We start from the raw sequence: 66,518 nt of genomic DNA, 5'->3' as shown, positions 1-66,518 counted from the left end.
ATCCAACACAGGATCCACTCCCTCACACGACACACCCATCACTGAGCTCTCAGGAGCGGCAGCAGCTTGTTTCGTCCGCTCATTGAAATACTCACACTGACTTTGTACTGTCACATTCTCAAGGTCATGGTTTTCTTTTCTCCTTCTTTCTCTGCACTGCATCTCTATTGTTAGCTGTGGATCTGTGTCCTGACCAGAAACACCAGTAGATCTGCATCTCTCATTAACTGATGCTCGGTCATTCACAGGTATAATCCTAACTCAAGTTTCCAATAGGGGGGCGCTCTCATCTAGCTCTTTCTTCCCTTGCTGGTAAAAATGAGTTTACAGACTGTAGACTTTAATATTGGCTATTTATCAAATTATAAAAATGCTTGCAGTACTCAATAAAGAAGATAAAAAAAATGATCAGTTTGTGTGTGTATGAATTTAAAGAGTCTTTGTATTATTTGTGAAGTATTCAGTTCTATATATAATTTTTTACCTTGGTTGATGATGTCATCTTAATATAGTTGCAGTGTTGTGGTCCGTTGCCATTTCAGTCAAGTGTCCGAGCACATTGCTAGTTTGGACCAAGACGAAGTAGTTGAGACCAAAACCAAGAAAGTAAATAATGACATTTATTAACTGGAGATGAGAAATTCTAACTCAAATATTTTATATGAGATGGAAGAGGAAACGGAAAATGGATATTGTTTTTGAAAAAACAAGGAAGGAAGACGAGAGGAGGAGGAAGGAAGAGCAAAATATGTCTTTAAGATGAAGAAACCCACTATTTTATTATATATATATATATATATATTACATATTTTTAAATGTCTTTTTCTTTAGTTATAATACATCACACTGTAAGAAATCTCACTTTTACAAATGAAGAGTAGAAAGGCCCACAGTGTGAATCCTCTCTCTCACCCAGTTAACATCGCTGTGTGGTCACTGAGCTACTGAACGCTGACTTCACAGAAAAGTTAAGGGCATTGGAGTTTATCTTTCTTTTTGCACCTGTCGGTTGTTGTTTGAATCTCAGATCCCATGCACGGTGAGCGGTGCGACCCTGTGTTGTATAAACTGCTGACATTGCGGCCCCCCCGAGGCCTGATGCTGAATGTATAAGAAGGACCTGAACTTTGAGCTGGAGCTGTGTCTGAAGGTCTTGACTCGCAGGATGAACGCCCTCCGAACTCTGTTTCTCTTGGCCGCCGGCCTCTCTGTGGGTGAGTACAACTTCACAGAAAGCTTCACCTCCCCATCTTCCTTGTGAATAAAGTATTTCTGATTCATCTGCATATGCAGTGGTTGATGCTCCTTCTATTCGTGTATAACCAGATTTCTCATCCTTCCAGCTTGTTGTGCTCCAGCCCTGTCTACCAGCGACAAGGTTGAAAGTTGTCAGGATCGTATATGTTGGTCCAGTTCTATGACCAGATCAAGTGCAAGTTGCCCGACAGTCCGCCGATTAAGGACTACGCTGACTACGGCTGCTACTGTGGATATGGCGGCTCTGGCACGCCTGTGGACGATCTGGACAGGTTGTGATTCATTCACGTTTTCAGTTCAGTGCTACCATGACATAAAAACACTTTTTTGTCTGAAAATTTGTGTTGTCAATCTTGCAGGTGCTGCCAAGTGCATGACAAGTGTTACGGTGATGCCATGGAGCACGACCAATGCAGGTCCATCATCGACAGCCCCTACTTTAAGTTATACTCCTATAACTGTGACGTAGCCGAAGAGAAGATCACCTGTGCCAGTGAGTGCACCGAGACGACAAGAGTGTGAGGTTATTAAAGAAGAAGAAATCACCTCCTAACCACCTTGTTCACTTTCTCTTCCTCAGAGAACAACAGCGTATGTGAGCAGTTCATCTGTGAGTGTGACAGGAAGGCAGCCGAGTGTTTCGCCAAATCGACTTATAACCCCGAGAACAAGCGACTGCCCAGTGAGCGATGTCAGTAGAAGACCTCTGTAGTTAATTGAAGGCTGGATCCACTCCCACACACGACACACCCATCACTGAGCTCTCAGGAGCAGCAGCAGCTTGTTTCGTCCGCTCATTGAAATACTCACACTGACTTTGTTCTGTCACATTCTCAAGGTCATGGTTTTCTTTTCTCCTTCTTTCTCTGCGCTGCATCTCTATTGTTAGCTGTGGATCTGTGTCCTGACCAGAAACACCAGTAGATCTGCATCTCTCATTAACTGATGCTCGGTTATTCACGGTTATAATCCTAACTCAAGTTTCCAATAGGGGGCGCTCTCATCTAGCTCTTTCTTCCCTTGCTTGCAGGAAGTAGTTTACAGAGCACACACACACGTGTTGCTTCAATGCTTTACAGTGGACGTGCCTGACACTGAGTGCTGGCATGATCATCATTAAGATAACCAATCACAGTGTCCTGCTCAGGTCACACGGAGTGGCTTGCCTCTGTGCTAATGTGCCATGCTAGCTGCCCGTGCTATGCTAAAGAGAAGGTCTCTTGTGTTTTCTTGTCGCTGCTGTTTTCTCAAAATCGACATGAGATGATTTATTGATGAGAAGATACTCGACATTCAGATAAATTGCTGTGTCATTAAATGAAATGTGTTGTTGAGCCTTTGACTCGTGCTGGTGCGTGCACATTTTCCATTTTGAGAGATATCTGTATTAAAGATTACAGTTCAAAACCGTGTGCAGTTTGAGTCATGTGCTGTCAGCTTCGATCAAACACTGTTTATTTGCAAAGGGCGATGAGTAGTTTCAACTCATCTCTGATGAACCAGAAAGCGGCTTCTGAAATGTTTAAAACATCAAATGGACAAACAGCCTCAGACTACCTGTCCTATGAACTGGTGAGAGGGCGGCCCCCCCGAGGCCTGATATGTCTAAAGGTCTTGACTCGCAGGATGAACGCCCTTCGAACTCTGTTTCTCTTGGCCGCCGGCCTCCCTGTGGGTGAGTACATCTCCACAGAAAGCTTCACCCCCCCATCTCCCTAGTCGATAAATAAAGTATTTGTGATGCATCTGCATGTGCCGCGGTTGATGCTCCTTCTAGTTGTGTATAACCAGAATTCTAATCCTTCCAGCTTGCTGTGGTCCAAGGGCACCATCCAAAGGAGGGCAGTCCACCAGTTCATGGAAGGTATCCAGTGCCTAATGCCCGACAGCTCACCAGTTTTGGACTGCGCCGACTACGGCTGCTACTGTGGAAAGGGCGGCTCTGGCACGCCTGTGGACGAGTTGGACAGGGCGGGATTCATTCACTCTCTCTCTACCATGACATAAAAACGCCTTTTTGCCCTGTCTAAACACTTGAGTTGTCAAACCTGCAGGTGCTGCGAGGTGCACGACAAGTGTTTTGATAACGCCATGCAGCACGACGCATGCTGGTCCATCTTCGACAACCCTTACACCGAGATCTACACCTACAGCTGTGATACAGCGACCGAGATGATCACCTGTCTCGGTGAGCGCACCGAGACGACAAGAGGGTTAGGTTATTAAAGAAGAAGAAATAACCTCCTAACCACCATGTGCACTTTCTCATCCTTAGAGAACAATAATGCATGTGCGATGTTCATCTGCGAGTGTGACAGGAAGGCTGCCGAGTGTTTCGCCAAATCGCCGAGAACAAGCACCTGCCCAGTGACAGATGTCAGTAGAAGACCTCTGCAGTTAATCGTACGTAGGATCCACTCCCACAGAAGATGCTCGACATTCAGATAAATTGCTGTGTCATTAAATGAAATTTGTTGTTGAGCCTTTGACTCGTGCTGGTCATGCAGATTTTCCATTTTGAGAGATATTTGTATTAAAGATCCTGTTACAGTTCATATCCGTGTGTAGTTTCAGTCATGTGCTGTCAGCTTCAATCAAACACTGTTTATTTGCAAAGGGCGATGAGTAGTTTCAATTCATCTCTGATGAACCAGACAGCGGCTTCTGAAGTGTTTAAAACATCAAATGGACAAACAGCCTCAGACTACCTGTCCCATGAACTGGTGACAGGGCGGGGCCCCCGAGGCCTGATGCTCGATATTTAAGGAGGACCTGAACTTTGAGCTGGAGCTGTGTCTGAAGCTCTTGACTCGCAGGATGAACGCCCTTCGAACTCTGTTTCTCTTGGTCGCCGGCCTCTCTGTGGGTGAGTACAACTTCACAAAAAGCTTCACCCCCCATCTCCCTTGTGGATAAAGTGTTTCTGATTCATCTGCATGTGCAGCGGTTGATTGATGCTCCTTCTAGTCCTGTATAACCAGAATTCTCATCCTTCCAGCTTGCTGTGGTCCAAGGGCACTAATCCACCCCAGGGCGCTGAACCAGTTCAGGAAAGAAATCCAGTGCCTGATGTCCGACAGCTCGCCGGTTTTAGACTACTATGACTACGGCTGCTACTGTGGATATGGCGGCTCTGGCACGCCTGTGGACGAGCTGGACAGGTCGTGATTCATTCACTCTCTCTCTACCATGACGTAAAAACACCTTTTCTCACTGTCTGAACACTTGTGTTGTCAAACCTGCAGGTGCTGCGAGGTGCATGACCAGTGTTACGGTGACGCCATGAAGCACGACGCATGCTGGCCCATCTTCGACAACCCTTACACCGAGATCTACAACTACAGATGTGCCAAACAAAGCAAGATGATCACCTGTGGCGGTGAGTGCACTGAGACGACAGGAGCGTGAGGTTATCAACGAAGAAGAAATCACCTCCTAACCACCTTGTGCACTTTCTCCTCCTCAGACAACAACAGCGAATGTGAGCAGTTCATCTGCGAGTGTGACAGGAAGGCCGCTGAGTGTTTCGCCAGATCGCCTTATAACCCCGAGAACAAGCGACTGCCCAGTGAGCGATGTCAGTAGAAGACCTCTCCAGTTAATGGAAGGCAGGATCCACTCCCACACACGACACACCCATCACTGAGCTCTCAGGAGCGGCAGCAGCTTGTTTCGTCCGCTCATTGAAATACTCACACTGACTTTGTACTGCATCTCTATTGTTAGCTGTGGATTTGTATCCTGACCAGAAACACCAGTAGATCTGCATCTCTCATTAACTGATGCTCGGTTATTCACTGGTATAATCCTAACTCAAGTTTCCAATAGAGGGCGCTTTCATATAGCTCTTTCTTCCCTTGCTTGCAGAAAGTACTTGAATATTGGCAATTTATCAAATTAAACAAATGCTTGCAGTACTCAATAAAGTGGATTAAAAAAATGATCAGTTTGTATGTGTGAATTTATAATGTTTTTGTATTATTTGTGAAGTATTCAGTTGTATATATTATTTTATACCTTGGTTGATGATGTCATCTTACAGTTTTTCACAATTGTTAACACACAAAAAGCGAAAATTCGGCACAATTTGCACAACCTACACTTCATGTACCAATCGCTCGACCCAATTTGACACTACTTCACACTCCCTTATCTGCATTAGACTCTGACTTTCATTCTTTACACTCTGATGTCAATTACACATCACCTTGTTGTCAAAACACTACACACAATGTTCAGTTGTTGCACACACTTCTCAAGTAAAATCTCAAAGCATCAACCTACAACACACAAATACTCAAATCTCTAAACATTCAGGTCTGTTGAGCAATTTCACCTCATTTTCACAGCCGAACAGGAGACTGAAACTGTAGATATGGTTTGTGAGAACAACTCTATCACACTCAGACAAATAAAAACTAGGATCCTGGCTGACCATGCTACATTTAGAAACGTCCAGACCGTCAGCCTCTCTACATTGGAGCGTATTCTTCATAGGAATGCCATGTGGATGAAACAAGTGTTCAGGGTCCCATTTGAACGGACAGAGGCATGAAGGAGTTACAGTGAGAGTTTGTGCTTGTAAGTACCAACATTCAGCACTGACACATGCATGTATTGTACCTGTAATCCAATATTGTTCCTTTTCTACAGTGTCTCACTGTAGCCCACTGTGTTGACCTCTCTGTGTCCATACTGTAACTTGCATTCTCATGCTGTCTGTGTCAGCAGATAGATAGATAGATAGATATATAGATAGATAGATAGATAGATAGCTAGATTACTTTATTCATCCCCGAAGGAAAATTAAGTCGTCATAGCAGCCGGTACATTTGAATACAATAAAATACAATACAATAGATTAAAATAAAAAATATTGAGGTAGAAAGCCTCACACAGCTCATGTGTTGTACCAGTACATCTTTATTGATGAGGTGGGATTCAACCTGGTGAAGAGGAGGCGACGGGGCAGAAACGTCAAAGGCCAGCGGGTTATCGTTGAGGTCCCCGGCCAGCGTCACAATGTGTGCTGCAATGAATCACCATGGGGTCTTGCACCGTCATGCCCACCTAGGGGCCTATAACGCTGCCCGTCTCCTCGTCTTCCTGGATGGCCTGCATGACCTGCTGGTACCACCTGGTCAGATTGATGACCCACAGCGGATCCATCACGTTGTCATCTGGGACAATGTGAGCTTTCAAGTGCGTGAGTGGTTCCAGGACCACCCACATTTTTCCGTTCTATACCTTCCACCATATTCTCCTTTCCTGAATCCTATTGAGGAATTATTTTCAGCTTGGAGGTGGAAGGAATATGAACGGAACCCACAGGACCGGGTCTCACTGCTCCAGGCCATGGAGGAGGCCTTTGGCGACGTGAGTGTGGAGGCCTGTTAGCATTTTGTGTGTGAGGTTTTTCGTTTTCTGTGTGCAGTTTTGAGAAAGCCTTTATTGTTTTGAAAAACTTGTGTTAACAATTGTGAAAAACCTTAATTTTTGTGAAGGGGGTGGGGGGGGGGGTGGGGTTGAGCAGCCCGGTTTACAGTACTGTTCTCAGTGTGTACTGAAATAAACCTTTTTTTTTATGCATATTTGTGTGCTGTTTTATATTTGACTATGAAAAAAGTGGGCCTACACTGAGACATTTTACAAAAGGAGAAATGGCTCATTCTCCAGAGTCACTGTCATTCATATGGTGTGTTCCATTTCGATGATTGTGTTTTCAGTTTTGCACTTCAGTGTGCTGTAAATGCTTGGTAGTGTGCAAGCAAATGCTTAGTTGTGTGTACTCAATGAATGGTATGTGTGTGTCATTTGAAAATATGGCTGTGTGTACCAAATGAAAACACGAGTTCCATTTTGTGAACAGGTAAGAGATTTGATGGCAAAGAGTCATCTTGTCAGGTTTAGCATTTTGTGTGTGAGGTTTTCAGTCTTCTGTGTGTAGTTTTGAGAAAGTCGTTATTGTTATGAAAAACGTGTGTTAACAATTGTGAAAAACTGTAACAATTGTGAAAAACTGTAATGGGGCTTCATTTGCTCCACTGCGCCATCAAGTGGACAATAAATGTAAAACAGGCAGAGTGATTATAATGACATCATGGCTTTGGTGTGTGAAGCTTTGAATTGAATGAATGAATGAATGATGTTTGTGATGCCAATACATAAATTATGAACTTATTAATATGGTGTGTGTCTTTATGATACAATGGCGGGGGTCAAAAGGGAAAGGGGAAACAAATGGGGCAGAGGGTTGTGATGTGAATGTGCAATAAAGTCCAAAGTCCACAAAATGTGATGGGGGGGTGGGGGCACGCACCACTAGCAGGAATGTGTGTGTGTGTGTGTGTGTTTGCGTGTGTGTGTGTGTTTTCCCAGACAGCGCAACTTTATCTATTCAATGAACAATATTCACATTAATATCCCTCCATATTTACAGCTGATCTGCAGTGAAACCGCAGCCAGTGAGTCCAGAGAGTTCGGGGATCGACAGTGAAGACTGAGATCGACCGGTAGATCTCGATCGACAGGATGTAGCCACTGTGCTAAGCTATAAGGCTGTAGCTATATGTTTTTATTAATTTCTTAGTGGACAACTTCTTATTTCATACATTTCCCACAAATATGGGGAGGATTCAAATAGGCTTGCATAGTTCTGTGTTTATAGGCCTTCACATTGCCAGGGAATTTTGTTCGTCCTCTTCATAAAGTTTTTCGGTTTTATTTTGCTGTAACAGTTAAAAATAGCAATACAATGTCAACAGTTTTCTATATTGTCGTTCTTTAATTTCATAAATGCAACTGACTCGAGTTTTAATATACAGTATATATAAACGTTATCAAAAATGTTTTGCGGGTGCAAACGGCTCTTTTCAGAGATAAAGTTGCAAACCCCTGGTTAATGATCCGAAGGACTGAAATTATGACTTCAAACACCAATATGTATTTGGCACATGTTGGTGTCTGGGTGTAACAGCCGTGAAAAAAAAAAAGACAACCTTCTGCCTAAAGGTCTCTTTGTGTTTTTTTTATTGTCGCTGCTATTGCTTTGACAGATATTTGTATTAAACATCCTTTTACAGTTCATATCCGTGTGCAGTGTGAGTCGTGTTTGCTGTCAGCTTCAATAAAATACTGTTTATTTGCAAAAGGTGATGATTAGTATCAACTTATCTCTGATGAACCAGACAGCGGCTTCTGAAATGATATATGACTATATATAAAAGTTGAAAACATAAAAACCTTTGTAATGACTTGACTCACGATTAAGTGGAATACAAACGTACACACATAACTTTTTCGTAATATTTCCTATGAAACCTGGATGAGAACAACCAACCACACTCATGTATTAATCTCCCGTTTTTGCAGAAAAACTGGAATTAATAACTTAATAGACGTTGTTGTTCAGTGTTAACCTCTTAGCAGTAATTATTTCTCTGCATAATGTAGCAGCCTCTCTGTCAACAAAACGAATTTCTATTCAGTCTATTAAGTAAAGTGACTCTTTTAGCTGAGGTTTCTTAATACTGCAGAACGAATGGAAGAAAGCAAATAATGATGTTTATTAACTGGAGATGGTAATTGTAACTCAAATATTTGATATGAGATGGAAGAGGAAACGGAAAATGGATACTGTTTTAGAAAAAACAAGGATGGAAGATGAGAGGAGGAAGAAGGAAAACAAAATATAACTTTAAGATGAAGAAACCAACTTTATTTTATTATATATATATTTTTATTTATTAAACGTGTCTTTTCGTTTAGTTATAATACAGCACAATCCACTGGTCACTGTAAAAAATCTGACTTTTACAAATGAGGAGTAGAAAGTTTCACAGTGTGAATCCTCTCTCTCATTAACATCGCTGTGTTATCACTGAACTTCTGAACTATGACTTCAAAGTAAAGTTAAGCACGTAGGAGTTTTTCTCTAGAATTTTGGTTCATGTTTGTATTTCAGATCCTGTTCAGTGTGAGGGGTGCGACCCTATGTCATATAAACTGATGACAGGGCGTGCCCCTTGAGGGTATACATAAGGAGGACCAGAACTTTGAGCTGGACCTGTGTCTGAAGCTCTTGACTCGCAGGATGAACTTCCTCCGAACTCTGTTTCTCTTGGCCGCCGGCCTCTCTGTGGGTGAGTACAACTTCACAGAAAGCTTCAACCCCCCCCATCTCCCTTGTGGATAAATACAGTATTTCTGATTCATCTGCATGAGTGGCTGTTGATTGATGCTCCTTCTAGTCCTGTATAACCAGATCTCTTATCCTTCCAACTTGTTGTCCTTCAGCCATGTCTGGCTCATGCGACGCACTCCCCGAATTCAGGAACATGATCCTGTGCTTGATGCCCGACAGCTGGCCGATTAGGGACTACGCTGACTATGGCTGCTACTGTGGATATGGCGGCTCTGGCACGCCTGTGGACGAGCTGGACAGGTCGTGATTCATTCACCCGCTCAGCTCAGTGCTACCATGACATAAAACCACCTTTTCACCCTGTCTGAACACTTGTGTTGTCAAACCTGCAGGTGCTGCCAAGTGCATGATAACTGTTACGGTGAGTCTCAGCAGTACGACGCATGCAGGCCCTATATCGACAGCCCTTACATCGAGTGGTACGCCTACAAGTGTGAAGAAGGAAGCAAGACGCTCACCTGTGGCGGTGAGTGCACCGAGAGGACAGGAGCGTGAGGTAATTAAAGAAGAAGAAATAACCTCCTAACCACCTTGTTCACTTTCTCCTCCTCAGAGACCAACAACGCATGTGAGATGTTCATCTGTGAGTGTGACAGGAAGGCCGCCGAGTGTTTCGCCAAATCGACTTATAACAAGGAGCACCATAAATGGCCCAAAAACAAATGTCAGTAGAAGACCTCTGATGTTAATCGAAGGCAGGATCCACTCCCACACACGACACACCCATCACTGAGCTCTCAGGAGCGGCAGCAGCTTGTTTCGTCCGCTCATTGAAATACTCACACTGACTTTGTACTGTCACATTCTCAAGGTCATGGTTTTCTTTTCTCCTTCTCTCTCTGCACTGCATCTCTATTGTGAGCTGTGGATCTGTATCCTGACCAGAAAAAACAGTAGATCTGCATCTCTCATTAACTGATGCTCGGTCATTCACTGGTATAATCCTAACTCAAGTTTCCAGTAGAGGGCGCTTTCATCTAGCTCTTTCTTCCCTTGCTTGCAGGAAGTAGTTTACAGACTGTAGACTTGAATATTGGCAAATTATCAAATTATACAAATGCTTGCAGTACTCAATAAAGACGATAAAACTAATTATTCAGTGTGTGTGTTTTTGAAGTATTCAGTTATTATATATTATTTTTTACCTTGGTTGATGATGTCATCTTAATATAGTTGCAGTGTTGTGGTCCGTTGCCATTTCAGTCAAGTGTCCGAGCACATTGCTAGTTTGGACCAAGACGACGTAGTTGAGACCAAAACCAGAGCAAATTATTATGTTATCATGTATTAACTTGGTCTAAACTTTAAAATAACTGCGCTACGATAGTACACATTTATTTTAGTGTAGAATGTACACACAGTGTATGTATCCTGATCAGATACAACGTTCACACTTACGACACAACAATGTATAAGAAGAATAATACATACATTACTATAATAATATCAACTAGAGAACAGATAAATGTTTTAATTGTGATCAAAAAAGAAGATGCAACATATGATAAAAAGTTGGAATCAATCAACACAGGAAGCAAGAAAATGGAGGAACATATAAAGTAAAGAAATGAACCTGTACGTGCTGGTTTGACTTGTTCAGACTTTATTTAAACCTGCACACATTGAATCGTGGAGTTTGTCAGATTCCTTGCGAGGGAAAAAAATACCTGTGATTGTTGTAAATATTTAATGAGCTGACCTCTTTTAGGGAAGCTCCTCCAGATCAGTGTACATTATGTGAGCAGCAGTTTGCTCCATCACTCTCTGGCTCCCTCTCTTTCTCTCCTCTCACACTTCCCCCCCCCCCACACACACACACACCCAGCAGCCACATTGGCAGTGAGGGAGCCACATTTACACTATATTAACAAAACCAACACACATGGCCCAGCAGATCATTTCAGTTAGTCAGTGCTCTCTCTGTAAACACAAACTTTGTGCAACGTGGTGCTTTGTTGTGTCTGGCTCGCTGCTCTGGGACCAACGGGCAAAAGTTCCCTGGACTCGTGTTTTGAAATAGAAAAACAAAACGTAGCCTCGAGCTGGGACAGAGTTCTATTGACACGATATTGAAGTGGGTCAAACAAGTGTTTGTCTTTCAGGTACACAGGAGTTGAACCAGCGACAGTTCGGGCCTCGATATTCAAGAGGAGGCTCCTGTAGGAGGGGGTGGTCCGAATGTGAAGCAGGGATCACATGTCACAGACATTTACTTGGAATATGGTGGCAGCTCAACGCGGGAAACTTATAAATATATTTGAATCTGTCGGCCATCTCTTTATTTTCTAAAGTCTGTTTATTCACATTGATCTGTTTCTTCAATTACTGCGTATGTAATTAATGAACTTCTCCGTTTCCTGGAACATTTAATGTACAGATAGCCAAAGAAACCACTTCATGTCCCATGATGCATCTTCCCTCCAGCAGAGTCACCTTCAGCGCTGAGACGAGTGGAGCTGACTGGTCCGAGTGGAAACATGTCTGCTCACAACGTTCTCCCTGCCGGAGCCACCTCTGAGCCAGATGGTCTCAAACAAGCTCCTGGCTTTAGACTCGGAAATTAAACATCTACAGAGAAACAGCCCTTTTAAAAAAATGGAAACAGGTTTATCGTATACAGCTTTTGATGCATTTCTTTTGCTCTATAAGACAGTTTGATAAAGTGTTGGATACAGAAATCTCTTCTGCCATTTTGCTGCACTTTCAGAGAGTTTCTGGTGCAAAATAAGAAATTTAATGTGAAAAGTAACACAAAAATAGTTTGCAAAATTGCTTTAAAAACTAAATTAGATAAAAATTAAGGTGACATTGTATTTCCTCATAATGCAAACTTTTAATAAATTGATCTAAAAGACGTTGTTTTTCAGTTCAAGCCTCTTTGCAGTAATTATTTCTCTTTATGATGTCGCTTCATCACTCTCAACAAAATAAAAAGTATCTGTTCAGTATATAAAGGAAAGTGACCCTTTTATCTGAGTTTTCTTAATACAGCAGAACGAATGGAAGAAAGTAAATATTGACATTTATTAACTGTAGATGAGAAATTCTAACTCAAATATTTTGTATGAGATGGAAGAGGAAACGGGAAATGTATATTTTAGAAAAATCAAGGATGGAAGACGAGAGGAGGAGGAAGGAAGAACAAAATATAACTTTAAGATGAAGAAACACACTTTATTTTATTGTATATATATATATATATATTTATTGTGTCTTTTCCTTTAAGTTATAAAACAGCACAATACACTGGTCACTGTAAGAAATCACACTTTTACTAATGAGGAGTAGAAAGGCCCAGACTTTGAATCCTCTCTCTCACTAACATCCCTGTATGGTCAATGAACTGCTGAACAATGACTTCACAGAAAAGTTAAGTGCGTAGGAGTTTTTCTTGCTTTTTGCACATGTTGGTTGTTGTTTGAATATCAGATCCAGTTCAGTGTGAGGGGTGGGACCCTGTGTCGTATGAACTGGTGACAGGGCGACCCCCCCCCCTCGAGACCTGATGCTCGATATATAAGGAGGACCTGAACTGTGAGCTGGACCTGTGTCTGAAGCTCTTGACTCGCAGGATGAACTTCCTCCGAACTCTGTTTCTCTTGGCCGCCGGCGTCTCTGTGGGTGAGTACAACTTCACAGAAAGCTTCACCCCCCCATCTCCCTTGTGGATGAATTAAGTATTTCTGATTCATCTGCATATGCGGCGGTTGATGCTCCTTCTAGTCCTGTATAACCAGAACTCTCATCCTTCCACCTTGTTGTGCTTCAGCCCTGTCTCAGCATCACGTATCACTCCTCGATTTCAAGAACCAGATAGAGTGCGGGATGTTCCGCCGGCCGGCTTGGCTCTACGCTGACTACGGCTGCTGGTGTGGACTGGGCGGCTCTGGCCCGACTGTGGACCGACTGGACAGGTCGTGATTCATTCACTTTCTCAGTTCAGTGCTACCATGACATAAAAACGCAATTTCGCCCTGTTTGAACACTTGTGTTGTCAAACCTGCAGCTGCTGCAAAGTGCACGACTTGTGTTGGCGTCACGCCATAAATCACCCCCAATGCAGGTACTTGTTGGACCTCCCTTACATCAGGTCCTACGACTACAGCTGTAACCCATTCAGAGGGACGGTCACCTGTTTCAGTGAGTGCACCGAGACGACAAGAGCGTGAGGTTATTAAAGAAGAATAATTAACCACCTTGTGCAATTTCTCCTCCTCAGGCTCCAACAGCGAGTGTCAGCTGTTCATCTGCGAGTGTGACAAAGTGGCTGCCGAGTGTTTCGCCAATTCGGTATATGACTTCGAGTACTTCAACTATCCCAAATTCCGATGTGGTTATTATGTTTGAATGTTTCATTAATTTAAATGTGTTGTTGAGCCTTTGACTCATGCTGGTTGATGCACATTTTCCATTTTGAGAGATATTTGTATTAAAGATCCTGTTACAGTTCAAATCCGTTTGCAATTTGAGTCGTGTCTGTTGTCAGCTTCAATCAAACACTGTTTATTTGCAAATGGTGATGAGTAGTTTGGACTAATCTCTGATGAACCAGACAGAAGCTTCTGAAATGTTTAAAACATGAAATTGACAAACAGCCTCAGACGACAAGAGAGAGTTGGAAGAAAAGTGGGAGAAATGAGCTTAAATCAGAACGAGTGAGGAGAGGACTGTGGGTGAGTACAACTTCACAAAAAGCTTCACCCCCCCATCTCCCTTGTGGATAAATATGGTATTTGGGATTCATCTGCATGTGCGGCGGTTGATGCTCCTTCTAGTCGTTTATAACCAGATATCTCATTCATCCAGCTAGTTGTGCTTCAGCCCCGTCCATCAACGGCAAGTCACTCTACCAGTTCCAGCAAATGATCCTGTGCACGATGGAAAGGGCGGCTCTGGCACGCCTGTGGAGGAGCTGGACAAGTCGTGATTCATTCACTCGCTCAGCTCAGTGCTACCATAACATATAAACACCTTCACCCTTTCTGAACATTTGTGTTGTCAAGCCTGCAGGTGCTGCTAATTGCACGACAATTATTATGGTGACGCCCTGGAGCACCACGCATGCTAAAACCATCTTCCACAGCCCTTACATTAAGTCATACTCCTATAACTGTGACGAAGCCAACAAGACGATCACGATCAGTAGAAGACGTCTGCAGTTAATCGAACACAGGATCCACTCCCACAAACGACACACCCATCACTGAGCTCTCAGGAGCGGCAGCAGATTGTTTCGTCTGCTCATTGAAATACTCACACTGACTTTGTAGGAGGACCTGAACTGTGAGCTGGAGCTGTGTCTGAAGGTCTTGACTCGCAGGATGAACGCCCTCCAGACTCTGTTTCTCTTGGCCGCCGGCCTCTCTTTGGGTAAGTACAACTTCATAGAAAGCTTCACCCACCATCTCCCTTGTGGATAAATACAGTATTTCTGATTCATCTGCATGTGCGGTGGTTGATGCTCCTTCTAGTCCTGTATAACCAGAATTCTCATCCTTCCACCTTGTTGTACTTCAGCCCTGTCTCGCCGCGGCAGGGCAATCCCCCAGTTCAGGAACATGATTATGTGCACGTTGCCTGGTAGATGGCCGATTAGGGACTACACTGACTACGGCTGCTACTGTGGAAAGGGCGGCTCTGGCACGCCTGTGGACGAGCTGGACAGGTCGGGATTCATTCACTCTCTCAGCTCAGTGCTACAATGACATAAGAACGCCTTTTCTCCCTGTCTGAACACTTGTGTTGTCAAACCTGCAGGTGCTGCCAAGTGCACGACAACTGTTACGGTGAGGCCGAGCAACACGACGAATGCTTGCCTATCTTCGACAGCCCTTACATCGAGTGGTACACCTGGAGCTGTGACCAAGCGAGCAACACGGTCACCTGTGCCAGTGAGTGCACCGAGACGACAAGAGTGTGAGGTTATTAAAGAAATAGAAATAACCTCCTAACCCCCTTGTGCACTTTCTCCTCCTTAGAGAACAACGACGCATGTGAGATGTTCATCTGCGAGTGTGACAGGAAGGCTGCCGAGTGTTTCGCTACATCGCCTTATAACAAAGATCACTATAACCTGCCCGACTACCGATGTCAGTCAAATACCTCTGTAGTTAATCCAACACAGGATCCACTCCCACACACGACACACCCATCACTGAGCTCTCAAGAGCAGCAGCAGCTTGTTTCGTCCGCTCATAGAAATACTCACACTGACTTTGTTCTGTCACAAATTCTCAAGGTCATGGTTTTCTTTTCTCCTTCTCTCTCTGCACTGCGTCTCTATTGTTAGCTGTGGATCTGTATCCTGACCTGAAAAACCAGTAGATCTGCATCTCTCATTAACTGATGCTCGGTTATTCGCGGGTATAATCCTAACTCAAGTTTCCAATAGAGGGCGCTCTCATCTAGCTCTTTCTTCCCTTGCTGGCAGAAATTAGTTACAGACTGTAGACTTTAATATTGGCTATTTATCAAATTATAAAAAATGCTTGCAGTACTCAATAAAGAAGACAAAAAAAATCAGTTTGTGTGTATGAATTTAAAGAGTCTTTGTATTATTTTTGAAGTATTCTGTTATTATATATTATTTTTTACCTTGGTTGATGATGTCATCTTAATATAGTTGCAGACTTGTTGTCCGTTGCCATTTCAGTAAAGTGTCCGAGCACATTGCTAGTTCGGACCAAGACGACGTAGTTGAGACCAAAACCAGATCAAATTATTATTTTATCATGAATTAACTTCGTCTAAACTTTAAAATAACTGCATTACAATAATAAACATTTATTTTTGTGTAGAATGTACACACAGTGTTTGTAGCATGATCAGGTTCAATGTTCATAACTATATATCGGAAGACTAACACATACATAACTTTGATGTATAATAATGCGTACACACATATTTGGATCATCTCTGCAGATTGGATGCACTGATATATCACTGATATCCTCCTTAACTTACACAGTGTAAATACAGAGTGCTAATTCAGAGTCAAACGCAATACCTGTGTATAAAAATGGATGACGTGTCTCCACTTCCTTCTGTTTTGCAGAAAAACACTTGAACATACATTTTGTAAAATGATTGAAACCATCTTTAAGAAAAACCTATTGAGCATGCACATTGACTTTTTAGTCCAGGTGCAGTTTATGACCTATACTGCATCCAGCCACCAGGGGGAAACAAGACAGTTTGGGGACACTCAGGGAAAGGTGTCAAGTCGGCCATCTTTATTTACAGTCGATGGTCACACCATGTAGTTTGTCCCTGTCCTCAGTTAATATGGCATCATTTAGATTTTGAAACTATTTATTTGCAATACCAGTTTCTTTAAAGTGAGAGTTGAGCTGAAGAGTTAAGGTGAATGGAAAAGATGACATGAATGAAAACACATCATTGTGACCAAGTGATGGACGTTGGCTTGAAGAACCACAAAACTGAAAAAGGGAACGGCTCACGTTTGTGTAACTAAAAGGCGATTTGATCGTCTGCTGTTAAATTAAGTTGTTCTTATCTTGACACGCAGCTCCAACACAGTGACACAACAGAACCACAACGCAGTTTGGCAACGCACTCGCCACAGTCCAAGCGATTAGGAAACATTTCGGTTGAAGCCTCGTATGTGTGAGAGCTGTGTTACTGAGGAAATGCTCTCAACATGTTTGTATTGTTAATGATCTGTAGGACTGAAATTATGATTAAATCATTAATATGTATCTGTCACATGTTGGTGTCTGGGTGTAACAGCCGTGAACAAAAAGACGATCTTCTGCGTTCTGCTGTTGTCTCAGATTCGACGTGGTGATGATTTATTGATGAGAAGATTCTGGACATTCAGATAAATTGCTGTGTCATTAAATGAAATGTGTTGTTGAGCCTTTGACTCGTGCTGGTTGATGCACATTTTCCATTTTGAGAGATATTTGTATTAAAGATCCTATTACAGTTCAAATCCATGGCAGGCAGCGGTTTCTGAAATGTTTAAAACATGAAATTGACAAACAGCCTCAGACGACAAGAGAAAGTTGGAAGAAAAGTGGGAGAAATGAGCTTTAATCAGAAAGACTGAGGAGAGGACTCATGGAATTAGTTATTAAAACAGAGAATGGAGTGACTGAAGGAGGTGCAGCAACCAAACCATTGATTTATTTCATTGCTTTATAGGATTATATATAAAAGTTGAAAATATAAAAACCCTTTACCTGAAAAAGAAGAAGAATAAATAGGGAGTATAGATGCTTTTTGTAATGACTTGACTCAAGATAAAGTGGAATACAAACGTACAAACATTTATTTTCGTAATATTTCCTATGAAACCTGGATGAGAACAACCAACCACACACATGTATTAATCTCCCGGTTTTGCAGCAAAACTGGAATTAATAACTTAATAGACGTTGTTTTTCAGTGCAAACCTCTTTGCAGTAATCATTTCTCTGTATTATGTTGCAGCCTCTCTCAACAAAATGAAAAGGATCTGTTCATTATATTAAGGAAAGTGACCCTTTTAGCTGAGGTTTCTTAATAGAGCAGAACGAATGGAAGAAAGTAAATAATGACATTTATTCACTGGAAATGAAAAATTCTAACTCAAATATTTTATATGAGAAGGAAGAGGAAACGGAAAATTGATATTGTTTTTGAAAAAACAAGGAAGGAAGACGAGAGGAGGAGGAAGGAAGAACAAAATATGTCTTTAAGATTTAGAAACCCACTTTGTTTTATGATAAATATAATTTGATTTTGAAATGTCTATTTTTCTTTGGTTATAACACATCACAGTACACTGGTTACTGTAAGAAATCACACTTTTACAAATGAAGAGTAGAAAGGCCCACAGTGTGAATCCTCTCTCTCACCCACATGGCTGTGTGGTCACTGAACTTCTGAACTATGACTTCACAGAAAAGTTAGGGCGTTGGAGTTTTTCTCACGAATGCTGGTTCCTGTTTGAATCTCGGATCCTGTTCAGTGTGAGGGGTGCGACCCTGTGTCGTATGAACAGACGACAGGGCGGGCCCCTCGAGAGTGTATATAAGAAGGACCTGAACTTTGAGCTGGACCTGTGTCTGAAGGTCTTGACTCGCAGGATGAACGCCCTTCGAACTCTGTTTCTCTTGGCCGCTGGCCTCTCTGTGGGTGAGTACAACTTCACAGAAAGCTTCACCCCCCCATCTCCGTTGTGGATAAATACATTGTTTCTGATTCATTTGCATGTGCAGTGGATGATGTTCTTTCTAGTCCTGTATAACCAGAACTCTCATCCTTCCAGCTTGTTGTGGTCCAATCGTGTCTTCCGAGATACAATCGCTCGTCAACTTCAGGTTCCAGATCCTGTGCATGATGCCAGACAGCTGGCCGATTAAGGACTACGCTGACTATGGATGCTACTGTGGAAAGGGCGGCTCTGGCAAGCCTGTGGACGAGCTGGACAGGTCCTGATTCATTCACTCTCTCTCTACCATGACATACAAACGCCTTTTCTCCCTGTCTGAACACTTGTCAAACCTGCAGGTGCTGCGAAGTGCACGACAACTGTTACGGTGACGCCATGAAGCACGACGTTTGCAATTCCTACTTCGCCCCTTACTTCAAGTCTTACTCCCATGACTGTGCCAAACACAGCAAGACGATCACCTGTGGCAGTGAGTGCACCGAGACGACAAGAAAGTGAGGTTATTAAAGAAGAAGAAATCACCTCCTAACCACCTTGTGCACTTTCTCCTCCTCAGAGAACAACAGTGTATGTGAGCAGTTCCTCTGCGAGTGTGACAGGAAGGCAGCCGAGTGTTTCGCCAGATCGCCTTACAACGACAAGTACAAGCACCTGCCCAGTGACCAATGTCAGTAGAAGACTTCTGCAGTTAATCAAACACCGGATCCACTCCCTCACACGACACACCCATCACTGAGCTCTCAGGAGCAGCAGCAGCTTGTTTCGTCCGCTCATAGAAATACTTACACTGACTTTGTTCTGTCACATTCTCAAGGTCATGGTTTTCTTTTCTCCTTCTCTCTCTGCACTGCATCTCTATTGTTAGCTGTGGATCTGTATCCTGACCAGAAACACCAGTAGATCTGCATCTCTCATTAACTGATGCTCGGTCATTCACTGGTATAATCCTAACTCAAGTTTCCAATAGAGGGCGCTCTCATCTAGCTCTTTCATCCCTTGCTGGCAGAAAGTAGTTTACAGACTGTAGACTTTAATATTGGCAAATTATCAAATTATACAAATGCTTGCAGTACTCAATAAAGACAAAAAAAATAAATCTGTGTGTATGAATTTAGAGAGTTTTTCTATTTGTGACTTATTCAGTTGTGTATATTATTTTATACCTTGGTTGATGATGTCATCTTAATATAGTTGCAGACTTGTGGTTCGTTGCCATTTCAGTAAAGTGTCCGAGCACATTGCTAGTTTGGACCAAGACGAAGTAGTTGAGACCAAAACCAGAGCAAATTATTATGTTATCATGTATTAACTTGGTCTAAACTTTTAAAATAACTGCACTATAATAGTACACATTTATTTTTGTGTAGAATGTACACACAGTGTATGTATCCAGATCAGGTACAACGTTCACACTTACGACACGACAATGTATCGGAAGAATAATATATACGTTACTATAATGTTCATAAAAAATCAACTAGAGAACAAATTCATATTTTAATTGTGATAAAAAAAGAAGATGCAGCTTATGATAAAAATTTGGAATCAATCATCACAGGAGGCAAGAAAATGGAGGAACATATAAGAAATGTACCTGTACGTGTTGGTTTGTGCTAGGCTTTCTCAAAGTAAGGACTCAATCTCAGACCAGGGTGCAAAAAATACTTATTTATTTCAAAAAAGGCAAAACCTTGGATCCAAAAAGTCAAAAAATGAAAAGAGCAAAAACAGAAAATCCAATTCAATAATTGACAAAAACAGAGTTCTAAAAAAGGGAAAAACAAAGAAGATAAAAAATGAGTCAAATATCATACCAGATAAACTTAGCTAAAAAATGTGCAGTACAAAAACGATAACAATCTGACAGGGGACAACAGAAAGACTGGGCTTATATAGAAGGGGGAACAAAGACAAGACACAGGTGAACAAATCAGGCAAACACTCAGGGTGACGATAGGGAACAGGTGAGGGAGAAAAAGAGCGGGAAGCAGCAGAGGGCGGAGTCTCCGGACAATAACAGAACACATCTATTTCTGACAACATAAACACAACAAGCACATGACAACATAAATAAACAGGGGGAAACACATGACATAACAAAACACAAGCAGGAGGCACAAGGGAAAATGTCTTAGATTGCCGGGATCTTAGCAGTTTGACTTGTTTAGACATTATTTAAACCTGCACACGTTGAATCGGGGAGTTTGTCAGATTCCTTGCGAGGGAAAAAAATACCTGTGATCGTTGTAAATATTTAATGAGCTGACCTCTTTTAGGGAAGCTCCTCCAGATCAGTGTGCATTATGTGAGCAGCAGTTTGCTCCATCACTCTCTGGCTCCCTCTCTTTCTCTCCTCTCACACTTCCCACACACACACACACTTCCCACACACACACACAAACACACACACACACATACTCTACTGTACTGTGCATTAGTGCAGACACACACACACACACACACACACACACACACCCACACACACACCCAGCAGCCACAAGTGAGCGAGCCACAGAACATGAACAAAACCAACACACATGACCCAGCAGATCGTTTCAGTTAGTCAGTGCTCTCTATGTAAACTCAAACTTCGTGCAACATGGTGTTTTGTTGTGTCTGGCCTGCTGCTCTCGGACCAACGGGCAAAAGTTCCCTGGACTTAATAAAAAAAAAAAAACGTAGCCTGGAGCTGGGACAGAGTTTTATTGACACGATATTGAAGTGGGTCAAACGATTGTTGGTCTTTCAGGTACACAGGAGTTGAACCTGCGACAGTTCGGGCCTCGATATTCAAGAGGAGGCTCCTGTAGGAGGGGGTCGTCCCAATGTGGAGCAGGGATCACATGTCACAGACATTGATGACATGGAACATGGTGGCAGCTCAATACGGGAAACTTATATATATATTTGAATATGTCGGCCATTGAGCTGCTGTTTCTTTATTTTCTAAAGTCTGTTTATTCACATTGATCAGTTTCTTTAATAACTGCGTACTAAATTAACTGGAACATTTAATCGACAGATAGCCAAAGAAACCACTTCATGTCCCATGATGCATCTTCCCTGAGGCGGAGTCACCTTCAGCGCTGAGACGAGTGGAGCTGACTGGTCCGAGTGGAAACATGTCTGCTCACGACGTTCTCCCGGCCGGAGCCACCTCTGAGCCAGATGGACTCAAACTAGCTCCTGGCTTTAGACTCGGAAATTAAACATCTACAGAGAAACAGCCCTTTTAAAAAATGGAAACAGGTTTATCGTATACAGCTTTTGAAAACATATCTTTTGCTCTATTAGACAGTTTAATAAAGTGTCGGATACAGAAATCTGCTCTGCCCTTATTCTTCACTTTCAGAGAGTTTCTGGTGCAAAATAAGAAATTTAATGTGAAAAGTAACACAAAAATAGTTAGAAAAATAGCTTTAAAAACTAAATTAGATACAAATGAAGGTGCCATTGTATTTCCTCATAATGCAAACTTATATGAAATTGATCTAATAGACGTTATTTTTCAGTTCAAGCCTCTTTGCAGTAATTATTTCTCTTTATGATGTCGCTTCATCACTCTCAACAAAATAAAAAGTATCTGTTCAGTATATAAAGGAAAGTGACCCTTTCATCTGAGGTTTCTTAATACAGCAGAACGAATGGAAGAAAGTAAATATTGACATTTATTAACTGGAGATGAGAAATTCTAACTCAAATATTTTGTATGAGATGGAAGAGGAAACGGGAAATGTATATTTTAGAAAAATCAAGGATGGAAGACGAGAGGAGGAGGAAGGAAGAACAAAATATAACTTTAAGATGAAGAAACACACTTTATTTTATTGTATATATATATATATATTTATTGTGTCTTTTCCTTTAAGTTATAAAACAGCACAATACACTGGTCACTGTAAGAAATCACACTTTTACTAATGAGGAGTAGAAAGGCCCAGACTTTGAATCCTCTCTCTCAATAACATCGCTGTGTGGTCAATGAACTGCTGAACAATGACTTCACAGAAAAGTTAAGTGCGTAGGAGTTTTTCTTGCTTTTTGCACATGTTGGTTGTTGTTTGAATATCAGATCCAGTTCAGTGTGAGGGGTGGGACCCTGTGTCGTATGAACTGGTGACAGGGCGCCCCCCCCCCCTCGAGACCTGATGCTCGATATATAAGGAGGACCTGAACTGTGAGCTGGACCTGTGTCTGAAGCTCTTGACTCGCAGGATGAACATCCTTCGAACTCTGTTTCTCTTGGCCGCCGGCCTCTCTGTGGGTGAGTACAACTTCACAGAAAGCTTCACCCCCCCATCTCCCTTGTGGATGAATTAAGTATTTCTGATTCATCTGCATATGCGGCGGTTGATGCTCCTTCTAGTCCTGTATAACCAGAACTCTCATCCTTCCACCTTGTTGTGCTTCAGCCCTGTCTCAGCATCACGTATCACTCCTCGATTTCAAGAACCAGATAGAGTGCGGGATGTTCCGCCGGCTGGCTTGGCTCTACACTGACTACGGCTGCTGGTGTGGACTGGGCGGCTCTGGCCCGACTGTGGACCGACTGGACAGGTCGTGATTCATTCACTTTCTCAGTTCAGTGCTACCATGACATAAAAACGCAATTTCGCCCTGTTTGAACACTTGTGTTGTCAAACCTGCAGCTGCTGCAAAGTGCACGACTTGTGTTGGCGTCACGCCATAAATCACCCCCAATGCAGGTACTTGTTGGACCTCCCTTACATCAGGTCCTACGACTACAGCTGTAACCCATTCAGAGGGACGGTCACCTGTTTCAGTGAGTGCACCGAGACGACAAGAGCGTGAGGTTATTAAAGAAGAAGAATTAACCATCTTGTGCACTTTCTCCTCCTCAGGCTCCAACAGCGAGTGTCAGCAGTTCATCTGCGAGTGTGACAAAGTGGCTGCCGAGTGTTTCGCCAATTCGGTATATGACTTTGAGTACTTCAACTATCCCAAATTCCGATGTGGTTTTTATGTTTGAATGTTTCATTAATTTAAATGTGTTGTTGAGCCTTTGACTCGTGCTGGTTGATGCACATTTTCCATTTTGAGAGATATTTGTATTAAAGATCCTGTTACAGATGGCGGAGATTGCTGTATTCTTGGTGGAAAACGCTATATTTCAGCAATGTTTCTTAATAAAAATGTGTTTTGATGATATTTATTTCGAGATATGTGTGTTTAAGTTTCAATACTTTCAATCATGGATTAAAAAAAAAAAACGCTAATATGTTTTCTAAATCCTATTTTCACAAACCTAATCTCAACCCGGAAGAACTATACAGAGAACTACAAATTGAATGGCAGTCCCGTAAGTGTGTGTGTGTTGTTCCCATCTTTTGTAGTTCTAATGTGTTTTCACTATTATGTGAGATTGCGACTGGGAACCTTGCATTCTTCTTTATTTTTTTGGTATGAGAAAAACACCTGTTTAGTCAGATTTTGTTTTTCTTACTAATAAAGCGGTAAAATCTAGTTTTTTCAAGGTTTTGACCCTACTCAGTGGCGCCCCCCATAGTTTTGCATTGGGCTATGGTAGTGGAGTTCAAGACCTTTCCAAAGGTCTGTTGTGTATTTAGTTTCCATCCTGTAAGCCATCAAAACTGACTCAGGTGCAAGGTTCAAAGGTCATCCCTTAAGGAGCAGGAGTCATCCACAATTTGCCCACTGACATAATGTTTCTCCAGAGGCCAAGGCCTTTAAGATGATGTCTTTGCTTTTGTTCTATGACAAAGTTTACATTTCATCTTGGTCCAAACACAGGCCGTCTGGGGTTTACTTTTTCAGACCCATTGAGGTCCAAGTTGGATCAAATCTGTCAAATCTGTTTTAAGTGGTATTTAATGGCCAGATAAGGTCAAATATGTATTTTTTCTTCATACACAATCATATGTTTCACTTTGGACCAAGTTAGAGACACCTTTGTTGATTAACAACCCAATTTCTCACACCCCAGACACAGACTGTTTGCCCTCCTCCCCTCTGGGAGGCGCTACAGGTTCCTCCGTTCCCGGACCAGCAGGTTCAAAAACAGCTTATTTCTGCGGCTGTCACTCTGCTGAATCACCGAGGTGCAGACTTCATACGTATTTTTCATATTGGTGTTACGGTTAGATGAATGTCCGCCATGTTGTTTTTTTTTCACGTAGAGAGAGAAGTGCATAGATCATGTGTGTCCCCAGCCTCCTGGCTCACAATTTAGTGGAATTCATACGAATTCTAGTGCATTACTTTTAGTAGCATTTCATATGAAATGTTGATGAGACCAGCGTGAGCTGCTGAACTATGAATTCACAGAAAAGTTAAGCAGGTAGGAGTTTTTCTCCAGAATTTGGGTTCGTGTTCGTGTATCTCAGATCCTGTTCAGTGTGAGGGGTGCGACCCTATGTCGTATAAATTTATGTCAGGGCGGGCCCCCCGAGGGTATACATAAGGAGGACCAGAAATTTGAGCTTGATTAGTGTTCGAAGCTCTTGACTCGCAGGATGAACGCCCTCCGGCCTCTCTGTGGGTGAGTACAACTTCACAAAAAGCATCACCCCCCATCTCCCTTGTGGATAAATATGGTATTTGGGATTCATCTGCATGTGCGGCGGTTGATGCTCCTTCTAGTCGTTTATAACCAGATATCTCATTCATCCAGCTAGTTGTGCTTCAGCCCTGTCCATCAACGGCAAGTCGCTCTACCAGTTCCAGCAAATGATCCTGTGCACGATGGAAAGGGCGGCTCTGGCACGCCTGTGGAGGAGCTGGACAAGTCGTGATTCATTCACTCGCTCAGCTCAGTGCTACCATAACATATAAACACCTTCACCCTTTCTGAACATTTGTGTTGTCAAGCCTGCAGGTGCTACTAATTGCACGACAATTATTATGGTGACGCCCTGGAGCACCACGCACGCTAAAACCATCTTCCACAGCCCTTACATTAAGTCATACTCCTATAACTGTGACGAAGCCAACAAGACGATCACGATCAGTAGAAGACGTCTGCAGTTAATCGAACACAGGATCCACTCCCACAAACGACACACCCATCACTGAGCTCTCAGGAGCGGCAGCAGATTGTTTCGTCTGCTCATTGAAATACTCACACTGACTTTGAAGGAGGACCTGAACTGTGAGCTGGAGCTGTGTCTGAAGGTCTTGACTCGCAGGATGAACGCCCTCCAGACTCTGTTTCTCTTGGCCGCCGGCCTCTCTTTGGGTAAGTACAACTTCACAGAAAGCTTCACCCCCCATCTCCCTTGTGGATAAATACAGTATTTCTGATTCATCTGCATGTGCGGTGGTTGATGCTCCTTCTAGTCCTGTATAACCAGAATTCTCATCCTTCCACCTTGTTGTACTTCAGCCCTGTCTCGCCGCGGCAGGGCAATCCCCCAGTTCAGGAACATGATTATGTGCACGTTGCCTGGTAGATGGCCGATTAGGGACTATACTGACTACGGCTGCTACTGTGGAAAGGGCGGCTCTGGCACGCCTGTGGACGAGCTGGACAGGTCGGGATTCATTTACTCTCTCAGCTCAGTGCTACAATGACATAAGAACGCCTTTTCTCCCTGTCTGAACACTTGTGTTGTCAAACCTGCAGGTGCTGCCAAGTGCACGACAACTGTTACGGTGAGGCCGAGCTACACGACGATTGCTTGCCTATCTTCGACAACCCTTACATGGAGTGGTACACCTGGAGCTGTGACGAAGCGAGCAAGACGCTCACCTGTGCCAGTGAGTGCACCGAGACGACAAGAGTGTGAGGTTATTAAAGAAATAGAAATAACCTCCTAACCACCTTGTGCATTTTCTCCTCCTTAGAGAACAACGACGCATGTGAGATGTTTATCTGCGAGTGTGACAGGAAGGCCGCCGAGTGTTTCGCTACATCGCCTTATAACAAAGATAACTATAACCTGCCCGACTACCGATGTCAGTCAAATACCTCTGTAGTTAATCAAACACAGGATCCACTCCCACACACGACACACCCATCACTGAACTCTCAAGAGCGGCAGGAGGTTGTTTCGTCCGCTCATAGAAATACTCACACTGACTTTGTACTGTCACATATTCTCAAGGTCATGGTTTTCTTTTCTCCTTCTCTCTCTGCACTGCATCTCTATTGTTAGCTGTGGATCTGTATCCTGACCTGAAAAACCAGTAGATCTGCATCTCTCATTAACTGATGCTCGGTCATTCACTGGTATAATCCTAACTCAAGTTTCCAATAGAGGGCGCTCTCATCTAGCTCTTTCTTCCCTTGCTTGCAGGAAGTAGTTTACAGACTGTAGACTTTAATATTGGCAAATTATCAAATGATACAAATGCTTGCAGTACTCAATAAAGAAGACAAAAATAAACCATATTCAGTTTGTATGTGTGAATTTATAGAGTTTTTGTATCTGTTATTTGTGACTTACTCAGTTGTATATATTATTTTTTACCTTGATTGATGATGTCATCTTAATATAGTTGCAGACCTGTGGTTCGTTGCCATTTCAGTCAAGTGTCCGAGCACATTGCTAGTTTGGACCAAGACGACGTAGTTGAGACCAAAACCAGATCAAATTATTATTTTATCATGAATTAACTTGGTCTAAACTTTAAAATAACTGCACTACAATAATAAACATTTATTTTTGTGTAGAATGTACACACAGTGTTTGTATCATGATCAGGTACAATGTTCACGACAATATATCGGAAGACTAACACATACATAACTTTAATGTATAATAATGCGTACACACATATATTTGGATAATCTCTGCAGATTGGATGCACTGGTAAACCACTGATATCCTCCTTAATTTACACAGTGTAAATACAGAGTGCTAATTCAGAGTCAAACGCAATGACTGTGTATAAAAGTGGATGACGTGTCTCCACTTCCTTCTGTTTTGCAGAAAAATACTTGAATATACATTTTGTAATATGATTGAAAACATCTTTTAGAAAAACCTATTGAGCATGCACATTGACTTTTTAGTCTAGGTGCAGTTTATGACCTATACTGCATCCAGCCACCAGGGGGAAACCAAGACAGTTTGGGGACACTCAGGGAAAGGTGTCAAGTCGGCCATCTTTATTTACAGTCGATGGTCACACCATGTAGTTTATCCCTGCTCTCAGATAATATAGCATCATTTAGATTTTGACACTATTTAGTTGCAATACCAGTTTCTATAAAGTGAGAGTTGAGATGAAGAGTTAAGGTGAATGGAAAAGATGACATAAATGAAAACACATCATTGTGACCAAGTGATGGACGTTGGCTTGAAGAACCACAAACTGACAAAGGGAACGGCTCAGGATCGTGTGACAGACTGGAACTGCTGCTGAGTAGCGAGCGCTCACACACACGTGTTGCTTCAACGCTTTACAGTGGACGTGCCTGACACTGAGTGCTGGCATGATCCTCATGAAGATAACCAATCACAGTGTCCTGCTCGGGTCACATGGAGTGGCTTGCCTCTGTGCTAATGCGCCATGCTAGCTGCCCGTGCTATGCTAAAGTGAAGTCGTGGGAAATAGATTTCACAAGCAACATTCACCAGGTTCACACGCTGCCTCCTTTTGATGTCAGGCTGAAGATTGTAATTGCATTCGTGTGATTGGCTGGCGACAGCTCTTGAGTTTTTGTTAAGATACGATTTGATCGTCTGCTGTTAAATTAAGTTGTGCTTATCTCGATACGCAGCTCCAACACAGTGACACAACAAAACCACAACCACAACGCAGTTTGGCAACGCACTCGCCACAGTCCAAGTGATTAGGAAACATTTCGGTTGAAGCCTCGTATGTGTGAGAGCTGTGTTACTAAGGAGATGCTGTCAACATGTTTGTATTGTTAATGATCTGAAGGACTGAAATTATGATTAGATCATTAATTTGTATCTGTCACATGTTGGTGTCTGGGTGTAACAGCCGTGAACAAAAAGACGATCTTCTGCGTTCTGCTGTTGTCTCAGATTTGACGTGGTGATGATTTATTGATGAGAAGATGCTCGACATTCAGATAAATATTTGTATTATAGATCCTGTTACAGATCAAATCCAAGGCAGGCAGCAGCTTCTGAAATGTTTAAAACATGAAAAACAGCCTGAAACAACAAGAGAGAGTTGGAAGAAAAGTTGGAGAAATTAGCTTTACTCAGAAAGACTGAGGAAAGGACTCATTGAACTAGTTATGAAAACAGAGAATGGAGTGATTGAAGGAGGTGAAGCAATCAAACCACTGATTTATTTCATTGCTTTATAGGATTATATATAAAAGTTTAAAATAGCAAAGCCTTCTTACCTCAAAGGAAAAGAAACAGAGTAACGCAAGTTTTTTTGTAATGACTTGACTCACGATTAAGTGGAATACAAACTTACATACATTTCTTTTCGTTATATTTCCTATGAAACCTGGATGAGAACAACCAACCACACTCATGTATTAATTTCCTAGTTTTGCAGCAAAAATGGAATTAATAACTTAATAGACGTTGTTTTTCAGTGCAAACGTCTTTGCAGTAATTATTTCTCTGCATAATGTTGCAGCCTCTCTCAATAATTTTTTTTTTTTCTGTTCATTATAATAAGGAAAGTGACCCTTTTATCTGAGGCTTCTTAATACAGCAGAACGAATGGAAGAAAGTAAATAATGACGTTTATTAACTAGAGATGAGACATTCTAACTTAAATATTTTATATGAGATGGAAGAGGAAACAGAAAATGGATATTGTTTTTGAAAAAACAAGGAAGGAAGACGAGAGGAGGAGGAAGATAGAACAAAATATAACTTTAAGATGAAGAAACCCACTTTATTTCATTATACATATATATATATATGTTTATCTTTAAATGTCTCTTTTTCTTTAGTTATAATACATCACAATACACTGGTCACTGTAAGAAATCACACTTTCACAAATGAAGAGTAGAAAGTTTCAGTGTGAATCCTCTCTCTAACTAATATCACTATGTGGTCAATGAACTTCTGAACTATGACTTCACAGAAACGTTAAGTTCGTTGGAGTTTTTCTCACAAATGTTGGTTCATGTTTGAATCTTGGATCCAGCTCACTGTGAGGGGTGCAACCCTATGTCATATGAACAGGTGACAGGGCGGGCTCCTCCTAGGCCTGATGCTCGATATATAAGGAGGACCTGAACTTTGAGCTGGAGCTGTGTCTGAAGGTCTTGACTCGCAGGATGAACATCCTCCGAACTCTGTTTCTCTTGGCCGCCAGCCTCTCTTTGGGTAAGTACAACTTCACAGAAAGCTTCACCCCCCATCTACCTTGTGGATAAATGCAGTATTTCTGATTCATTTGCATGTGCAGTGGTTGATGCCCCTACTAGTCCTGTATAACCAGATCTCTTATCCTTGCACCTTGTTATGCTTCAGCCCCGTCTACCAACGGCAAGTCGCTCTACCAGTTCAGGAACCATATCCTGTGCTTGATGCCCAACAGTTGGCCGATTAGGGACTACGCTGACTACGGCTGCTACTGTGGAAAGGGCGGCTCTGGCACGCCTGTGGACGAGCTGGACAGGTCGGGATTCATTCACTCTCTCAGCTCAGTGCTACCATGACATAAAAACACCTTTTCTCCCCGTCTGAACACTTGTGTTGTCAAACCTGCAGGTGCTGCGAGGTGCACGACAACTGTTACTGTGACGCCATCGAGCACCCCGCATGCTGGTCCATCTTCCACAGCCCTTACATTAAGTTATACTCCTATAACTGTGCCAAAGAAAGCAAGATTATCACCTGTGGCAGTGAGTGCACCGAGACGACAAGAGTGTGAGGTTATTAAAGAAGAAGAAATAACCTCCTAACCACCTTGTTCACTTTCTCCTCCTCAGACAACAACAACGCATGTGAGATGATTATCTGCGAGTGTGACAGGAAGGCCGCCGAGTGTTTCGCCAGATCGCCTTATATCGACGCGCACTGGAACTGGCCCCAAGACAGATGTTAGAAGAAGACCTCTGTAGTTAATCCAACACAGGATCAACTCCCACAAACGACACACCCATCACTGAGCTATCAGGAGCGGCAGCAGCTTGTTTCGTCCGCTCATTGAAATACTCACACTGACTTTCAAGGTCATGGTTTTTTTTTCTGCTTCTTTCTCTGCACTGCATCTCTATTGTTAGCTGTGGATCTGTATCCTGACCAGAAACACCAGTAGATCTGCATCTCTCATTAACTGATGCTCGGTCGTTCACTGGTATAATCCTAACTCAAGTTTCCAATAGAGGGCGCTCCCATCTAGCTCTTTCTTCCCTTGCTTGCAGAAAGTAGTTTACAGACTGTAGACTTTTACATTGGCAATTTATCAAATGATACAAATGCTTGCAGTACTCAATAAAGAAGACAAAAAATAAACCATATTCAATTTGTATGTGTGAATTTATAGAGTTTTTGTATCTGTTATTTGTGACTTATTCAGTTGTATATATTACTTTTTACCTTTATTGATGATGTCATCTTAATATAGTTGCAGACATGTTGTCCGTTGCCATTTCTGTAAAGTGTCCGAGCACATTGCTGGTTCGGACCAAGACGACGTAGTTGAGACCAAAACCAGATCAAATTATTATTTTATCATGAATTAACTTGGTCTAAACTTTAAAATAACTGCACTACAATAATAAACATTTATTTTTGTGTAGAATGTACACACAGTGTTTGTATCATGATCAGGTTCAATGTTCATGACAATATATCGGAAGACTAACACATACATAACTTTAATGTATAATAATGCGTACACACATATATTTGGATCATCTCTGCAGATTGGATGCACTGATATATCACTGATATCCTCCTTAACTTACACAGTGTAAATACAGAGTGCTAATTCAGAGTCAAAAGCAATGACTGTATAAAAATGGATGACGCGTCACCACTTCCTTCTGTTTTGCAGAAAAACATTTGAATGTACATTTTGTAATATGATTGAAAACATCTTTTAGAAAAACCTATTGAGCATGCACATTGACTTTTTAGTCTAGGTGCAGTTTATGACCTATACTGCATCCAGCCACCAGGGGGAAACCAAGACAGTTTGGGGACACTCAGGGAAAGGTGTCAAGTCGGCCATCTTTTTACAGTCGATGGTCACACCATGTAGTTTATCCCTGCTCTCAGTTAATATGGCATCATTTAGATTTTGACACTATTTAGTTGCAATACCAGTTTCTATAAAGTGAGAGTTGAGATGAAGAGTTAAGGTGAGTGGAAAAGATGACATGAATGAAAACACATCATTGTGACCAGTTGATGGACGTTGGCTTGAAGAACCACAAACTGACAAAGGGAACGGCTCAGGATCGTGTGACAGACTGGAACTGCTGCTGAGTAGCGAGCGCTCACACACACGTGTTGCTTCAACGCTTTACAGTGGATGTGCCTGACACTGAGTGCTGGCATGATCATCATGAAGATAACCAATCACAGTGTCCTGCTCGGGTCACATGGAGTGGCTTGTCTCTGTGCTAATGCGCCATGCTAGCTGCCCGTGCTATGCTAAAGTGAAGTCGTGGGAAATAGATTTCTCAAGCAACATTCACCAGGTTCACACGCTGCCTCCTTTTGATGTCAGGCTGAAGATTGTAATTGCATTCGTGTGATTGGCTGGCGCCTGCTCTTGAGTGTTTGTTAAGATACGATTTGATCGTCTGCTGTTAAAAAAGTTGATCTTATCTCGACAAGCAGCTCCAACACAGTGACACAACAAAACCACAACCACAACGCAGTTTGGCAACGCACTCGCCACAGTCCAAGTGATTAGGAAACATTTCGGTTGAAGCCTCGTATGTGTGAGAACTGTGTTACTAAGGAGTTGCTTTCAACATGTTTGTATTGTTAATGATCTGAGGGACTGAAATTATGATTAGATCATTAATATGTATTTGTCACATGTTGGTGTCTGGGTGTAACAGCCGTGAACAAAAAGACGACCTTCTGCGTAAAGGTCTCTTTGTGTTTTCTTGTCGCTGCTGTTGTCTCAGAATCGACATGTGATGATTTATTGTTGAGAAGATACTCGACATTCAGGTAAATTGCTGTGTCATTAAATGAAATGTGTTGTTGAGCCTTTGACTCGTGCTGGTGCGTGCACATTTTCCATTTAGAGAGGTAATTATATTAAAGATGCTATTACAGTCGGTGGCGATTTTAGCCTGAAATTTCTAGTGGGGAATTTTGTATGGCGTCATGTCACCTTAACAAAAATAGAGGTAGCTGATTATTAGAAGCAGTAGACCTATAAAGACCAGTAAGATATAGTATGGGCTGCATTTTGAGTGCCAGCAGGGAGCAGAAATCCTATTTCATATACATTTCACATGCTTTAGCGCTCAGTGCGACACAAATATGTTGCCCATAATACAGCATTAAAGTAAAATGATTGAAACAAAGTAAAAAGATTAGACAGACACATAGCTTCACATCAACGTCAACATCAATACTCTGAATAAAGAGCTCTAGGAGACGTAATGCTACTTTAAACAGCTGCTCTTAAAATGCAGATGTGACTTTAAATACTCACGTTTCTGCAGAATAATAATCTGTGTAACGTAGTGCAGTCAAATGGGTTGGTGAGTGAAACAACTTTACATACCATTAGATATCTAACGTGGTGGAGCTTATTCTCCAAAAACACTCATCCTCATCAACTCTAACGCTTTTCCACGCTGGGTGGACCGGATCATGTGGGTTCATGTCGGGTCAATAACTCCGTACAGCCCCATTAGCATCTCCTGCAGGCTAGCGGAGCTAAACTAACAAGGTACCTGCTCATCACTACTAACACATAAATACAACACTAAACTTGACTTACCACAGAAACGGGAGCGCAGACGTCTCTGGCTTCTCTGTCAGGAGAATATACCGAAGATCAAACCGTGTAATTAATCCGATATGTGAGTGAAACCTCTCCCCAGACTCGGGCCGTGTTAGCCTGTTAGCCTGTTAGCCTGTTAGCATGTTAGCTCAGGTGAAACCGAGCAGGGAACAGGCTCGGAGCTGGAGTCGCGTTTTGCATCATTCGAGTCGAGTTGCTAGGCAGATTTCGTGGGGCACATCTGAAAGTTCCCCAGCTCCGCCCACTCTCCCAATGTTAACTGTGTGGTTCACGCTCATTGGTTTTTCTATGGCAACAGAGAGGGAAAGAGCAGAACCGGACAGAGCAAAGAGGGACAGATCAGAGAGGGACAGAGCAGAGAGAGACAGAGCAGAGAGGGACAGATCAGAGAGGGACAGAGCAGAGACGGACAGAGCAGAGACGGACAGAGCAGAGAGGGACAGATCAGAGACGGACAGAGCAGAGACGGACAGAGCAGAGAGGGACAGAGCAGAACCGGACAGAGCAGAGAGGGACAGAGCAGAGAGGGACAGAGCAGAGACGGACAGAGCAGAGACAGACAGAGCAGAGAGGGACAGAGCAGGGAGGGACAGAGCAGAAACGACAGAGCAGAACCGGACAGAGTGGAGATGGACAGAGCAGAGACGGACAGAGCAGAGAGGGACAGATCAGAGAGGGACAGAGCAGAGAGAGACAGAGCAGAGACGGACAGATCAGAGAGGGACAGAGCAGAGAGGGACAGAGCAGAGACGGACAGATCAGAGAGGGACAGAGCAGAGAGAGACAGAGCAGAGAGGGACAGATCAGAGAGAGACAGAGCAGAGAGGGACAGATCAGAGAGGGACAGAGCAGAGACGGACAGAGCAGAGACGGACAGAGCAGAGAGGGACAGAGCAGAGAGGGACAGAGCAGAGACGGACAGAGCAGAGAGGGACAGAGCAGAACCGGACAGAGCAGAGAGGGACAGAGCAGAGACGGACAGAGCAGAGACAGACAGAGCAGAGAGGGACAGAGCAGGGAGGGACAGAGCAGAACCGACAGAGCAGAACCGGACAGAGTGGAGATGGACGGAGCAGAGACGGACAGAGCAGAACCGGACAGAGCAGAGAGGGACAGATCAGAGAGGGACATAGCAGAGAGAGACAGAGCAGAGACGGACAGAGCAGAGAGGGACAGAGCAGAGACGGACAGATCAGAGAGGGACAGAGCAGAGAGGGACAGAGCAGAGACGGACAGATCAGAGAGGGACAGAGCAGAGAGGGACAGAGCAGAGAGAGACAGAGCAGAGACGGACAGATCAGAGAGGGACAGAGCAGAGAGGGACAGAGCAGAGACGGACAGATCAGAGAGGGACAGAGCAGAGAGAGACAGAGCAGAGAGGGACAGATCAGAGAGAGACAGAGCAGAGAGGGACAGATCAGAGAGGGACAGAGCAGAGACGGACAGAGCAGAGAGGGACAGAGCAGAGAGGGACAGAGCAGAGACGGACAGAGCAGAGAGGGACAGAGCAGAACCGGACAGAGCAGAGAGGGACAGAGCAGAGAGGGACAGAGCAGAGACAGACAGAGCAGAGAGGGACAGAGCAGGGAGGGACAGAGCAGAACCGACAGAGCAGAACCGGACAGAGTGGAGATGGACAGAGCAGAGACGGACAGAGCAGAACCGGACAGAGCAGAGAGGGACAGATCAGAGAGGGACAGAGCAGAGAGAGACAGAGCAGAGAGGGACAGATCAGAGAGGGACAGAGCAGAGAGAGACAGAGCAGAGAGGGACAGATCAGAGAGGGACAGATCAGAGAGGGACAGAGCAGAGAGAGACAGAGCAGAGAGGGACAGATCAGAGAGAGACAGAGCAGAGAGGGACAGATCAGAGAGGGACAGAGCAGAGACGGACAGAGCAGAGAGGGACAGAGCAGAACCGGACAGAGCAAAGAGGGACAGATCAGAGAGGGACAGAGCAGAGACGGACAGAGCAGAGAGGGACAGAGCAGAACCGGACAGAGCAGAGAGGGACAGATCAGAGAGGGACAGAGCAGAGACGGACTGAGCAGAGAGGGACAGAGCAGAACCGGACAGAGCAGAGAGGGACAGAGCAGAGAGGGACAGAGCAGAGAGAGACAGAGCAGAGACGGACAGATCAGAGAGGGACAGAGCAGAGAGGGACAGAGCAGAGACGGACAGATCAGAGAGGGACAGAGCAGAGAGAGACAGAGCAGAGAGGGACAGATCAGAGAGAGACAGAGCAGAGAGGGACAGATCAGAGAGGGACAGAGCAGAGACGGACAGAGCAGAGACGGACAGAGCAGAGAGGGACAGAGCAGAGAGGGACAGAGCAGAGACGGACAGAGCAGAGAGGGACAGAGCAGAACCGGACAGAGCAGAGAGGGACAGAGCAGAGAGGGACAGAGCAGAGACGGACAGAGCAGAGACAGACAGAGCAGAGAGGGACAGAGCAGGGAGGGACAGAGCAGAACCGACAGAGCAGAACCGGACAGAGTGGAGAGGGACAGATCAGAGAGGGACAGAGCAGAGAGAGACAGAGCAGAGACGGACAGATCAGAGAGGGACAGAGCAGAGAGAGACAGAGCAGAGAGGGACAGATCAGAGAGAGACAGAGCAGAGAGGGACAGATCAGAGAGGGACAGAGCAGAGAGAGACAGAGCAGAGAGGGACAGATCAGAGAGAGACAGAGCAGAGAGAGACAGAGCAGAGACGGACAGATCAGAGAGGGACAGAGCAGAGAGGGACAGAGCAGAGACGGACAGATCAGAGAGGGACAGAGCAGAGAGAGACAGAGCAGAGAGGGACAGATCAGAGAGAGACAGAGCAGAGAGGGACAGATCAGAGAGGGACAGAGCAGAGACGGACAGAGCAGAGACGGACAGAGCAGAGAGGGACAGAGCAGAGAGGGACAGAGCAGAGACGGACAGAGCAGAGAGGGACAGAGCAGAACCGGACAGAGCAGAGAGGGACAGAGCAGAGAGGGACAGAGCAGAGACGGACAGAGCAGAGACAGACAGAGCAGAGAGGGACAGAGCAGGGAGGGACAGAGCAGAGAGGGAGAGAGCAGAGAGGGACAGAGCAGAACCGGACAGAGCAGAGAGGGACAGAGCAGAACCGACAGAGCAGAACCGGACAGAGTGGAGATGGACAGAGCAGAGACGGACAGAGCAGAGAGGGACAGATCAGAGAGGGACAGAGCAGAGAGAGACAGAGCAGAGACGGACAGATCAGAGAGGGACAGAGCAGAGAGGGACAGAGCAGAGACGGACAGATCAGAGAGGGACAGAGCAGAGAGAGACAGAGCAGAGAGGGACAGATCAGAGAGAGACAGAGCAGAGAGGGACAGATCAGAGAGGGACAGAGCAGAGACGGACAGAGCAGAGACGGACAGAGCAGAGAGGGACAGAGCAGAGACGGACAGAGCAGAGAGGGACAGAGCAGAACCGGACAGAGCAGAGAGGGACAGAGCAGAGACGGACAGAGCAGAGACAGACAGAGCAGAGAGGGACAGAGCAGGGAGGGACAGAGCAGAACCGACAGAGCAGAACCGGACAGAGTGGAGATGGACAGAGCAGAGACGGACAGAGCAGAACCGGACAGAGCAGAGAGGGACAGATCAGAGAGGGACAGAGCAGAGAGAGACAGAGCAGAGACGGACAGAGCAGAGAGGGACAGAGCAGAGAGGGACAGAGCAGAGAGGGACAGAGCAGAGAGGGACAGAGCAGAACCGGACAGAGCAGAGAGGGACAGAGCAGAGAGGGACAGAGCAGAGAGAGACAGAGCAGAGACGGACAGATCACAGAGGGACAGAGCAGAGAGGGACAGAGCAGAGACGGACAGATCAGAGAGGGACAGAGCAGAGAGAGACAGAGCAGAGAGGGACAGATCAGAGAGAGACAGAGCAGAGAGGGACAGATCAGAGAGGGACAGAGCAGAGACGGACAGAGCAGAGAGGGACAGAGCAGAGAGGGACAGAGCAGAGACGGACAGAGCAGAGAGGGACAGAGCAGAACCGGACAGAGCAGAGAGGGACAGAGCAGAGAGGGACAGAGCAGGGAGGGACAGAGCAGAACCGACAGAGCAGAACCGGACAGAGTGGAGATGGACAGAGCAGAGACGGACAGAGCAGAACCGGACAGAGCAGAGAGGGACAGATCAGAGAGGGACAGAGCAGAGAGAGACAGAGCAGAGAGGGACAGATCAGAGAGGGACAGAGCAGAGAGAGACAGAGCAGAGAGGGACAGATCAGAGAGGGACAGATCAGAGAGGGACAGAGCAGAGAGAGACAGAGCAGAGAGGGACAGATCAGAGAGAGACAGAGCAGAGAGGGACAGATCAGAGAGGGACAGAGCAGAGACGGACAGAGCAGAGAGGGACAGAGCAGAACCGGACAGAGCAAAGAGGGACAGATCAGAGAGGGACAGAGCAGAGACGGACAGAGCAGAGAGGGACAGAGCAGAACCGGACAGAGCAGAGAGGGACAGATCAGAGAGGGACAGAGCAGAGACGGACTGAGCAGAGAGGGACAGAGCAGAACCGGACAGAGCAGAGAGGGACAGAGCAGAGAGGGACAGAGCAGAGAGAGACAGAGCAGAGACGGACAGATCAGAGAGGGACAGAGCAGAGAGGGACAGAGCAGAGACGGACAGATCAGAGAGGGACAGAGCAGAGAGAGACAGAGCAGAGAGGGACAGATCAGAGAGAGACAGAGCAGAGAGGGACAGATCAGAGAGGGACAGAGCAGAGACGGACAGAGCAGAGACGGACAGAGCAGAGAGGGACAGAGCAGAGAGGGACAGAGCAGAGACGGACAGAGCAGAGAGGGACAGAGCAGAACCGGACAGAGCAGAGAGGGACAGAGCAGAGAGGGACAGAGCAGAGACGGACAGAGCAGAGACAGACAGAGCAGAGAGGGACAGAGCAGGGAGGGACAGAGCAGAACCGACAGAGCAGAACCGGACAGAGTGGAGAGGGACAGATCAGAGAGGGACAGAGCAGAGAGAGACAGAGCAGAGACGGACGGATCAGAGAGGGACAGAGCAGACAGAGAGACAGAGCAGAGAGGGACAGATCAGAGAGAGACAGAGCAGAGAGGGACAGATCAGAGAGGGACAGAGCAGAGAGAGACAGAGCAGAGAGGGACAGATCAGAGAGAGACAGAGCAGAGAGAGACAGAGCAGAACCGACAGAGCAGAACCGGACAGAGTGGAGATGGACAGAGCAGAGACGGACAGAGCAGAACCGGACAGAGCAGAGAGGGACAGATCAGAGAGGGACAGAGCAGAGAGAGACAGAGCAGAGACGGACAGATCAGAGAGGGACAGAGCAGAGAGAGACAGAGCAGAGAGGGACAGATCAGAGAGAGACAGAGCAGAGAGGGACAGATCAGAGAGGGACAGAGCAGAGACGGACAGAGCAGAGAGGGACAGAGCAGAACCGGACAGAGCAAAGAGGGACAGATCAGAGAGGGACAGAGCAGAGAGAGACAGAGCAGAGACGGACAGATCAGAGAGGGACAGAGCAGAGAGAGACAGAGCAGAGAGGGACAGATCAGAGAGAGACAGAGCAGAGAGGGACAGATCAGAGAGGGACAGAGCAGAGACGGACAGAGCAGAGACGGACAGAGCAGAGAGGGACAGAGCAGAGACGGACAGAGCAGAGAGGGACAGAGCATAACCGGACAGAGCAGAGAGGGACAGAGCAGAGAGGGACAGAGCAGAGACGGACAGAGCAGAGACAGACAGAGCAGAGAGGGACAGAGCAGGGAGGGACAGAGCAGAACCGACAGAGCAGAACCGGACAGAGTGGAGATGGACAGAGCAGAGACGGACAGAGCAGAACCGGACAGAGCAGAGAGGGACAGAGCAGAGAGGGACAGAGCAGAGACGGACAGAGCAGAGACGGACAGAGCAGAGAGGGACAGAGCAGAGACGGACAGAGCAGAGAGGGACAGAGCAGAACCGGACAGAGCAGAGAGGGACAGAGCAGAGACGGACAGAGCAGAACCGGACAGAGCAGAGAGGGACAGAGCAGAGAGGGACAGAGCAGAACCGGACAGAGCAGAACCGGACAGAGCAGAGAGGGACAGAGCAGAGAGGGACAGAGCAGAGACGGACAGAGCAGAACCGGACAGAGCAGAACCGGACAGAGCAGAGAGGGACAGAGCAGAGAGGGACAGAGCAGAGACGGACAGAGCAGAACCGGACAGAGCAGAGAGGGACAGAGCAGAGAGGGACAGAGCAGAACCGACAGAGCAGAGACGGACAGAGCAGAGAGGGACAGAGCAGAGAGGGACAGAGCAGAACCGACAGAGCAGAACCGGACAGAGCGGAGATGGACAGAGCAGAGACGGACTGAGCAGAACCGGACAGAGCAGAGAGGGACAGAGCAGAGAGGGACAGAGCAGAGAGGGACAGAGCAGAGAGGGACAGATCAGAGACGGACAGAGCAGAGAGGGACAGAGCAGAGAGGGACAGAGCAGAGACGGACAGAGCAGAGAGAGACAGAGCAGAGAGGGACGGCAAGAGAGAAGCATTTCACAGAGCAATCACACAGACAGAAACACACACTAAGCAAATGGCTCAAAACAAGATTATAATTCTTGTGAGTCAAGTTTGTTCACAGACACATTCAGGCTACTTTGCATATAAAATAAAATAAAATATATTTTGCCACAGAGTACAGATGTATTGAGCTTTCTGCACAACAGAGCCATCTGGATCTGGTGCCCCTAATGCAGAAACGCCACTGGTTACAGTACAGATCCATGTGCACTAATTGCAGTACTGTTTTTTCTTTCTTCCGCTGTATATATATATTTAGATATATATATTTTATTCCATATTTTAAATTTTTGATATTCTTTTTTACACTATTTTACTCAAATTTTGTTTTTTTAATTCTTGAGCATTGTTAGAAGAGAGCCTGTGACTCAAGCATGTCATTGCCAGCGACTGCTTAATTGTTATCTCTGTGCATTTGATAATAAAACTCTTAAATCTTGAATCTTGAGTCGTGTGTGTTGTCAGCTTCAATCAAACACTGTTTATTTGCAAAAGGTGATGAGCAGTTTCAACTAATCTCTCATGAACCAGACAGTGACTGGTTCATGAAATTGAAACATGAAATTGAGAAACAGCCTCAGACGACAAGAAAGTTTGAAGAAAAGTGGGAGAAATTAGCTTTATATTACATTTCATTTAAATTAGCCGATGCTTTATCCACAGCGACTTACATTAAAGTGCATTCAACCATGAGGGTACAAACCCAGAACAACAATAATTGAGAATGTAACATTTCTTCAAAAAAGCCAAACTACAAAGTTTTATAAGTAAGAACCTGGTGGACGGTAGAGCACAACAATAGTTAATTGTTTCGGATGAGTAACTGTCACAGCATTAAATTCAAAAGACTACATCTGTGGGTGAAAGAGAAGGCAGAGGAGAGAGCAGCTGGGGCGGATGTGTTGTCTGGTGTGATCCAGGTCTCAGTGAGAGCAAGGAAGTCAAGTGAAGCCAGAGATGAAGTCTGTCTCGTGGGTAGCTGACTGGCAGTTCAGAAGTATTGGTGTGAACGAGTGCAAGACCTCTAGTATCTTCGAGTGGTAATGAGCACTGAAAGTACAAACATATACAAATAAAAGGAAACAGCAGCGTTGTGCTTCCCCGAAAGACTCAAACTAAAGAATCCTTTGTCTTTATCCTCCAAGTCTTCACAGATGCTGAATCTATAAACACTTCCTGCTTTTTAAGCCAGTGTTGATGATGGTTGGCTACAGCTGTGCTAACCACACCCCCTGCTCATGTGTCAATCAGGCACCTGGGGGTAATGGCCCAGCAATAGAAACTCAGCAGAGTTCAACACAAGAGAAACTTGTCAGTGATCAGGTGAGTTTCCCAAAAACTCATAGTTTGCCAAAAACTGATTATGGACAAAAATCTGTTTACCTGAAAAGTTAGAAATTAAAATAAAAAATCTGTTTGTATCTCAGATCCTGTTCAGTCTGAGGGGTGCGACCCTATGTCATGTAAACTGGTTACAGGGCGGGCCCCATGAGACCTGATGCTCGATATATAAGGAGGACCTGAACTTTGAGCTGGAGCTGTGACTGAAGCTCTTGACTCGCAGGATGAACGCCCTTCGAACTCTGTTTCTCTTGGCCGCCGGCCTCTCTGTGGGTGAGTACAACTTCACAGAAAGCTTCAACCCCCCCATCTCCCTTGTGAATAAATACACTAGTTGTGATTCATCTGCATGTGCATTGGTTGATGCTCCTTCTAGTCCTGTATAACCAGAACTCTCATCCTTCCAGCTGGCTGTGGTCAAAGGCCATCAATCCAACCCAGGGCGCTCAACCAGTTCAGGAAAGGTATCCAGTGCCTGGTGCCTGACAGCTCGTCAGTTTTGGACTACGTTGACTACGGCTGCTACTGTGGATATGGCGGCTCTGGCACGCCTGTGGACGAGCTGGACAGGTCGTGATTCATTCACTCTCTCAGCTCAGTGCTACCTTAACATAAAAACGCCTTTTCGCCCTGTCTGAACACTTGTGTTGTCAAACCTGCAGGTGCTGCGAGGTGCACGACAAGTGTTACGATGAGGCCAAGGAGTACCACGAATGCTGGCCCATCATCGACAGCCCTTACATCAAGTGGTACGCCTGGAGCTGTGACGAAGCTAGCAAGATGATCACCTGTGGCAGTGAGTGCACCGAGACGACAAGAGTGTGAGGTTATTAAAGAAGAAGAAATAACCTCTTAACCACCTCGTTCACTTTCTCCTCCTCAGAGAACAACAGCGTATGTGAGCAGTTCATCTGCGAGTGTGACAGGAAGGCCGCCGAGTGTTTCGCCAGATCGCCTTATAACCCCGAGAACAAGAACCTGCCCAGTGAGCGATGTCAGTAGAAGACCTCTGTAGTTAATCCAACACAGGATCCACTCCCACACACCACACACCCATCACTGATCTCTCAGAGCTCTGAGCTGTCACATTCTCAAGGTCATGGTTTTCTTTTCTCCTTCTTTCTCTGCGCTGCATCTCTATTGTTATTGTGGATCTGTATCCTGACCAGAAACACCAGTAGATCTGCATCTCTCATTAACTGAAGCCTGGTCATTCACCGGTATAATCCTAACTCAAGTTTCCAGTAGAGGGCGCTCTCATCTAGCTCTTTCTTCCCTTGCTTGCAAGAAGTAGTTTACAGATTGTAGACTTTAATATTGGCAATTTATCAAATTATAAAAATGCTTGCAGTACTCAATAAAGAGATTAAAGATAAAAACCTTTATTCAGTTTGTGTGTGTATGAATTTAGAATTTTTTGAGTTTTTGTATTATTTGTGAATTATTCAGTTGTATATATTATTTTTCACCTTGGTTGATGATGTCATCTTAATATAGTTGCAGTGTTGTGGTCCGTTGCCATTCCAGTCAAGTGTCCGAGCACATTGCTAGTTTGGACCAAGACGACGTAGTTGAGACCAAAACCAAGAAAGTAAATAATGACATTTATTAACTGGAGATGAGAAATTCTAACTCAAATATTTTATATGAGACTGAAGAGGAAAAAGGAAAAAGGATATTGTTTTTGAAAAAACAAGGAAGGAAGACGAGAGGAGGAGGAAGGAAGAGCAAACTATGTCTTTAAGATGAAGAAACCCACTATTTTATTATATATATATATATATATATATATATATATATATATATTACATATTTTTAAATGTCTTTTTCTTTAGTTATAATACATCACACTGTAAGAAATCTTTTAGATCAGAGCAGAAGCTGCAGTTGGTTTGAACCGAGCTTCAGTTATGTTAAGGCTGTAGATATATCGTTTTATTAATGAAAGTGCACTACTTCTTCTTTAATACATTTTCCACAAATATGGGGAGGACTCAAATAAGCCTGCATAGTTCTCTGTTTAATTCATTTCAAAGTAGGCCTTCACATTGCCAGTGTATTTTGTTTGTTCTTCCTCTTCATAAGAGTTTGGAGTTTTCCTTTGCTGTAACAGTTAAAAATAGCAATAAAATGTCACAATTTCTTTAATGTTGTTCTATAATTTCATAAACTAAAGTTAATATAAATAGTATATCTATATATAAACGTTATAAGCTGTGTTATCAAACATGTTTTGCGGCTCCAGACACATTGTATTTAGGGGAAGGGGGGGCAAATTGCTCTTTTGATAGTTAAAGTTGCAAACCCCTGGTTAAAGATCTGAAGGACTGAAATGAATGACTTGAAACATCAATATGTATTTGTCACATGTTGGTCTCTGGATGTAACAGCCGTGAACAAAATGACGACCTTCTGAGTAAAGGTCTTTGACTCGTGCTGGTGCGTAAACATTTTCTATTTTGAGAGATATTTGCATTAAAGATTACATTTCAAAACCGTGTGCAGTTTGAGTCATGTGCTGTCAGCTTCAATCAAACACTGATTATTTGTAAAAGGCGATGAGTAGTTTGGACTAGCCCCTTATGAACCAGACAGAGGAGAGGACTCATGGACTGAGTTAAGAAAACAGAGAATGGAGTGACTGGCGGAGGTGCAGCAACCAAACCATTGATTTCTTTCTTTGCTTTATATGAATATATAAAGTTGTAAATATAAAAAACTTTTTACCTCAAAAGGAAGAAGAATAAATTGAGAGTAAAGACGTTTTTTGGAATGACTAGACTCACGATTAAGTGGAATACAACTTACATACATTAGCTTTTCCACACTCATGTATTAATCTCCCGGTTTTGCAGCAAATCTGGAATTAATAACTTAATAGACGTTGTTTTTCAGTGCTAACCTCTTTGCAGTAATTATTTCTCTGTATAATGTTGCAGCCTCTCTCAACAAAATGAAAATAATCTGTTCAGCATATTAGGAAAAGTTACCTTTTTCTCTGAGGTTTCTTAATACTGCAGAATGAATGGAAGAAAGTAAATAATTACATTTATTAACTGGAGATAGGAAATTGTAACTCAAATATTTGAGATGAGATGGAAGAGGAAACAGGACATCAATATTGTTTTTGAAAAAACAAGGATGGAAGATGAGAGGAGGAGGAAGGAAGAACAAAATATGTCTTTAAGGTCACTGAATTTCCCACGGGATGAATAAAGTATCCATCTATCTATCTCTCTATCTACTGTAAGAAATCACACTTTGACAAATGAAGAGTAGAAGGGCCCACAGTGTGAATCCTCTCTCTCACCCAATTAACATCACTGTGTGGTCACTGACCTGCTGAACTATGTTGGTTGGTGTTTGTATCTCAGATCCTGTTCAGTGTGTGTCCTTAGACCCTTTGTTGTATGAGCAGGTGACCGGGCGGGCCACCTGAGAGTGTATATAAGGAGGACCTGAACTGTGAGCTGGACCTGTGTCTGAAGGTCTTGACTCGCAGGATGAACGCCCTCCGAACTCTGTTTCTCTTGGCCGCCGGCCTCTCTGTGGGTGAGTACAACTTCACAGAAAGCTTCACCCACCATCTCCCTTGTGGATAAAGTATTTCTGATTCATCTGCATGTGCGGCAGTTGATGCTCCTTCTAGTCCTGTATAACCAGATCTCTCATCCTTCCAGCTTGCTGTGGTCCAAGGCCATCAATCCAAAGGATAGCGATCAACCAGTTCAGGAAAGGTCTCCACTGCCTGATGTCCGACAGCTCGCAGATTAAGGACTACGCTGACTACGGCTGCTACTGTGGATATGGCGGCTCTGGCACGCCTGTGGACAAGCTGGACAGGTCGTGATTCATTCACTCTCTCTCTTCCATGACATAAAAACGCCTTTTCACCCTGTCTGAACACTTGTGTTGTCAAACCTGCAGGTGCTGCGAAGTGCACGACAAGTGTTTTGATACCGCCATGCAGCACGACGTATGCTGGTCCCTCTTCGACAGCCCTCACACCAGGATCTTCTCCTATGACTGCGAAGAAGCCAACAAGACGATCACCTGTGGCAGTGAGTGCACCGAGACGACAGGAGCTTGAGGTTATTAAAGAAGAAGAAATCACCTCCTCACCACCTTGTGCACTTTCTCCTCCTCAGAGACCAACAACGGATGTGAGATGTTAATCTGCGAGTGTGACAGGAAGGCCGCCGAGTGTTTTGCCACATTGCCTCACAACGACGACTACAAGAACCTGCCCAGAGACCGATGTCAGTAGAAGACCTCTGTAGTTAATCCAACACAGGATCCACTCCCTCAGAAGATTCTCGACATTCAGCTAAATTGCTGTGTCATTAAATTAAATCTATTGTTGAGCCTTTGACTCGTGCTGGTGCGTGCACATTTTCCATTTTGAGAGATATTTATATTAAAGATCCTATTACAGTTCAATTCCATGTGTAGTTTGAGTCGTGTGTGTTGTCAGCTTCAATCAAACACTGTTTATTTGCAAATGGTGATGAGTAGTTTGGACTAATCTCTGATGAACCAGACAGAAGCTTCTGAAATGTTTAAAACATGAAATTGACAAACAGCCTCAGACGACAAGAGAGAGTTGGAAGAAAAGTGGGAGAAATTAGTTTTAATCAGAAAGACTGAGGAGAGGACTCATGGAATTAGTTTTGAAAACAGAAAATGGAGAGACTGAAGGAGGTGCAGCAACCAAACCATTGATTTATTTATTTTCTTTATATGTTTATATATAAAAGTTGAAAAAATTAAAACGCTTTCATCTGAAAAGGAAAAAGAAAAGAAACAGAGTAACGCAGCTTCTTTTAATTACTTTGACAATTTTGAATTTAGTTTTACACGCTTTAAAAATGTATATTTACATTATGCAGTACAAAACAAAACACATATATGTTATAACATAAAGCATACGAGGCAGCAGATGTGGTTAGAGCCACGATAAAGTGAAAGATCAACGCTATTTCCTCACAGAACTGACAGACAACAGAACAAACATTGCCCTCCACTGTTATCGTCCTCTTCATATCATCCAGGATGTAATTTTGTAGTTTGGGATTTTCCACGTCTCCGTACATGTGGTGGAAACTTTCAATGTGAAGCTTGTTATCTCTCTTTTTGTACAGGACAAAATAATGTAAACATTGGAGGCTGGGCGATGTGCTTCTGTCTCTCTCATAGGTCCCCAGCTTCCTGAGTGGAATACAAACGTACATACATTACGTTTTGTTATATTTCCTATGAAAACTGGATGAGAACAACCAACCACACACACGTATTACTTTGCCGTTTCCCGGTTTTGCATCAATACTGGAATTAATAACTTAATAGACGTTGTTTTTCGTTGCAAATTTCTGTTCTGCAAAAGTATCTGTTCAGTATATTAAGAAAACATTTATTAACTGGAGATGGGAAATTATTTTATTTTAAAATGTCACTACAAATAAAGAGTTCAAAGCCCCTCCCCCCCATTAACATCGCTGTGTGGTCACTGAGCTGCTGAACTATGAAGATTTCACAGAAAAGTTCAGCGTGTGGGAGTTTTTCTTGCTTTTTGCAGATGTTGGTTGTTCCTTGAATCCGCGCGACCCTGTGTCGTATGAACAGGTGACAGGGCGGGCCCCCCCGAGGGTACATATAAGGAGGACCTGAACTTTGAGCTGGACCTGTGTCTGAAGCTCTTGACTCGCAGGATGAACGCCCTCCCAACTCTGTTTCTCTTGGCCGCCGGCCTCTCTGTGGGTGAGTACAACTTCACAGAAAGCTTCACCCCCCCCATCTCACTTGTGGATAAATGCAGTATTTCTGATTCATCTGCATGTGCGGTGGTTGATGCTCCGTCTAGTCCTGTTTAACCAGATCTCTCATCCTTCCAGCTTGGTGTGCTTCAGCCCTGTCTATCAACGACAAGGCTCTCAACCAGTTCAGGCAAATGATCCTGTGCACGATGCCAGACAGCTCGCCCATTTTCGACTACACTGACTACGGCTGCTACTGTGGATATGGCGGCTCTGGCACGCCTGTGGACGATCTGGACAGGTCCTGATTCATTCACTCTCTCAGCTCAGTGCTACCATGACATAAAAACACCTTTAGCCCTGTCTGAATACTTGTGTTGTCAAACCTGCAGGTGCTGCGAGGTGCACGACCAGTGTTACAGTGACTCCATGCAGCACGACGAATGCTGGCCCATCATCGACAACCCTTACACCGAGTTCTACGCCTACAGCTGTGACGAAGCGAGCAAGACGGTCACCTGTGGCAGTGAGTGCACCCTGAAGAGCTCGAGCTTTTTAAAGAAGAAGAAATCACCTCCTAACCACCTTGTGCACTTTCTCCTCCTCAGAGAGCAACAACAACGAATGTGAGCAGTTCATCTGCGAGTGTGACAGGAAGGCCGCAGAGTGTTTCGCCAGATCGACTTGGAACCCCGAGCACGAGCACCTGCCCAGTGACAGATGTTAGTAGAAGACCTCTGATGTTAATCGAAGGCAGGATCCACTCCCACACACGACACACCCATCACTGAGCTCTCAGGAGCGGCAGCAGCTTGTTTCGTCCGCTCATAGAAATACTCACACTGACTTTGTACTGTCACATTCTCAAGGTCATGGTTTTCTTTTCTCCTTCTTTCTTTGCACTGCATCTCTATTGTGAGCTGTGGATCTGTATCCTGACCAGAAACACCAGTAGATCTGCATCTCTCATTAACTGATGCTCGGTTATTCAGAACTCATGTTTCCAGTAGAGGGCGCTCTCATCTAGCTCTTTCTTCCCTTGCTTGCAGAAAGTTGTACACAGACTGTAGACTTTAATATTGGCAATTTATCAAATGATACAAATGCTTGCAGTACTCAATAAAGAAGATAAAAAACATGATGATTCAGTTTGAGTGTGTATGAATTTCTTTTTTAATGCCCCTTTACCTTCTTCCTTCCATAGTCCCCTTTTCTAAGGGTGAAACTATTGTGGTTTCACCTGAAAAACACAACATCAGACAATGTGCACTCAAGTGCACACAATCTATAAGTACAACCTTGTTTGATAAAAAATGAAAATACCGTGCTCAGATTTGCATTTCATGCTACGTTTGATGACATCATTCTGAAGTCGCGACAGAGCTTCCAAGGTCAGCAGAAAAGAGAGAGAGGTGTCGTAGATTGTGTTGATTTATGTCGTGACACTAATGATCTGTGTGGACTGAACAAACAGTTATATCTCTAATACCTTCCCAATCTATAATCTTTAATGCTGACACCCTGAAACCCCTGGATTCAGCTTCTAATCACTTAATGAAGCGATTGCACTCATCACTGGGAAAGACCAGTGGCTCCAATTTCATGTCAATACCTGTATTTTAGGCCTGATCTCTTCTGTGGCACAGCTTTAAGCTTTATTTATTTTATGAATTTACGTTTGCAAAAGTCGGACACAAAGATTCCAGTGGAATTAAATCATTCCCCCCCGCAGACACAGTCCTGAGCCAAGTTGTGTTCACAGACACATCTGACTCCAAACCACCACAGTTGAGCCTGATGAATAAATAAGTGCTTCAGGTTGCAATGTGTGAAAAAGTCGCTCACGTCCAAACTGTGACGGTTTAAAAAAAAACGGTTAATCTGGGAGGAAACCAGACTGAGAGAAGAGCGAGGGACAAAGAAACTGGTCGGACCGAGAGGTGAGTAAGAAGGAGTAGAAACCAGAGGAGCCCGATGCACTTTCTCGCTGTGGCTGCAGCTGGGATGTCTCATCAGGACTCCGCCCTAGCATGTGAACACAAGCCCAAGCACTACCCAGAGGACACTGCCTTGGTTACCTGCTGTTTTTGCCAAACCAGTCAGGTATGGTACAAGAAGAACAGTTCCCAGCGTGTTGGTCCGCCTCCCACAGCAGGTATAGGGGAGTGTCTGAAGCGGTGCACCCAGAGGATCTCTCGGCTTGTTGACTTCCCCTGTCTGGTATGCATGACGTCATCTCTACCACATGAAAAGACAGACGGAGGAAATCTGAGCCCGGGCCAAGAGAAATAATGTCTAAGGAACATTGAGAATCATTATAATGTCCCCGGGAGAAAACGGGTTAGAAGCTGCAGGAACAAAAGGTTTGTTTACAGACGTGTTCTTTGCACGTCTCATGCGTCAGTTTGCACATGTGTTTCATTGCACAATATATTGCAATCTGTAGTTAGGAATGTGTTGTATGTGGTAGAACAACAACAGAGGGAAGAAGCAGTGCGTTTTCTCTTTTTAGGAAAGTTGATTTTAATAAGAACTTTAACATATTCACATTTCAACAGGGTTCGGCTCAGGTTGTCTGAGCTTTGCTTTGACACTTGAGAAAGTCCATACATTCTTAAAAGCCTTTCTTTGCTTTTACATATACTTTATTTTAATACATTAAATTTTTTTGCAGACGAATTTTCACTGGTCTTCTCAGCTGAACACAAGGGTTTTCCACTCTTCTCTGACTCGGCCTGACAAAGTCCTGTGAAGATGCTGCAGATCAGCAGAGGTCTGCTCACGTGAAGGCCAGGTTGGTGGCCGATGTTTGGACAGGGTTGGGTAAAACCGGTTAAGGTCCCCCTGGTTTGTGTTCGGTGCATCTTTCTCTACGCACAGCCTATAGTTCTGCCCCCTGTTGTCATCCCAGTGGGCCGTCGTGCCAGCTCCTGGCCGGAGGTACACGCAAAACTCGATTCTCTCCTTTGGATCGATGCTCTGGGGTAAGCTCAGGTCAAAAGTGAAAACGCTCATATCCGAGCTGCCAAAGCGCTGCTGCTGCAGGAACGTGCACGGGACGTCGTGATGGCTCCTCCAAGAGTCAAAGGTCACCTTTATGTTCACGGCCTTCTCGCTACTGTCGTGTGAGACCCACACTTTCCCTCTCAGGGAGTGATCGATGATGCTGCAGCTTCCCAGCTGCACGTGCTTCTCCCTCAGTCGTGCCAGGAAGTTTTTTAAGTCCTGCATCGGCTGTGGGAAACCAGGGCGGAACCTGTGGCGCTCCAGTTTGCTCGAGGCGGGCTCTTGGCCTTGCAGCTTGACCACAGTGGGTTTCATCAGCAGGGCCGGAGCAGCGGCCGAGGGCTCCGGGATGAAGAGCCGCACAGCGGTGAGCGCCAGGCCCAACGCATCGGCAAAGACCACGCGGCGCTTCTTGTTCCCACCGCCGCTGTCCCTGCGGAAACAGCTCCGAGGCTCCGAGGAGGAGGGCAGCACTGAGGATGAAGAGGAGGATGAGGAGTGATGAGGGGAGTGGAGCCCAGTCTTGGGCGGAAAGTCAGTCGGATGAGAATAACGCTGGGCTGGTTTCAGAGGAGTGGAGGGCACCAGGGGCTGGAGAGGCTGGCGCCGGCTGAGGCTCAGGTACCTGGCGAGTTCAACGGGCATCACAGCGGCGGGGGGGTGACTTCCCAAGGCGTGGAGAACTCTGAGGAGGGTTCAAATGAGATCCACCGTCACACACACACTCACACAACCACTGCACATATTTCAAATTCTGCCAGAAAGGAAACAATCAAATGAACGTACCTGGTATAACTCATGTTCACACAGGAGAGGTTTCACTGGAATCTTTGCTCGAGCTGCGTCTTTATACAGAGAAGAGTCTACAAGCAGAACAACAGAGGGGATGAATGAGTAAAACGTCTCAGTGAGTTGAACTACAACCAGTCACAGGAGGATCGGCTCTGCACAACAATGACATCGTGGTGTTTTAAAAGATAAATCTACTCACAGTCTGTGTTTCATCGAAGCAGAGGAGAAGAAGGCATCTTGTTCTCAGGCTGTGTCTCTGATCTCTGAGCAGTTTAGGAATGAGGCTGAATCTTCTGTGTCACCTTATTAACATGAGGCAGGTTTAACCAATGAGGTGAGGCCTCCTTGGCCCCGCCCACTAAAGAACCAGTGACTAAGAAGCCAGGCCTCAAAGTTTCCCTTTCATGGAAGTGTGCTGCAACATTCACGTTTTTTTGATAAAACAGAAACAAAGTAAAACACATTTTTATTTAAATCTACAGCCAATCAGAGTCAAAACAAGTAGAATTTATGACAGAACCCAGGAGTAAAGAATTAATTAAACATTAGACAAAGAGGGAAACCATCAAATTACAAGCTTCTCTCTTATAGCTCCAGTTAAATTGAGGCTGGAAGCACAAAATCCAATTAAACTCTAAATCCAAACAGTCAGAATCTGTAATTCTTGTAATAGTGAAGTTCTTCTTTTCCCCATGTCCCATTCTACAATTTAAATTGTAAATCCGGCCGCCGGGCACGGAGCTCTCACTTCGAGATGAGGACAGATGGACGGCAAGAGGAAATTACAACTGCTTAAGAAGTGTGGCTGACGCTGAGCTTTGATGTGGCTGAGGGAAAGAATTGGTTATTGAAATTTAAAGACGGTTAATAATTAGAACCAGAATATCTATTTATAATCTAATAAACGATATACTGAATATATACATATTAAAAGTTACACACTTTTTATTTTACATCATTTTTTCATGTGTGTTCATTGACAAAATTCTGCTTCGCTTAAGGAATTTTAGTTAGGATATAGGTTATGTTTAGCATGTAGCTTAGCATCCCAAGAAGCTCAACATCACCTATGAGCTAATTACAGCATAAACAGTTTCAACTGATGTTTTGGTAGAAACTAGCACTTTATGGAAAGTACATGTTTCTGGGTAACTGGGCTGTAACACAACGAAATAGCTGTGAACTCAGATCAGTTTGTGGCGTCGACACGATGCTGCAGCTCTGAGGAGATTTAACACAAACACTCTGGGTCATCACAATTAATGTTACACGATGTAAAGCCGACTTAAAGGAATCAGACGCTGCCCAGTGCTGCTTCCAGACGCAGGTTCATTCATGACTGAGTGTAGATTGACAGATTGTTAAACCTGGAAAAGTACATTTGCATTTAACAATCATATTTTTCATGAACATGTGATCTCCATCGCAGAGTGTTTTATTGTTCTGCAAATCAAATTATAAAATAATCCAACATGTTAAAATGACCAATAAGAAGTGAGTCATCACTTTGACATGCTCATGGTGCAGCAGTATAATAACTTGGGGAGGCTGATAGACTGGTGTGAGGTGAGGACACATAATGAAGCACATGAGTAAGAGTGTTCACATTCCTTCCACCACCGTCAGTCGGTCGTTGATTATAGTGTGTCTGTGTGTCTGTGTGTCTGTGCGTCTGTCACAAACCTAAACCAGCTCCGGTTGATGTCCCCATTAATAACAACAGAAAGTGTGTTGCTATGTGTGTCACTGTGTGTCCCTATATCGCCTCTATTCAGTCCCACTTTCTCCCAGGACGGGTATGAATGGCATATTTAGAAAAATCCGATTTTTTCTTTCTTTAAATTTTTAAGTTTACAAAATGTCAACAGGTGTTTTACAGGTATTCATGTGAAAACTATGATGTGCTTTATTCTAATTAGTCCTTCAATTCAAACCTCATAGTCACAACAAAAGGAGCAAAACATGTAAAAACAGAGCACTAATGTCAATTTGTTGAATATTTTGCAGCTGTTTATCTATTCTTTATTATTTAACTCTCTTTAACAGCTCAACTCTTTACTCACGGCAAGTATAGATTTAGATTTTTCAACTTCAACCTGCTACTTATGCATGTTCATAGCGTAAAGAATAATACCATAATATAAATATGTGTATCCTCGAAGTATCTTTGCAATGTGACATCCGATAACCTCAAAATATTGTGTCAATACAAAACGATAACCCTGAGAAAGAACCATTCCCTTCCAAGAAGAAGGAGAAGCCGATAGAAATCCTCCGATATGCAGGTAATGAATAATGGCCGTGAGAGAAGCTTGAGAAAATCAATTAAACGCTCACATTGAGAATTTTAATAAATGGAAGAATCAAGTGCTCGAGTGTCAGAATGTCTTTGAGAGCTTCTTTCTCTCTGCAGCTCCTTCTTCTATCTTTAAATAATATATATTCACATTGTAGCCTTGTATCATATTAACCTATAACTCCTCCAGAGTGCCATTACTAATGCAGCACGTAAGACGGGGGTGAAACTGAGGTGGCAGCTAGCAACACTTTCTTCTTTTCCCACTTCAATATATGAAGCCACGGAGTAGCCTCGAGTCGAATAGAAAAATACTGTACCCTCAGAATTTCATAAAGTTTTGCATTGTTAATATAGTTAATATTAAATGCAACAGCAGAAGTGTCACTCCCCTTTGGAACAGCAGGACACGCCTCGGGTGAGGCCAGAGAACTACAACTAAAGTTACTCCAGGAGAATGAACTGGTTTGAAAGATGAACTGGAAGAGATGTGACCCCAGTTCTGGAAACAGTGGAAGTATGAGGTTTCTCCATAATACTGTAAAGTCTCAAACCTTATTATCTGAAGTTATGTTGTGATTTGTGAATAAAGCTGAATGGGATTTATTAGAGATTCTTTTATCCAACTACTGTCCTGCTCTTGTGTTTTTGTATTTTACTTTGAAGCCTTCATTCATGAACACATGTCAGACACCAGGCACATGCTGCGGCCTACGCAATCTCACACCTCAGATCTTTATTTACTCACCACGCAAGAATGGTATAACGTGTTACCAAACCCTGTCGATCATAAATCAAGTCAAAGCAGATGTATAAACAATGGGCGTGTATGTCCTGACTCCCCTCAGCCGCCCTGCAGAGCCACAACGTCCTGATGCCAAAGCAATTACATCGTTTCTGCTACGTGCAGATGTTCAGTGAGCTCATGGAGAATCAGACAGAGTCATGGATCATAACTTCTCTCACAGTCTGGGTCTGTGTGTGTGTGTTGATGTCTAGACGTCCTCTCATGAGGAGAACTCAAATTGAATTTAAAGAGGTTTTGTCACCGGTGACTTTCTGACACGTTGGCTTAGCTGTTCAATAACAACAGGGAACTATATGAGCGGATTGCACATGAAATCAAACTGATTAGGCTCCATATTGTGTAATTTAAAAGAGGATAGAAAATAACAATACGATCATATCTTATTGTTTTTCAAGTAATTATGATTTTTTGGGGGATTCTCAATGCATTAATGTAGCGAGTGTAGTTCCCTTTCAGAATAAATCGTCATTACTTAATATGATGTCATGTATTACGTATATTTGTAGTTTTTTTATATCCAGACGTGTGCTCATCCCACCTGGTTCATCTGCAATTAACATTTTAACGTCTTGTCTGTCTCGTTATTGGTCATATCTGTGATTCATATACGAGTTTGAATGATTTACTTAACTGCTGTTATTTCCTCATACAATCTTTAAAAACTAAAAGCTCTGTGATTCCATTCGACAACGACCCATTGTGGCAACACAACAATCCGGTGACTCAACAGAAGTGGGGGTGTTGCACTCTCACTCGTAGTCTCACTGCCATGTGTCCTTCAGCCTGAATGTCCTTATAGGGCGTTTGTCCCTTTCCTCTGATAGAACCTGTGTTTCCTGAAATAGCTTCCCTGCGGCCGCGGGCGAGCTCCACCTTTATCACCGTGGTCAAACAAGAACATGGAACTAGGGGTCACAATAATCTGACCTCTGTGGTTTCACTGCAGCACGGTGTCACACTCAGCCACACACGTCTGTGCATTCACAGCCGTGTGTCTCACTGCTCATTTGATTCCTCGTGTCGGGACGATGAAGCTCAGCCTGAGGACGACACATTCCCACACGTCGCCCTTCGAGCCCGGGCATGAACTCCAGTGTCATGTGACCTACTCCCACGTTGATTGACAGTGTTGACAGAGCTTCAAACAGGAAGTGGGAGAGAAAGTCACAAATTGTTCTAATGCTGCTGTGGATTGTTTCCTTATTATCATAACAACCTGATACACTGTGATTGTGAAACTTTTGAGGCCTCAGGCTTGTACTTAAAAACATTGTACACATTCCATTGGTAACAAAGGTGTCACTAAATTCACAATATGTTGTTGTGTTTCTATTTATACTTTTAAATGTGTGAATACTGTAGTTTACGATTTGAATAATTATGAATACTAGAATGGTGCAAACCTCTGTCTTGTCCCTTTATAAAAAAAACATTTAAATTTACTACATCCAGACTTTTATTTGCATCTACACCAAACAAGCCCCAGTGTTATTCTGCAAACACACAGACAAACATAGATGAACACATAACCTCTTAGGAGGATGTATTATATATACTGTATATTGAACATTATAATGGGAAACCCTCAATTTCATGACACCCTCACTGAAGCTGAAAATAAATCTCTGACACCATCGTTGTGATTTAGCTGCATTTAAACCACAGAGGTAAATAAATGCATAGTATTGATTGACGATGCATTGAACATTTATCTTCCATATCTGGCAAATATATTTACACCACTGGGTAGAATATGATTATTTAATTATTGATAATGTGATGACCATGTATAGAGTTTATTCTTTGTGTGCTTTGTTTCGTGAGGACAAATGATCCCTCCACACTTGACAGACTTATTTCCTGTAAATAGGAAATCGCCCAAACACAATGTTTTGCACCGATTTGTCGGCTCCGCTGCTCGAAACACTTTTGAAGTTTTAATATTTAAACCTGAAATGCCTCAGACACTTTCAAAGAGTCGAGTCCATTCTGTTTGGGGGAATAAGCATACAAATAAATAAATATAGCTGTAATAATTGTATCTTCAAAGCCAAAACTGTATCTCTTTTGCGGGGGGGAATAACATCTTCAAAGCCAGAACTGCATTTCTGCTGGCAGAACGATTAAGATTTCCTCTTTCAAGAGGAGCGATGAGAGAGGCTGATGAAAGCCTGAAGGGGTAGAGCAGTAAATTGTGACTGTAACCCCATTACCCCCCTTGGCCGGCTGCAGATAGCAGCCTGCAGGACCTGCTTGGTTCTTCCTGCTGACTCCCTGCAGACACAGGGGCTGAGCGAGGAGCGCCCTCCTGTGGGAGGAGGAGGGAGAGCTTCACCGCGGGGAGCTGGCTCACTGTCGGGCTTGTGTAACCGGCTGTTAGTCATATTTGTGTTGAGCAGGAGCAGCTGGATTCGGTGCCCAAGCAGCAAAGACACAATGAAAACATTTTCTTTTGATATTTGAAAAGCTCAACTTTAAATAAAGTTAGAGACACAGTTTAAAGAGTATAACTGTATCAAATGTTACTTACTAGAACTTTACTATTATTTTCTCCTTTGTGAGAAATACATATTTTTACTCGACAGTGTATATATCGTGCATTTATTGTTTGCTGTTGATGAGCTGCGCAATCTTATTTAGTAGCAAGTGGCAAGTTCCCCTTTATTACACAAGTATGATTGTGTTATCTTTTGTTTATGTTTTTTTTTGTTTTGGAGGATGAAGAACATATTTACGGATTGATCCTCAAAACCTCCGTTTACTCTTTTTAAGCAGTAGCTAATGATAGATACAAATAACATAAACAATGGCTATAATTCACATGTTCTCTAACTCCTGACTTTACTCTAATTAAATGTTTCTGTGTAAACAATAGATTATTGCCTGATGTAAGGAGTGACAATGGTCAGAAATCTAAAATCATATTGTTTGGATTCTGTCATTAAAAAAATAAAAGCTCTTCAAACAGACTTTGTCAAACACTGAATTCCAGCACATTGTTTTTAACAGTTGAATGAGGTCAGGGAATTGAGTTTAGATTAAACCAGATTAGTTCTTCATTATTGGTGAAATGAAATTCTTGAATATTAAATCGACGTGTGCTCACTGACATGTTTCCCCTCAGGCTGCAGAGTGAAGCTCTAATGTAGCAGAGCCAGAGGTTTAATTCCTGCAGCTTCTAAAGCGACTCAAGCTGATGATCTCCCTGAATCTCATTCATTAGTTTGTCCTTTAGCTCTTTTAATCATCTTCATGTTTTCATACACTAACGTAGCCAGACCCCATCGGGCGTGATGTTCCATCTGTTAATCCACCTGTAGGAGTGGTGAATCATGCATGGATCATATCTGTCCATGTTTGTCTGAGGTCGATTTATAGGTAACATATCTGAGCTGGAACAAACGGAGCCTGCAAGTAACATCATCATCATCATCAGTGTCCTTCATCCACCAACTCCTCATCTGCACAGACAGGGGCAAACAGCTCTGTGTAGAGATGTGGCCAAATGGAGTTTGAATGAGACCTAAAGTGAAACAGAATCCGGCGTGAGGCGGTCCAGCCAAATGGAATATTTTAAGACACGAGTCCGACTGGCTTCACAGCTGCAAGATAACTGAAATATTATGTGCATATGGAAATAAAGCCAGTGGAGCACAAAAAGAGAAAACAGCAGATGGATCAACTGACAGATACGAGCTGGACCCGGGGAAATGATGACTCACTTTAAAAAATGAATTTCAAATTGGAGCCGACGATGTCAGTGCACCGGGATATCGGTATATTCGTTCATTTTGGTTTACAAAGACTTTTATTTTGAAGGATAAACAATGCAGACATATGCATTGGCTGTTGGAAATGGTATCATGACCTATTTTGTGCATAACAGAAGAAGAATATATATGTGCATTTAAAATTCGCATTTGTCTTTCATTGTATGGTCTTAAAGGTCATAATGGTCTCTTAATGACATCTTAAGAGTTATTGCTATATTTAAATATATGTATCAGCTAATATATCAATATCTGAATTGTTTTACTCCCTGCTTTCCTAATTGAAACTGAACAGAGGTGATGCATGAAATAAAAGGTCCATGCTGTTGATATTCTGTAATGCACTGTATAATTAATATTAAACCCCTTATGGTGAAAACAGCACTATCTCCCTGCCCGACATTCACCGATCAGCCACCACATTAAAAACCAGTAATGCTGCAGAAAATCCCTGTTTATCCGTGACCTGTTTGGAAAGAGCTCATTCTGAACCCGGGAGCAAAGTGATTTGAAAGATGCTTCTGTAGCTTCGGTTGATTTTTCATGGCTCTATGATTCATAAACACGCAGGCCGCCTGATGGGTGTATAAACCTTCAGTGAGGGATGTGCCCGAGTGTCATATAATCCTATTGTCTGTGATATAAAGGAATCTTATAATTGAGATTCCAGGCGTGTTTGTCGAGTGACAGAAGTAGAAAACGTCATTATATCTTTATTCTAACGAGTCTAAGACCAGAGATAGTTACACTGACCTTTTCTTGAGTGATTCAACCCGAGTTTAAATATATGAATCAGTTCCTGAAGACACTTGAGAGTCTGACACTTGCTTCCCCTCTTTATCTGTCTGCACGTTCATTATCATTTCCATAATGGTCAGTTTCGGAGGCAAGGTGTCATTGAAATCATCAGGTCAAGGTTTGATGAGTCGTGATGGGATTTATTCTCCTGAGAACTCACTTCCAGGTGAAACCAGGTGAATGAGGAGAGAGTTGAGACCTCGAGTGCCCCCTCACACGTGTCCTCGTTTCCCCACCACGGCCCCATTTTGCTCAACATCTGTGGGCAAAGCCAAACGGTTTTTTTTCTTTCTGTCGGGTCGGTTGCTCACAGCTGCGGAGGAAATGGACCGGTCAGGTGAATCCACATGAAAGTTACTTCCCTTTACGGCTTTTCACCTTTTAAATCCAAACGAATCCCGATGGAGGAAAACACGGGAGGGCCGATCCGGTCTCACATGAACACAGTGGAAAAAAAGTACTTTCAAAGCAATGGACTTGATTACTGATGATTTAATTGTATGTATGCTCATATTGCAATTGTGCAATTGTAATTACAGAATCATACGTGTCTATGATTCACAGTTCTCGTGATTATCCTGAACTCTGTGGCCTCACGTGCAGTCTCTTCCATCTCCACTCGATGGCAGTGGAGCACCAGCGATGGTGATTACACAATCCTCCATCTCACCCTGCGTCATCACGTCCCTACACAAAACATAAGCACAATAAAAACTGCACTATATCCTTTTCCTTTATGAATTGCACATGCCACACGGGCCTGCAGCCCACAGGTGCGCTCGTGGCTCTGGCTTTGGCTCAATCAGCCCGATGGAAACCGATAATTTCCACCAACGCAAACACTTCTGCAACCTTGGACACAGTATCAGCAAAGGATGATGCTGAGAACTTCACCAACTGGAGTCGGTGCTCCGCCTGGCACTGGCTGCACTGGGAAGTCTGGCACACACAGGCACAAACACACTCTGTTACATGAGCAGAAAATTCTCAGGATTAAAAAACAACCAGTTCTGTGGGGGGGGGGGGGGTTGTGTTAACTTATAGATATTCTTGTACTTGGCTGTACCATGTTAGAACATGTTAATTTAGCAAATTGCAAACATTAATTCATTATGCATATGATGAATTATGCACCCCAGAGTTTGTCTTATATATGCTACTGGGTTAGTGTGAGACATAGCCGCCGGGGCTAATGTAGAATACACAGTCTCGGATGCATTGATTCCTCCTCCACTCTGCTGCTGCTGCTGAACACTGCATGAGTGCAGTGGTGAGAATACATATTCATTGTGTGAAAGAAAGTTCCCATGTGGTACAAGATGGTTGCAAGTAAATAATGGAGTCTGGTCCCAGGCAGCACCGGGAGGAACATGGACTCTCCAGTGCTATTGCTCATTTTGACCCATTTTGCAATTAAACGATGACAGTTTGTTGACCTTGCAGAGGGATTGAGGATTGGGGGAAAGCTTACTTCCTGTGATGCATGTCGTGATCCCACAGGCTCTAAGTGTCTTGGAGCGATCCGATGGCTTTCTGCATTATTGAAAGGCCTTATTACCAGAGCCTGGGTGTGAAGAGAAGTGAGCACAGTTAATTAAACACCGCTAACTCTGAAGGGCTTTAAGGTATGGGAGGACGCAGGCAGCAGGAAGTGTGCTGTAACTGTTACGTGTGAATAAAGACAATACTTAATTACACATACTTTTGAATATTTAAATATTTGATTATGAAAGCTAATGAGGAATCAAAAATACTTTAATTAAACTCTGTTATTGTGACTCTGTTATTATAGTTCGACTGATATTTATGCTGCATTTAACCAAGCTAATGGAAAACAGTGGGAATAAATTATCTTTCTTTATAACATTCTAATTTAATTTTACTTATTTGTGCAGCAACATTTCATTGGTGGCTTTCTAATAATAAAAAAAAACAAATAGAGAAATTACAGAGCTGATGCAAATTGACATTGTACAACCCATGTACACATGGACTTAATTTAATAGTTTCAGTCTAATGAGAAATGAATTGATTACTGGGAGAAAACTACAGCATATTATGAGGTAACACACACACACACACACACACACACACACACACACACACAGACACACACACACACACACACAGACACACACACACAAACACACACACAAACACACACACACACACTCGTCTCTTTTAGCAGGAAGTTGAGGATGTTGCTCAGGAAAGGTTATCTGGCCTGTTGCCCTTTTCCCTCCGTGCATATGATCTAAGCAGCTTGAAAATAGCAAATGGACGGATTGTGACGTGAATCAACTTTTGTCCTTCATCAATCACAGACCACTATAGGTTTGGATGAGTCATGGCATTAGCATAAATACATAAATTCAATTTTAAGTCTCAGCTGCTCAGTTTGTTCTTGTTTCCTCGAGATAAAAGTTGCAGCGAGCGGAATGTAGATGATTCAATATTACAGATTTCTCCCATTAATCCTATAAAAATGGGAAAAATTGATTTTGCATGTTCTTAGCATTAATACACACTGCAGGCATATAGCTCATGGTAGATGCTATAAACAGCCAGGTGTAGTCAATAATGATGTTTCCTGCAGAAATGTTAATTTCTACAACTTAAAAATGTAATAAAATGGAAACAAATAGAAGAAATAAGTCAATATCAACTTCTGACACATCATCTAACCTGACTAACATCAAACAGTTTTCCCATTGGTCATATTTTAACGCGGTAACACGCTATGATCCACTTGTTACCTGCTCCCCCCCTGCTGTGCCTCAAATGTCGCCCTCCCCATCTCGGCCCTCTGTGGATTCAGGAGTTTCCCTGGAGGCTCTGCAGGCCTCAGTGAAGCTCGCTGCGGAGGACACGTGAGCATCTGGCCACAAGTAGGTTTGTCCGAGCAGCAAATGCAATCTGTTGAACTGATACATCTGATGTTGCCCGTTCTCCACGTCAGTTTGAGTAAGTCGTCCTTTTGCCTTGAGAAGCTGCAGCCGGGCTGCTGCTCTCGGCCCAGAGAGCTGCTGAGTGAATTAGCCGCTCAGGCTTGTGGAACCGTATTAAACATTTTTCCGTACTTCCTCATTCCCTGTGATGCCAGTTGATCTCCTCTTTTTATTCTATCACTCTCCTTCCCTCTCTCTCTCTGTCTCATTTTCTCTTTACACCTAAAGAAAGGAAACCAAACCCATAGACTCATTATGCGGAGCCAGGGATCTCAAATGGGCCGTAATCATCCCAGTTCACAGCTCCGAGGTGAATTCCAGTCACATCTGGTCCTTTATGTTTGGTAATGGGAATTCATTCTCGTTGACTTCCTGTAAAATACTGAATTGTAGAGATGATGACTTCAGAGATGACGTAGTTTTGCAATTTCTTATGATCTTTGTACATTATTTTGAAAAGTCTTAAGAGTAGATTTTTGTTTCTGACATATTGTTAATACTCCTATGAAATTGTCTTCTTTTGCAAACCGTGGTGATTTCTGTTTGTTATTAAATGCAAAAGGTGCGTCGATGCTATTGACCTGAAAGCTTGTTTCTACAAGATAACACTGTTATTTTCTATTTATTGTATTTGCCCTCACGTTAACACAATCCAAACAAATGAACTGTGAACATCTGCTCTCACTGTCATGAAAAGACGAGTCACAGTGAATCCGCCTCCGTGTCTGAGTCTCAATGAAACTCACATGAATTGATGAGGAAGTAGAATCTGAGGCAGGAAAGTTTAATGGAACTTTACCAATTTAACTTTTTCCTCGTGCTGTTGTTTTATTTAACTGCTTTTTGATCACATCTGCTGTGTATCACATCTTTATTTCAACAGCCCAGTATAAATACCAGACCTACTGTATTTAATAATGTATGAATGTGGTTATAAGTTGGGGTTGGGTTGAGGTTAACCTGAGGCCCGGGGGGGGGGGGGGGGGGGGGGGGGGGGACGGTTTCCTCTTGAGGGATCTGAATATTCACTGGTCAACACATTTTATTATCAAAACTTAAATAAAGATATTTAAACTCTGCAGCAGTGTCAGCTCGTCGCCTGGTAAATAAAAGCACAGAGACTCATCATCAGTTATGATTAGTACACGTTTGATTCATCTTGTGTAAATCGGCTTGATGTGACAAAGAGGAGCGAGTCCTCCTCGGGGGGGGGGGGGGGGGGGGGGGCTTTTCCTGGATCATAGAATCAAATCTGAGAAATCTTATCTCCCTCTCAATTTTTTTCCCCACCGCATATTGCCGTAAGTTAATTTCCAAGCCTCCTTCCCTTTTCTCCATCTGACTTCCATTGTGTCTGCCTAATCAGCCGGAAGCAGAAATGATCTGCTAACATTTCATTTCCCCATGAATATTTGATTGTCATAAAAAAAAAGATTGCCCTCGGGGAACGAACGGGGCCCAAAGTTCGGCTCTGATTTGCGATTAAATTATCAAGAAATCAATTTCGTCTGCTTTGAATAATTCAGGGTTTAATGGAATGAGAAATAGCGGGAGAAAAAAAAAGAATGGGGCATGGGTTATGAGATGGTCTGAGAGGGTGTGTGTGTGTGTGAGTGTGTGATGGGGGGGCGGTGGGAGTCGTGGTGGGGTGGGTGGGGGGGTGATGCCACTCAAAACGGCCCTGCATTGTGTCTGGGGAGCTCCTGTCATCTCACCTGTGTGGCTGCTGTGGCATGTCAATGAGGCTCCTGTGTGGGCAGCTCGTTGATCGAGTCCAGAGGACACGTGTGAGATCAGCTGCTCGGCCCGAGTGTCGCCCTCCTCCTGATTTAATGACTTGTCTTTCTGGGATTGGAAAAGTTCCTGTAGAAGAAAAAAGTTAGAGGAAGCGTTTTCTGTTAAACTAAAGGTTCTTCTTATTAGCCCAAAGTTAAGACTCTGTTAAGGGAAAAACAAGAGTGGAAGAAAGAAGAAGAAGAAGAAGAGAAAGAGGTCGGGGTTTACCTCCGGGGCCGCGAGGGGCTCATCACAGAGACAGGGTGAATTTAGCTAATCTCCCAACAGGGTGCTTTATGGCGAGGGTTCAGAAAGACTTCCCGATGCTGTGCGGCTCCACCGGATCCCTGGAACCGTCCCTCAGCGGCGTGCACGCTCATGTCATCGCCTGCTCCTGTCAGTTCAAAACAGGGACGGCAGCGTCGGTGTTCCCTGACAAGACACAAATAAATAGAGCTGCACTGACTTGCATGCAGCCCGACCTGACAGTTGTGGAATTAAAGAGGTGGCTGAGTTGTGAAAGGGTGAAGACGGCTCGGAAACCAAACCGGAGCCAAACAGCACAGCTCTGCCAGAGCTTGTCAAAAAGTGTTCCTTCTCTTATTTGAAAAAAAGTTGGCTACCTAACTCCGGGAAGCTAACTTTAGCTGCTGCGGAGTTCCTCATCTTTACATTTGACTGATCTCCGGCTCATCTTTATTTTTAGGATCCTTCGTCCCGAAGCCGGTTTCCAGACGACCGGCAAATTATTGTGATGTCGGGAGACGTGGGAGTCTTTGAAAGAACAAATGATTCCCAACGCATCACATCTGAGGCCTAATCACCTGCGAGCTCGATAGCATGTCAACACGAGCCGATGGAGCCGACTGAAATATTTCGGAAACATCATCATTACTGGGTTTCACTTGGAAATATCTATAAACAAGTTTGGTGACAGGCGGCGGGTCACAGCTTCATATTTGGAGGAGGCGGTGGTCACAGCTCGGTGAGGAATGGAATGGAGGCGTCCAGGGATTCAGAGGATCGGTTTTAAAGTATAACTCAGGGAACAGATATTGAGAAACTGACCTGGAGGACATGGAAACTGTACAGTTTACCTGCGACAGAAATATCAACGAGTCAGAGTCGTTCTGGTGCTTCCACTGGGAAATGTGGAAGTTCATCTAGTTGTTGTTTGGAACCAACACCCTCACGTGGTGATGCTGCCTGGCTGTGGAGCACAAAGATAATTTAACATTAGAATTCAGTGTGTGCTCATCTGTTTACAATTTCGACTCCTTGAGCCGGAGACTCGTCGCGTTTCTGCCGCTCTGAAGGCTGACCTCTGACCTCTGACCTCTGACCTCCAGGTACAGAAAAGTCTGAGAAATGAGGAAAGAAGAATTAGGCTCAAAACACAGGTCTGCACATCCGGCTGATCTCAGGATTCAAAGAACCAAACTTGAATCTTAAATTAAAACCCAAGGATTCAATCTGTGTTTACTGTAATGTAAATGATTGTATACAAGTTTTGTTGGTCCTGAATTTGTTACATTAAAACACCCCAAAAAATGTATTTATAATATATTTTTCTACACAAAATATATGTTTAAAACTAAGCTTCTATAAAAAAAACAAAAGGTTCCTATACACAGCACTTGAAAAGATTCATTAATGCAAATGGAGCCAAATAAAATCCACCTTTTATAAAATGTAAGTTTCTCCTTTTTCACATATTCAAATGTAAAAAAGCTCAATAGAGAAAAACCTCAAGGCCAAAGTGAATGAATGACACATCATGTGCAAGATAACACAATCTCACATCTTCTCCAAAGGTTCTTTAAAAGGGATTAACATCAGGGATCATTTAAAAACCATCTCTTTGTGCTGATGGATTTGAGTCATTCTGCTGAAAGACTCCGGTCAGAAGGAATATCAAGCAAACCACAACCGAGAGCATATTGTGTTACTCCACTCAGAATGTCAGTCTTAAACCGAGCAGAGCGCAAAGTGTGTTTGTGTGTTTGTGCTCAGTGAAGATCTGACACGCTGCCTTTGGCTCCGAGAGCTGGACTCTTCCATTCGGGTCCCGGAGGACGACAGGAAGTGTCTCCAGTGTCGTTTGGAGCGGTTTCATATTCCATGTCTCTTTTAACGTCGTCTTCAAGTTGAGCTTTTTTCTCTGGGAACGTCTGATGGGAGTGTTTTTAATCACTGGGTTCAGATCCCTGCTGTACATGTTGAGCACATGAGACACTGAACATGGATCAGTGTCACGAGTGCATGTAGGAAATGTTTGTTATATTTTTATCTGATGTGTTTATTGGACACATTTATACAGTTTGTTTCACCCCCCCCCCCTCCCCCACACTCTTCTTTTGACTCATGCATCATATTACACTATTATCATTACTTGTTAAATGACCTTCAATAGTTTTTTTTTCTAAAGCTAAATCTCATTATATATGGATATATATTCAATAATGGGCTAATTTGCATATATTTTCAAAAATATATTCCCACTCATGTACTGGAAACTCAGGGCTGCTGATGGTTTTGACAAGGACGTAAGTGGACAGGAGCAAAGTCGTGCTAATTTGTCCCCCCCCCCGTAGATCCACAGTAACGACAGCTCCTCTGACAGTTGAAGGAGAAACACGTCCCCTAAACTAAACCTCAGAAGAAAATGATTTCCTCGTTGGACAGGTGCGTCACTCCACTTCACCTGGACTCTAGATTTTCTATATGCTGGTTTTAAAATTGCTCTCACTGTGGGAGGGTAACTGGCAGAGCGGCTCATCTGAATTCACACTTTTGTGATATATTTCACAACTCGACTTCTGACCCCCGCGTGCAACTGGTTTTCCCATCGCTCTGGATTGCCGAAGCTACGATGATTCAAATTGAGAAGAAGAAGAAGAAGAAGAAGAAGAAGAAGAGAGTTTGAATGCGGGGGGAATTAGCGATGCAGCTCAAGAACAGTTTGGGAAACAGGACTGACAAGGAGTGTTGACACATCATCAAACTGAGACTGATTGCTTGAATAATTGGTTTGTACCTAATTATATTAGAGTGGCCTCTTGGGTGTGTGTATGATTATGTGTGCAGAGCTTTCTGTGCTCCGTCGCTGCCTGTGTGCACTGGGATACAGGCCGGCCCAGGGAGGGAGGAGGG

The 66,518-nt window shown here is 43.7% G+C and overlaps 12 protein-coding genes and 1 pseudogene across 16 annotated transcripts in view; 12 read left to right on the top strand and 1 right to left on the bottom strand.

Annotated features, from left to right (window-relative positions):
- Positions 1–411, top strand: part of LOC128425374 (phospholipase A2) — a 1,688-nt gene extending 1,277 nt beyond the window's left edge. The window contains exon 4 of the mRNA XM_053411963.1: positions 1–411. This exon is cut by the window's left edge and continues 135 nt beyond it. The gene's annotated coding sequence lies outside the window, so the exon portion shown is untranslated.
- Positions 412–1,165: 754 nt separating this feature from the next.
- On the top strand, positions 1,166–2,557 carry LOC128425370 (phospholipase A2). Its single transcript, XM_053411959.1, has 4 exons — positions 1,166–1,214; positions 1,394–1,529; positions 1,617–1,750; positions 1,838–2,557. Exons 1-4 carry the CDS (start codon positions 1,166–1,168, stop codon positions 1,954–1,956), a joined length of 438 nt encoding a protein of 145 aa, XP_053267934.1. The 3' UTR covers positions 1,957–2,557.
- A 326-nt stretch (positions 2,558–2,883) lies between these two features.
- LOC128424471 (phospholipase A2, minor isoenzyme-like) lies at positions 2,884–3,764 on the top strand (annotated as a pseudogene).
- A 226-nt stretch (positions 3,765–3,990) lies between these two features.
- On the top strand, positions 3,991–5,200 carry LOC128425368 (phospholipase A2). The gene is made up of 4 exons (XM_053411957.1): positions 3,991–4,123; positions 4,256–4,418; positions 4,503–4,636; positions 4,724–5,200. The coding sequence occupies exons 1-4, from the start codon at positions 4,075–4,077 to the stop codon at positions 4,840–4,842; spliced, it is 465 nt and encodes a 154-aa protein (XP_053267932.1). The 5' UTR covers positions 3,991–4,074; the 3' UTR covers positions 4,843–5,200.
- Positions 5,201–9,320: 4,120 nt separating this feature from the next.
- On the top strand, positions 9,321–19,752 carry LOC128425367 (phospholipase A2). Of its 3 annotated transcripts, none has more exons than XM_053411955.1 (4): positions 9,321–9,398; positions 18,735–18,897; positions 18,977–19,107; positions 19,195–19,752. In XM_053411955.1, the coding sequence occupies exons 1-4, from the start codon at positions 9,350–9,352 to the stop codon at positions 19,311–19,313; spliced, it is 462 nt and encodes a 153-aa protein (XP_053267930.1). In that variant the 5' UTR covers positions 9,321–9,349; the 3' UTR covers positions 19,314–19,752. The 3 variants fall into 3 exon arrangements, with proteins under 3 accessions (XP_053267930.1, XP_053267931.1, XP_053267929.1); XM_053411956.1 differs by lacking the exons at positions 18,735–18,897; positions 18,977–19,107; positions 19,195–19,752 and adding exons at positions 9,553–9,700; positions 9,793–9,926; positions 10,014–10,552 and having other exon boundaries at positions 9,338–9,398; XM_053411954.1 differs by lacking the exon at positions 9,321–9,398 and adding an exon at positions 18,439–18,601.
- LOC128425369 (acidic phospholipase A2 HTe) lies at positions 12,820–13,913 on the top strand. The gene is made up of 4 exons (XM_053411958.1): positions 12,820–13,081; positions 13,230–13,374; positions 13,467–13,600; positions 13,680–13,913. Exons 1-4 carry the CDS (start codon positions 13,033–13,035, stop codon positions 13,805–13,807), a joined length of 456 nt encoding a protein of 151 aa, XP_053267933.1. The 5' UTR covers positions 12,820–13,032; the 3' UTR covers positions 13,808–13,913.
- On the top strand, positions 14,068–15,395 carry LOC128425371 (phospholipase A2). The gene is made up of 3 exons (XM_053411960.1): positions 14,068–14,830; positions 14,978–15,125; positions 15,218–15,395. The coding sequence occupies exons 1-3, from the start codon at positions 14,782–14,784 to the stop codon at positions 15,378–15,380; spliced, it is 360 nt and encodes a 119-aa protein (XP_053267935.1). The 5' UTR covers positions 14,068–14,781; the 3' UTR covers positions 15,381–15,395.
- A 3,014-nt stretch (positions 19,753–22,766) lies between the features above and the next one.
- LOC128425364 (acidic phospholipase A2 CM-II) lies at positions 22,767–23,807 on the top strand. Its single transcript, XM_053411949.1, has 4 exons — positions 22,767–22,902; positions 23,051–23,195; positions 23,288–23,421; positions 23,501–23,807. The coding sequence occupies exons 1-4, from the start codon at positions 22,854–22,856 to the stop codon at positions 23,626–23,628; spliced, it is 456 nt and encodes a 151-aa protein (XP_053267924.1). The 5' UTR covers positions 22,767–22,853; the 3' UTR covers positions 23,629–23,807.
- Positions 23,808–25,687: 1,880 nt separating this feature from the next.
- LOC128425362 (phospholipase A2, minor isoenzyme) lies at positions 25,688–27,000 on the top strand. The gene is made up of 4 exons (XM_053411946.1): positions 25,688–25,854; positions 26,002–26,149; positions 26,242–26,375; positions 26,463–27,000. Exons 1-4 carry the CDS (start codon positions 25,806–25,808, stop codon positions 26,771–26,773), a joined length of 642 nt encoding a protein of 213 aa, XP_053267921.1. The 5' UTR covers positions 25,688–25,805; the 3' UTR covers positions 26,774–27,000.
- Positions 27,001–29,780: 2,780 nt separating this feature from the next.
- On the top strand, positions 29,781–31,032 carry LOC128425365 (acidic phospholipase A2 natratoxin). Its single transcript, XM_053411950.1, has 4 exons — positions 29,781–29,893; positions 30,041–30,188; positions 30,281–30,414; positions 30,502–31,032. Exons 1-4 carry the CDS (start codon positions 29,845–29,847, stop codon positions 30,615–30,617), a joined length of 447 nt encoding a protein of 148 aa, XP_053267925.1. The 5' UTR covers positions 29,781–29,844; the 3' UTR covers positions 30,618–31,032.
- Positions 31,033–41,630: 10,598 nt separating this feature from the next.
- On the top strand, positions 41,631–42,775 carry LOC128425366 (phospholipase A2-like). 2 transcript variants are annotated; one of them, XM_053411953.1, is made up of 4 exons: positions 41,631–41,695; positions 41,842–41,988; positions 42,081–42,214; positions 42,302–42,775. In XM_053411953.1, exons 1-4 carry the CDS (start codon positions 41,643–41,645, stop codon positions 42,418–42,420), a joined length of 453 nt encoding a protein of 150 aa, XP_053267928.1. In that variant the 5' UTR covers positions 41,631–41,642; the 3' UTR covers positions 42,421–42,775. The 2 variants fall into 2 exon arrangements, with proteins under 2 accessions (XP_053267928.1, XP_053267926.1); XM_053411951.1 differs by having other exon boundaries at positions 41,643–41,695; positions 41,860–41,988.
- Positions 42,776–44,889: 2,114 nt separating this feature from the next.
- LOC128425363 (phospholipase A2, minor isoenzyme) lies at positions 44,890–48,312 on the top strand. Of its 2 annotated transcripts, none has more exons than XM_053411948.1 (4): positions 44,890–44,970; positions 47,310–47,472; positions 47,564–47,697; positions 47,780–48,312. In XM_053411948.1, exons 1-4 carry the CDS (start codon positions 44,922–44,924, stop codon positions 47,896–47,898), a joined length of 465 nt encoding a protein of 154 aa, XP_053267923.1. In that variant the 5' UTR covers positions 44,890–44,921; the 3' UTR covers positions 47,899–48,312. The 2 variants fall into 2 exon arrangements, with proteins under 2 accessions (XP_053267923.1, XP_053267922.1); XM_053411947.1 differs by lacking the exon at positions 44,890–44,970 and adding an exon at positions 47,021–47,175.
- A 1,357-nt stretch (positions 48,313–49,669) lies between these two features.
- LOC128424861 (protein phosphatase 1 regulatory subunit 3C-B) lies at positions 49,670–51,270 on the bottom strand. The gene is made up of 3 exons (XM_053411285.1): positions 51,169–51,270; positions 50,964–51,040; positions 49,670–50,862 (listed from the first exon to the last, which is right to left on the bottom strand). The coding sequence occupies exons 2-3, from the start codon at positions 50,975–50,977 to the stop codon at positions 49,866–49,868; spliced, it is 1,011 nt and encodes a 336-aa protein (XP_053267260.1). The 5' UTR covers positions 50,978–51,040; positions 51,169–51,270; the 3' UTR covers positions 49,670–49,865.
- Between the last annotated feature and the right edge of the window lie 15,248 nt (positions 51,271–66,518).

This window comes from Pleuronectes platessa, chromosome 19 (genome assembly GCF_947347685.1).
Source record: "Pleuronectes platessa chromosome 19, fPlePla1.1, whole genome shotgun sequence".
NCBI classification, from domain to species: domain Eukaryota; kingdom Metazoa; phylum Chordata; class Actinopteri; order Pleuronectiformes; family Pleuronectidae; genus Pleuronectes; species Pleuronectes platessa.
This window is presented reverse-complemented; position numbering and strand designations above follow the sequence as displayed.

Coding starts and splice junctions, on each gene's coding strand:
- LOC128425370 (XM_053411959.1), top strand. CDS start 1,166: ATGAACGCCCTCCGAACTCTGTTTCTCTTGGCCGCCGGCCTCTCTGTG. Junction 1,215..1,393: donor GGCCGCCGGCCTCTCTGTGG/GTGAGTACAACT, acceptor GAAAGTTGTCAG/GATCGTATATGTTGGTCCAG. Junction 1,751..1,837: donor AGAGAAGATCACCTGTGCCA/GTGAGTGCACCG, acceptor TCTCTTCCTCAG/AGAACAACAGCGTATGTGAG.
- LOC128425368 (XM_053411957.1), top strand. CDS start 4,075: ATGAACGCCCTTCGAACTCTGTTTCTCTTGGTCGCCGGCCTCTCTGTG. Junction 4,124..4,255: donor GGTCGCCGGCCTCTCTGTGG/GTGAGTACAACT, acceptor TCATCCTTCCAG/CTTGCTGTGGTCCAAGGGCA. Junction 4,419..4,502: donor CCTGTGGACGAGCTGGACAG/GTCGTGATTCAT, acceptor TCAAACCTGCAG/GTGCTGCGAGGTGCATGACC.
- LOC128425369 (XM_053411958.1), top strand. CDS start 13,033: ATGAACTTCCTCCGAACTCTGTTTCTCTTGGCCGCCGGCGTCTCTGTG. Junction 13,375..13,466: donor ACTGTGGACCGACTGGACAG/GTCGTGATTCAT, acceptor TCAAACCTGCAG/CTGCTGCAAAGTGCACGACT. Junction 13,601..13,679: donor AGGGACGGTCACCTGTTTCA/GTGAGTGCACCG, acceptor TCTCCTCCTCAG/GCTCCAACAGCGAGTGTCAG.
- LOC128425371 (XM_053411960.1), top strand. CDS start 14,782: ATGAACGCCCTCCAGACTCTGTTTCTCTTGGCCGCCGGCCTCTCTTTG. Junction 14,831..14,977: donor GGCCGCCGGCCTCTCTTTGG/GTAAGTACAACT, acceptor GTTGTACTTCAG/CCCTGTCTCGCCGCGGCAGG. Junction 15,126..15,217: donor CCTGTGGACGAGCTGGACAG/GTCGGGATTCAT, acceptor TCAAACCTGCAG/GTGCTGCCAAGTGCACGACA.
- LOC128425367 (XM_053411954.1), top strand. CDS start 18,460: ATGAACAGACGACAGGGCGGGCCCCTCGAGAGTGTATATAAGAAGGAC. Junction 18,602..18,734: donor GGCCGCTGGCCTCTCTGTGG/GTGAGTACAACT, acceptor TCATCCTTCCAG/CTTGTTGTGGTCCAATCGTG. Junction 19,108..19,194: donor CAAGACGATCACCTGTGGCA/GTGAGTGCACCG, acceptor TCTCCTCCTCAG/AGAACAACAGTGTATGTGAG.
- LOC128425364 (XM_053411949.1), top strand. CDS start 22,854: ATGAACATCCTTCGAACTCTGTTTCTCTTGGCCGCCGGCCTCTCTGTG. Junction 23,196..23,287: donor ACTGTGGACCGACTGGACAG/GTCGTGATTCAT, acceptor TCAAACCTGCAG/CTGCTGCAAAGTGCACGACT. Junction 23,422..23,500: donor AGGGACGGTCACCTGTTTCA/GTGAGTGCACCG, acceptor TCTCCTCCTCAG/GCTCCAACAGCGAGTGTCAG.
- LOC128425362 (XM_053411946.1), top strand. CDS start 25,806: ATGAACGCCCTCCAGACTCTGTTTCTCTTGGCCGCCGGCCTCTCTTTG. Junction 26,150..26,241: donor CCTGTGGACGAGCTGGACAG/GTCGGGATTCAT, acceptor TCAAACCTGCAG/GTGCTGCCAAGTGCACGACA. Junction 26,376..26,462: donor CAAGACGCTCACCTGTGCCA/GTGAGTGCACCG, acceptor TCTCCTCCTTAG/AGAACAACGACGCATGTGAG.
- LOC128425365 (XM_053411950.1), top strand. CDS start 29,845: ATGAACATCCTCCGAACTCTGTTTCTCTTGGCCGCCAGCCTCTCTTTG. Junction 29,894..30,040: donor GGCCGCCAGCCTCTCTTTGG/GTAAGTACAACT, acceptor GTTATGCTTCAG/CCCCGTCTACCAACGGCAAG. Junction 30,415..30,501: donor CAAGATTATCACCTGTGGCA/GTGAGTGCACCG, acceptor TCTCCTCCTCAG/ACAACAACAACGCATGTGAG.
- LOC128425366 (XM_053411953.1), top strand. CDS start 41,643: ATGAACGCCCTTCGAACTCTGTTTCTCTTGGCCGCCGGCCTCTCTGTG. Junction 41,989..42,080: donor CCTGTGGACGAGCTGGACAG/GTCGTGATTCAT, acceptor TCAAACCTGCAG/GTGCTGCGAGGTGCACGACA. Junction 42,215..42,301: donor CAAGATGATCACCTGTGGCA/GTGAGTGCACCG, acceptor TCTCCTCCTCAG/AGAACAACAGCGTATGTGAG.
- LOC128425363 (XM_053411948.1), top strand. CDS start 44,922: ATGAACGCCCTCCGAACTCTGTTTCTCTTGGCCGCCGGCCTCTCTGTG. Junction 44,971..47,309: donor GGCCGCCGGCCTCTCTGTGG/GTGAGTACAACT, acceptor TCATCCTTCCAG/CTTGGTGTGCTTCAGCCCTG. Junction 47,473..47,563: donor CCTGTGGACGATCTGGACAG/GTCCTGATTCAT, acceptor TCAAACCTGCAG/GTGCTGCGAGGTGCACGACC.